Genomic DNA, 71,054 nt, shown 5'->3' with positions numbered 1-71,054 from the left:
GGCACAGTGGTTGAGAGTCCGCCTGCTGATGCAGGGGACAAGGGTTCGTGCCCCGGTCCGGGAAGATCCCACATGCCGCGGAGTGGCTGGGCCCGTGAGCCATGGCCACTGAGCCTGCGCGTCCGGAGCCTGTGCTCCGCAACAGGAGAGGCCACAACAGTGAGAGGCCCGCGTACCACAAAAAAAAAAAAAAAAAAACTTAAGAAGAAATTAAGACATCCTCAAATAAACAAAAATTGAGAGAGCTCGTCACTAGCAGACCTACACTACAAGAAGTACTCAAGAGAGTAGAATGGGGCTTCCCTCGTGGCGCTGTGGTTGAGAGTCCGCCTGCCAATGCGGGGGACAGGGGTTCGTGCCCCGGTCTGGGAAGATCCCACATGCCACGGAGCGGCTGGGCCCGTGAGCCATGGCCACTGAGCCTGCGCAATGGGAGAGGCCGCAGCAGTGAGAGGCCCACGTACCACAAAAAAAAAAAAAAGAAAGAGTAGAATGTATTATCTTGCAACTGCTTTTTTCCTGCCTGATTTAAAAGTCAGCTTTACAAAGCAATAATTATAAATCTATGTTGATGGACACATAATATACAAAGATATAATTTTTGACAACAATATCCTAAAGGGGGAGGGACAGAGTTGTACAGGAGCATATTTTTCCTATAGTTTTGAAATTAAGGAAGTATCAGTTAAAACTAGATTTTTCTAAATTAAGATGTTAATGCTAATCCCCAGAGCAACCAATTAAAAAAACTCAAAATATATAGTAAAAGAAATGACAAGGGAATCGAGTTGATATACTAGAAACTGTTTAACACAAAAAGCAGTAATTGAGGATTTGAGGAACAGAGAAGATATAAGACATATACAAAAAAAATCAAAATGGCAGATGAAAATTTTACCTTATCAAATAATTACATTAAATCTAAATGAATTAATTTTTCCAATTAAAATGTAGAGGTCTGCAGAATACATTTTAAAATGCTATTCAACTATATGCTGTCTAAAATTGACTCCTTTAAGATTCCTCAACATAATACTATCAAGCTAAATGTAGCAACATATAAAAAGGATTATACACAAATATCAAGTGGAACTTAATCCAGGAATGCAAGGAAAGAAAAGAAAATCACATGATCAGATTTTTGATAGACACAGAAATGGCATTTGACAAAATCCAGCACCCATTCATGGTTAAACGACAACAATCAAATAAACAAAAAAACCTTGACAAACTAGGAATGGAAGGGAACTTTCTCAACCTGATAAAGGTCATCTATGAAAAACCCACAGCTAACATTATACTTAATGATGAAATACTGAAAGTGTTCCCCCTAAGTCCAGGAATAAGACATGAACATTCACTCTTCCCATTTCTATTAAACATTATACTAGAGGTTCTAGCCAGAGCAATTATACAAGAAAAAGAAGATTGGAAAGGAAGAAGTATAACTACCTCCATTTCAGATGACATAATCTTATATATAGAAAACACTAAATAATCCACACACAAAAAACACCAAAACTGTTAACATTAATTAAAAAGTTCAGCAGTGTTGCAGGATAAAAGTTAAATATGCAAAAATAAGTTGCTTTTCTATACTCTAGCAATGAACAAAGTATGAAATTAAGAAAATAATTCCATTTGCAATAGCATCAAAAGGATTAAAACAATTAAATTTAATCAAGGAAGTCCAAAACTTGTACATTGAAAACTATAAACCTTTTTTGCAACAGCATTATTGTTCACATATTATAAAATTCATCCATTTAAAATGTGCAATTCCATGATTTTTACTATAATTACAGAGTTATGTATTACCACAATCAATTTTAGAACATTTTAATAACCTCAAAAAATAAACACCATCCCCTTTACTTATCAACCCAACCTCTATCCTATCTCCACTCCCCAATTCTAAGCAACCACTAATCTACTTTCTGCTTCTATGGATTTACCTATACTGAATATTTCATATAAATGGAATCATATAATATGTGATTTTTTGTGACTGACTTCTTTCATTTAGTATAATCTTTCAAGGTTTATTCATCTACAGTCAGCCCTCTGTATACAGAGGTTCCACATCTGCAGATTCAACCAACTGCGGATTGAAGATATCTGAAAACAATTCCCTAAAGTTCCAAAAAGCAAAACTTGAATTTGCCACCCACCAGAAATACTTACATAGCATTTACATAGTATTAAGTATTATAAGTAATCTATAGATGATTTAAAGTGTACAGGAGGATGTGCACAGGTTATGTGCAAATGTTTGTGTAAAGGACTTGAGCGTTGTGGATTTTTTTATTCATAGGGTGGGTCTTGAAGCCAATATCCCTCAGATACCTAGGGATGACTGTATAGCATGTATCAGTACTTCATTCCTTTTTATGGATCACTAATAACCCATTTTATGTACATACCACATTTTGTTTATCCATCAGTTGACAGACATTTAGGTTGTTTCTACTTTTTGGCTATTATGAATAATGCCTCTATGAACATTCATGTGTAAGACTGTGTGGACATATGTATTCATTTCTCTTGGGTATATACCTAGGAGTTAAATTGCTGGGTCAAATGGTAATTTTGTGTTTAAGTTTTTGAGGAACTGATAGGCTGTTTCCCAAAGAGGCTGCACCATTTTACATTCTCAACAAAAATGTGTGAGGGTTCCAATTTCTCCACATCCTCGCTAACACTTGTTATTATCTACATTTTTTACTATAGTCATCCTAGTGGATATGAAGTGATAGCTCATTGTTGCTATCAGTGATAGCTTCCAATTCCCTATTGACTAACAATATTTAGTCTATCTTCCCATGCTATATCCCCTTTGGAGAAATGTCTATTCAGACACTTTAACATTTTAAAATAGTTACTTATCTTTTATTATTAGTTGTAAGTGTTCTTAGTATATTCTATATATATGTCCATCAACAGATATATAATTTGTAAATATTTTCTCCCATGCTGTGGGTTGTCTTTAACTTTCTTGATAGTGTCTATTGAAGAACAAAAGTTTTCAATTTTGAAGTCTAATTTATCTATTTATTTTTGTTGTTGTTGTTTGTGCTTTTGGTGTTACATCTAAGAATCAATTGGCAAATTCAAAATCATGAAGATTTACCTCTATGTTTTCCTTTTTAACTAGGGTAAAATGTACATAACATAAAATTTACCATATTAATCATTTTTAAGTGTACAGTTCAGTAGTATTAAGTACATTCACATTGTTGTACAACCAATCTGTAGAACTATTTTCATCTTGCAAAACTGAAAACCTATACACATTAAACAACAACTCCTAATTCTCCCCTTTTCTCAGCCTCTGGCAACCACCATTCTACCAGCTGAGTCCATGAACTTGACTATTCTAGGTACTTCATTTAAGGGGAATTCTACAATATTTGCCTTTTTATGACTGGCTTATTTCACATAGCATACCCCCAAGGTTCACTCATGTTGTAGCATGTATTAGAATTTCCTAACTTTTTTTCTTTTTGGCCCTGCCACGTGGCATGTGGGATCTTAGTTCCCCAACCAAGGACCAAACCGCACCCCCTGCATTGGAAGCACGAAGTCCTAACCACTGGACCGCCAGGGAAGTCCCTAGAATTTCCTAGCTTTTTAAGGATGAATATTCTATTGTGTGTATACAGATATATACATACGTATGTATTTATATCACGTGTTTATTTATTTATCCACCAATATACACTTAGGTTGCTTCCACATTTTGGCTATTGTGAATAGTGTTGCTATGAATGTGGATGTACAAATATCTCTTGAAGTTCTTGCTTTCAATTCTTTTGAGTATATACCCTGAAGTGGAATTGCTGGATCATATAGTAATTCTTTTTTTTAATTTTTAAGAAATCTCTATGCTGTTTTCTATAGTGGCAGCATTATTTTACATTCCAATCAATAGTGCCAAAGGGTTCCAATTTCTCCACATCCTCACCAATACACGTTATTTCCTGTATGGCTATCCTAATGGGTGTGAGGATGTATCTCATGGTGGTTTTAATTTGCATTTCCCTAATGGTTAGTGATGTTGGGTATCTTTCCATGTGTTTGTTGGCCATTTGTATATCTTCCCTGGAGAAACGTCTAAGTCCTTTCCCCCTTTTTTAATGGGGTTTTTTGGGTTTTGTTGTTGATGATGAGTAGTGGAGTTCTTCACATATTCTGAATATTAACCTCTTTCATATACATGATTTGCAAATATTCCCTCCCATTTCATAGGTTGCCTTTTCGATGTTGATTGTGTCCTTCAATGTACAGAAGTTTTAAATGTTGATGTAGTCCAATTTATCTATTTTTATTTTTGTATTGTTATAATCTCTAGGTCCATCCATGTTGCTGCAAATGGTATTATTTCATTCTTTTTTATGGCTGAGTAATATTCCATCATATATATGTACCACATCTTCTTTATCCATTCTTCTGTCGATGGACATTTAGGTTGCTTCCATGTCTTGGCTATTATTGTAAATAGTGCTGCAATGAACATTGGGGTGCACATGTCTTTTCAAATTACAGCTTTCTCCAGATATAGGCCCAGGAATGGGAGTGCTGGATCATATGGTAGCTCTATTTTTAGTTTTTTAAAGAACCTCTATACTGTTCTCCACAGTGGCTGTACCAATTTACATTCCAACCAACATTGTAGGAGGGTTCTCTCTTCCCATCTCTTAACAGCATATTTTGAAAAAGTTCATAATTTTATGTCCAACTTATCAATTTGTCATTTTATGAATTGTGCTTTTGGTGTTATAACCAAAACTTTTTTCCCTAACCCATGATCACAAAGATTTTCTTTGTTCATATCTAGAAATTTCATTGATATTCTCTATTGGCTTTCTAATATTTTAATTTCATTGATATCTGCTTCAATCTTTATTATTTTCTTTCTTCTGCTTATGTTGGGTTTCATTTGCTTTTCTTGTTCTAGTTTCTTAAGGTGGAAGCTGTGGTCATGAAGGTTCAGTCCCCAAATTTAGAGTTGGAAAGCTTAGTTTTTGATACTTTACTAAGACCAATTCTACTACTAACAACATTATCTCTCTGTGTGTATACCAAGTAATTGCACCCCCTGCTCACATCCACTCTTTACGTTTTTCGTAAAAGAAGAGGGAAGACTTCAGAGAGATAAAAGTAATAAATCTCTTTGCAAGTCTATTTAATAACATACAAGGTCTTATTATTTGAGAGATTTTTTAATTTATCATTCATCAGTTGTTGCACATTTGGGTTGTTTCTACTTTTTAGCTATTGTGAATAGTGCTATGAAGATTCATATACAAGCTTTTGAGTGAACATGTGTTTTCAGTTCTCTTGGGTATATGCCTCAGAGTGGAATTGCTGGGTCACATGGTAACTTTATGGTTAAATTTTTGAGGAACTGCCAAACTGTTTTCCACAGTATGTGGAAATGTAGAATGGTGTAGTATGTGAGCAGTATGTGAGCATTCCAATTTTTTCATATCCTCACCAATACTTTTTTCTTTTTTTAATTATAGCCCTCCTAGTAGGTGTGATGTAGCATCTAGTGATTTTAATTTGCATTTCCTTGATGGCTAATGACATTGAGCATCTCTTCCTGTGCTCATCTTCTTGGTATGCCATATTTCTTAGTAATGGTAGCTCTTTTCCTCGCAATACATTAGGTAATAAATACCTAGTGCTGAAATAACTTTTATACTGTGAATTAAACCCTGTATGATGTTTATGCTGAGCTAGAAGTAAGAAAAGGCTGTATGATGAACACATTAGTTGGCAGACAGAAACAAAGACCCGTTACAAAGAGAATAATTATTATATTGAAGTCCCTTGCAGCTTCCTCCAAATAAATCATGTATTAGTTCAGCAAGAGCCTGCTGTGGGTTATGGAGAAAACACAGATAGGTCAGATTTACAGGGCCAGCACTAGACAGACCTGGGTAGAACTGGTGGTGAGCCCTGCAGAATCAGCTCTGCTGAGAAGAGCTCAGTATACTGCAGGAGTAAAAACAGAAAGTTGGATGTCTTGAGCCCTCAGCAGCTACCTTTGGGAGGGAAGCTAGCTAGAAAACCAGCTTATAATGTGTGTGTACTTGTGTATGTGTGTTGTCCACTCATTCATTTATTTGTTCATACCTGGGTGTGAACTCAGAAAACTTCTGTGTTTCTCCTTTACGCCCACACTACTATTACGCTCACAACATTTCTGACACCTGATACGTGTGTGTATGTGGGGAGGGTGTTTCCTTCAGCAAGCAATTCTGCAACACCAGCTAGCTGCCCTACAGTTTAAGTCAATTTATCTCCAAGTAGTGTCAGATCCCACAAGTTAAGGGCTCCATCCCACAAGACTGTCCCCCCTAACTCATTTCAGATGCCAATCCAAAGTCCAGGGTGCCACCTGTTCTTCTGACCAACTGGCTATAAATCAGAGGTTCCCACAACCCCCCCACCTTGGGTTCAGTTAATTAGCCAGAGTGGCTCACAGAACTCAGGGAAATAGTTCACTAACTGTTTACCAGTTTATTATAAAAAGATATAAAAGATACAGACGAACGTCCAGATGAAGGGATATGTAGGGCAAGGTATGTGAAAAGGGGCACAGAGCTTCCATGCCCTCTCTGGGTCTGCCACTCTTCCAGTACTTCCACACATACACAAGCCTGGAAAACTCCTGAACCCCGTATTATTGGAATTTTAATGGAAGCTTCATCATGCACGCATAATCAATTACTAACTCCATTTCCAGCCCTCTGCACTCTTTGAAGAATGGGTGGGGGACTGAAAATTCCAAGCTTATAATCATAGTGTGGTCTTGCTGGTGACCAGCCCCCAACCAGGAGCCCACCAGAAGTCACTTCATTAGAACAAATGACACTGCTATTGCCCAGGAAATTCCAAGGGATTTGAGAATGCTGTGTAGGTACAGACAAATACTGTTTTATTCCATTTATACAAGATCCGTAGAACAGTCAAATTCATAGAGTCAGAAAATACATTGGTAGATGCCAGGGGCAGGAGTGTGGGGGTATGGGGAGGGGGAATGGGAAGTTAGTGTTTATGGGGACAGGGTTTCAGTTTAGGAAGGTGAAAAATTAGAGAGATAGATGATGGTGAGAGTTGCACAACAATGTGAATGTACTTAGTGCCACTGAACTGTATAGTTAAATATGGTTAAAATAGTATGTTTTACATTATGTGACTTTTACCACAATAAAAAATTTTTTAAAAAAGAACCAGGGTCAAAGACCAAATATGAGAACAAATGGTTCTCCTAGCACCCCTATTTGCAAGGATTTTAGAGACTTTGTGTCAGGAACCAGGAGCAGAGACTAATATACATATTTTTTAAAATTTCACAATACCTTGCCAAAAAGAATTATCTCAGGTGGCAGACAGAAATCGATTGGTAAGGAGTTAAACTTCCCAAATAAAATATCATCAACAAGGATTTGTAACAATTTTTATAACTTCCGAATTCTTGGACTGAAGATTTTTGATACTTTTCTATGCAAACATTTCTTTCTCTTCTTTTTTTTTTTTTTTTTTTGGCGGTACGCGGGCCTCTCACTGCTGTGGCCTCTCCCGTTGCGGAGCACAGGCTCCGGACGCACAGGCTCAGCGGCCATGGCTCACGGGCCCAGCCGCTCCGCGGCACGTGGGATCTTCCCCGACAGGGGCACGAACCCGTGTCCCCTGCATCGGCAGGCGGACTCTCAACCACTGCGCCACCAGGGAAGCCCTCTTTCTCTTCTTCACTAATTTTCTTCAACGGCAAGATGAAGTCAACCCAGGACTCCCTGTCCACCAACCCAGACCAACTGTAACATGCTGACACACAGGCAAAGTCTGAGCCTCAAATACTCCTCATACTCATCCTGAATTCCGACTGCAATCTAGTTCAGGCATCCCTTTATCCTCAAACATCACCAGCTGGTCTACTGAGTTCGCCTACACCACCAAGCCTCTCCTTTCTGTGCCTTGTGTTCTTTGTGCATTTCTATTCCATTTTCTCTTGGACTTTGCATCTTGGTTCTTTCTGTGCTCATTTCCACTTCCCACTTCCCTCCATTCATTCACTTCTTCATTTCTGGTCTCACAACTCCCATGAGACTTGATCTTCCAAAGTCATCAGTAATGTCCCAGTAGCAAAATCCAATGGCTTCTTTAAAATTCAGTTCCCATACTCATACTCAGACATAACCTTCGTTGTCAGTTAAGTCGCATCATTCTAGGCCTTTTTAAATGCACTTATAAACATGTACATATAAAGATGCATGGTATATTTTGTGGTTTTCTTAAAAACACAGAGATTAAACTGTTCCTTTTGCTCTGTGACTTGCATTTTCACTTCAAAAAATATGTCCTGGAGATCTTTCTATGTTGTACATTGATCTTTGCCTCAGCCTTCATATTTACTGCATAGTATTCTGTGGTATATAAAAGCATAGTTTATCCGACAATATTATTTCATATTATTCTTCTACCCTATGGACATTTCAATTGTTTAACTTTTTTCTAATATTTTAAACAATAATGCAATGAACATTTTTAGTTAGGCCACCCTATGCCCATGTGCAAAAATGTTGCTGGGTTGAAAAATTACTGGGTTGAAAACTATAGAAAATTTTAACTGGTAAATGTAGGCAAATTGCTCTTCAAAATGCTATGACAATTTACATTCCTACCAGTAGTATAAAAGAATAACTCTTTTTTCACATTACCAGTAATACTGAACATTATCTTTTTTTATTGTTGCTAAGCTGTTGGGCAAAAATCATTTGTTATACATTTATTTATTTATTTATTTTAATTTTTACTGGAGTATAGTTGATTTACAATGTTGTGTTAGTTTCAGGTGTACAGTAAAGTGAATCAGTTATACATATACATATACCCACTCTTTTTTAGATTCTTTTCCCATATAGGTCATTACAGAGTATTGGGTAGTGTTCCCTGTGCTACACAGTAGGTCCTTATTAGTTATCTATTTTGTATATAATAGTGTATATATGTCAATCCCAATCTCCCAGTTTATCCCTCCCCCCCACCTTTCCCCTTTGGTAACCATAAGTTTGTTTTCTACATCTGTGACTATTTCTGTTTAGTAAATAAGGTCATTTTTTCCATTCTTTTTTTTTTTTTTTTTTCAGTACGCAGGCCTCTCACTGTTGTGGCCTCTCCCGTTGCGGAGCACAGGCTCTGGATGCACAGGCCCAGCGGCCATAGCTCACGGGCCCAGCTGCTCTGCGGCATGTGGGATCCTCCCGGACCGGGGCACGAACCCATGTCCCCTGCATCGGCAGGCGGACTCTCAACCACTGCACCACCAGGGAAGCCCTTTTCCATTCTTTTTGATTCCACATATAAGTGATATACGATACTTGTCTTTCTCTGTCTGACTTACTTCACTCAGTATGACAGTCTCTAGGTTCATCCATGTTGCTGCAAATGGCATTATTTCATTCTTTTTTATGCTGAATAATATTCCATTGTATACATGTACCACATCTTCTTTATCAACTCCTCTGTTGATGGACATTTAGGTCACTTCTGTATCTTGGCTATTGTAAATAGTGCTGCAATGAACATTGGGGTGCATGTATCTTTCTGAATTACGGTTTTCTCTGGATATATGCTCAGGAGTGGAATTGCTGGATCATATGGTAGTTCTATTTTGAGTTTTTTAAGGAACCTCCATACTGTTCTTCATAATGGTTGTACCAATTTACATTCCCACCAACAGTGTAAGAGAGTTCCCTTTTCTCCACACCCTCTCCAGCATTTATTGTTTGTAGACTTTTTAATGATGGCCATTCTGACCAGTGTGAGGTGGTGCCTCACTGTAGTTTTGATTTGCATTTTTCTAATAATTAGTGATGTTGAGCATCTTTTCATGTGCTTTTTGGTCATCCTTGGAGAAAGATATCTTCTTTGGAGAAATGTCTATTTAGATCTTCTGCCCATTTCTTGATTGGGTTGCTTGTTTTTTTGATATTCAGCTCCATGAGCTGTTTGTGTATTTTGGAGATTAATCCCTTGTTGGTTGCTTCATTTGAAAATACTTTATCTTATTCTGTGGGTTGCCTTTTCATTTTGTTTATGATTTTCTTTGCTGTGCAAAAGCTTTAAGTTTAATTAGGTACCATATGTTTTTGTCTTTATTTTCATTACTCTAAGAGGTGTATTTAAAAAGATATTGCTGTGATTTATGTCAGAGAGTATTCTGGCTATGTTTTCCTCTAGGAGTTTTATAGTATCCGGCCTTATATTTAGGTCTTTAATCCATTTGAGTTTATTTTTGTGTATGGTGTTAGAGAATGTTCTACTTTCATTCTTTTACATGTGGCTGTACAGTTTTTGCAGCACCACTTATTGAAGAGACTGTCTTTTCTCCATTGTATATTCTTGCCTCCTTTGTCATAGAATAGTTGACCGTAGGTGTGTGGGTTTATCTCTGGACCTTCTATCCAGTTCCATTGATCTATATTAGTGTTTTTGTGCCAGTACCAAACTCTTTTGATTAAAAAAATCATTTGTTATTTAAATTTACATTTCCTTGATTATGTTGCATTTGAGCACCCATTCATACGTTTGCTATTTGATATTTTTCTTCAGAAAATTTCCTGTTCATATCCTTGTTGTATTTTTCCACTGAGTTATCTTTTTTCAATGATTTGTAGAAATATTTGTGTACTCTACAAATTTATCTGTTGTCAGTTACACATATTGTAAATGTTTTCTTTCAATCTGTTACTTTCTTTACCTTGTTTACATTATCTTTTGATATTTAGATGCTTTCAGTTTTTTTAAATTGAATTATAGTTGATTTACAATGTTATGTTAGTTTCAGATGTACAGAAAAGTGACTTAGTTATATCTATATAATATATATATTATATATAATATTTTCATATTCTTTTTCACTATGGTCTATTACAGGATACTGGATATAGCTCCCTATGCTATAGCGTAGGACCTTGTTGTTTATCTATTTTATATATAGTAGTTTGTATCTGCTAATCCTAAACTCCTAATTTATCCCTCCCCCACACCCTTTCCCCTTTGGTAACCATAAGTTTGCTTTCTATATCTGTGAGTCTGTTTCTGTTTCCTGAATAAGTTCATCTGTGTCATATTTTAGATTCCATGTATAAGTGATATCATATGGTATTTGTCTTTCTCTTTCTGACTTACTTCACTTAGTATGATAATCTCTAGGTCCATCCACATTGCTGCAAATGGCATTATTTCATTCTTTTTAATGGTTGAGTAACATTCCATTGTATATATATATATATATACCACATATATATATACCACATCCTCTTTATCCATTCTTCTGTTGATGGACATTTAGGTTGCTTCCGTGTCTCAGCTATTGTAAATAGTGCTGCAGTGAACATTGGAGGTCCATGTATCTTTTCGAATTATGGTTTTCTCCGGATATATGCTCAGGAGTGAAATCGCTGGATCATATGTTAGTTCTATTTTTAGTTTTTTTAAGGAACCTCCATACTGTTCTCCATAATGGTTGTACTAATTTACATTCCCACCAACAGTGTAAGAGAGTTCCCTTTTCTCCACACCCTCTCCAGCATTTATTGTTCGTAGACTTTTTAATGATGGCCATTCTGACCAGTGTGAGGTGGTGCCTCACTGTAGTTTTGATTTGCATTTCTCTAATAATTAGTGATGTTGAGTATCTTTTCATATGCCTATTGGCCATATGTATGTCTTCTTTTAGAGAAATGTCTCTTTGGGTCTTCTGCCCATTTTTTTCATTGGGTTGTTTGTTTCTTTTGTTATTGAGTTCTATGAGTTGTTTGTATATTTGGGAAATTAAGCTCTTGTTTGTTGCATCCTTTGCAAATATTTTCTCCCCATCCATATGTTGTCTTTTCATTTTGTTTATGGTTTCCTTTGCTTGCAAAAGCTTGTAAGTTTGATGAGGTCCCATTTGTTTATTTTTGCTTTTATTTCTATTGTAAAAGCTATTGGTTTTTATATATTAATGTTATATTCTGCTGCTTCACTGAATTCTTTTAATATTTAAATTAATTTTATCATTGATTTTTTGAGGGGGTTTTCAGGTATACCATCATATCATCTGCAAATATAGATGCTTTTACTTCTTCTTTACCCATTCTGATGCCTCTAATTTATTTCTCTTGTCTAATTGTATTGGCTAATACCTCTAGTACAATGTTGAATAGTAATGGATAATGCACATACTTGTTTCCAATCCTAGAAGAATTGCCTATAATGTTTGCCCATTAGCTTCTTTGAAGGTAATACTATGATCCTTTTTCTTAGATTTATTAATGTTAGGTATGATACTAATTGATTTCTAAATATTTAACCAGATTTGCATTTCTGGAATATAACCCACTTTGTCATTGTGTATTATTTACTTAATGTGGTATTTACTTAATATTTTGTTTAGAATTTTGTATCAATATTCTTGAATTATATCGGCCAATAGTTTTCTTTCTTTGTACCCTATTTAGTTTAATATCAGTGTTATACTTTCCTCATAGAAAAAAATGAGTAAGATTTCTATCCTTTTTAATACTTTAGATAAATGGTTTGGTAGAATTCCCCTGGGAAATTATCCATGTCTTGTGCTTTTCCCTGAGGTAGTTATTTAATAATTTTCTTTGTTTCTCCTGTGGAAATTGGTCTCTTTAAGCTTTCCAACTCTAATGAGCTCAATTTTGCTAATCTGAATTTCAATAGGAAATTATCAATTTGCTGTAGGTTTTCAAATGTATTTGCATAGAAGTCTGCAAAGAAGTCCCGTATGGTTTTTTAAAATTTCTCTTGGGACTTCCCTGGTGGTCCAGCAGTTAAGATTCCATGCTCCCCAATCTTGAGAAAGAAAAACAGAGCTGGAGGAAGCAGGCTCCCTTACTTCAGACTATACTACAAAGCTACAGTAATCAAGACAGTATGGTACTGGCACAAAAACAGAAATATAGATCAATGGAACAGGATAGAAAGCCCAGAGATAAACCCACGCACATATGGTCACCTTATCTTTGATAAAGGAGGCAAGAATATACAGTGGAGAAAAGACAGCCTCTTCAATAAGTGGTGCTGGGAAAACTGGACAGCTACATGTAAAAGAATGAAATTAGAACACTGTCTAACACCATAAACAAAAATAAACTCAAGATGGATTACAGACCTAAATGTAAGGCCAGACACCATCTAATTCTTAGAGGAAAACATAGGCAGGACACTCTATGACATAAATCACAGCAAGATCCTTTTTGACCCACCTCCTAGAGAAATGGAAATAAAACCGAAAATAAACAAATGGGACCTAATGAAACTTCAAAGCTTTTGCACAGCAAAGGAAACCATAAACAAGACAAAAAGACAACGCTTAGAATGGGAGAAAATATTTGCAAATGAAGCAACTGACAAATGAGTAATCTCCAAAACATACAAGCAACTCATGCAGCTCAATATCAAAAAAACAAACAACCCATCCCAAAAATGGACAGAAGACCTAAATAGACATTTCTTCAAAGAAGATATACAGACTGCCAACAAACACATGAAAGAATGTTCAATATTATTAATCATTAGAGAAATGCAAATTAAAACTACAACCAGATATCATCTCACACCAGTCAGAATGGCCATTATCAAAAAATCTACAAACAATAAATGCTGGAGAGGGTGTGGAGAAAAGGGAACCCTCTTGCACTGTTGGTGGGAATATAAATTGATACAGTCACTATGTAGAGCAGTATGGCGGTTCCTTAAAAAACTAAAAATAGAACTACCATACGACCCAGCAATCCCACTACTGGGCATATACCCTGAGAAAACCATAATTCAAAAAGAATCATGTACCAAAATGTTCATTGCAGCTCTTTTTACAATAGCCAGGACATGGAAGCAACCTAAGTGTCCATCAACAGATGAATGGATAAAGAAGATGTGGCACATATATACAATGGAATATTACTCAGCCATAAAAGGGAACGAAACTGAGTTATTTGTAGTGAGGTGGATGGACCTAGAGACTGTCATACAGAGTAAAGTAAGTCAGAAAGAGAAAAACAAATACCATATGCTAACACATATATGTGGAATCTAAAAAAAGAAAAAAAGGAAAAAAAATGATCAGAAGAACCTAGGGGCAAGATGGGAATAAAGATGCAGACCTACTTGAGAATGGACTTGAGGATACGGGGAGGGGGAAGGGTAAGCTGGGACAAAGTGAGACAGTGGCATGGACATATATACACTACCAAACGTAAAATAGATAGCTAGTGGGAAGCAGCCGCATAGCACAGGGAGATCAGCTCGGTGCTTTGTGACCACCTAGAGGGGTGGGATAGGGAGGGTGCGAGGGAGCGAGATGCAAGAGGGAAGAGATATGGGGACATGTGTATATGTATAACTGATTAACTTTGTTATAAAGCAGAAACTAACACACCATTGTAAAGCAATTATACTCCAATAAAGATGTTAAAAAAAAAAAAAAAAGACTCCATGCTCCCAATGCAGGGGGCCCTGGTTCAATCTCTGGTCAAGGAACTAGATCTCACATTACTACAACTAAAGATCCCATGTGCCACAACTAAGACCCAGCACAGGTAAATAAATAAATATATTTTTAAAAAATTTCTCTGGTTATTGTCCCTTGTTGATATTCAATTAAAATGTGTCTTAAGAGAAACCTAATATGATGGGTGAAGAAATGAAAGGAGACTTTCTTGGTTTTCTTGGTATGTTTTTATATTCCTTTTCTTTTTCAGTGGAAATATTCATGTATTCCTTATATAATTTTTTAAAAAGCAATATGGACAAAAGAATGAAGCCTAAAATGGACATAGACACACATGCATGCATGCACACAGAGGGGTGATCTCTAACTGGTAAATGTCTACTATGTGGAGTCTATGGCTCCATCATCCTCCTTGATAGAAATTAACATGTCAAGATACAATCTGAGTCAGCCAATTCCTTTAAAAATTATATTTGTATCCAAGGCACATTTTGGAAATGATTGCATTATTAGTTAGTTGAGCACATTTTCAATGTGCCTACAGCCCCTCATCCCTCCAACTCAATGGAAAGCCTCTCTGTGAACTTAGATGCAGATTTCTCCCATAATATAGGCAGAGTCTCCTGGTTATATCCAGTGCCAAAAGTTGATGACTGATTATTACTTTGACATAATGATAATACCTTACATTTTCATGATGCTTTTCTGACATTCAAAGCACTTCTACATATTTTCTTATTTGACCCTCAAATACCTCTCTTAGGTAGACTTGGCAGGGTGTCTTCATTTTACAGTCAAAGAAAAAGTCCCAAAGAGATTAAGTAGCTTTGCTAAGGCCATCTGGCTGACAAGGGTAGGGGGTAGGACTGGCACCAATTTCACTCCTCTTCTCTTTACGCTGCAGTGCTCATCACAGCCTGACTTCTCCTACGCTGTGTTTTAATGGTATGCCCCATCTCAGTGCTTGCTAAATGATGTCACAAACAGCAATGTTATGTAGGCAAAACAATTTAGCAATTGTGTTTTTAAATGCTCACTCAGACTTAAGAGGGTAATTATATAGTGACTTAGGAAACCCAGCCATTTTAAAAGACTTTCTACAATGGCAGCAATAATCTTTGATGTTAAGCAAAGGAATCAAGTACACTGTATTGCTTAGCATTTCTATTTAGCTGAAAGTACGTTTTTAGACATTCCACTCCAATTCATTCAACAAATATTTATTGAGTGTCAATCCCAGTTCTCAGCAATGAGGATACGCAGTGGAGAAAACAAAGTCTCTGTTCTCAGAGCTCACACTCTAGTGGAGGGAGAAGGACAACAAGCAAATGAATGTACTGTGGAAGATGATGTGGAGGAATATACAGTGGGAAATGGGGCTTAGAATGGGCTGGTCAGGGAAAGTGTCTCTGATATGAAGACGTCTGAGCAGGGATGTAAAAGAATTTATGGAGTGAGTCTTACTGGAGAAACAGCTCCAAACAGAAAGGCCCTAGAGCAGGAGAGGAAATTCTGTCATTCTTTTCTATTTCAATTTTTAATTGAAATATAGTTAATGTGCAATATTTCATAAGTTACAGGTGTGCAACATAGTGATTCACTATTTTTAGAGGTTATATTCCATTTATAGTTGTTACAAAATACTGGCTATATTCCTTGTGCTGTACAATACCTCCTTGTAGCTTATTTATTTTATACATAATTGTATCTCTTAATCCCCCCTACCCATATCTTGCCCCTCCTTCCTTTCCTCTCTCCACTGGTAACCACTAGTTTGTTCTCTATATCTGTGAGTCTATTTCTTTTTTGCTATATTCACTAATTTGTTTTATTTTTTAGATTCCACATGTAAATGATACTATACAGTATATGTATTTGCCTGTCTGACATTTCACTTAGCATGGACCCTCCAAGTCCATCCATGTTGTTGTGAATGGCAAAATTTTATCCCTTTTTATGACTGAGTAGTATTCCATTATGTATATGTATATACCACATCTTCTTTATCCATTCTTCTGTTGATGGATACAGGCTGCTTCTATGTCTTGTCAGTTATAAACAATGCTGCATGAACATTGGGATGTATGTATCTTTTTGAATTAGTGTTTTCTTTTTTTTTCAGATATATATATAGCCAGGAGTGGAATTTGCTGGATTATGTGATACTTTTATTTTTAGTTTTTTGAGAAACTTCCATACTGTTTTCCATAGTGGCTACACTAGTTTACATTCCCACCAACAGTGTACAAGAGTTCCCTTTTCCCCACATCTTCACCAACATTTGTTATTTGTGTTCTTTTTGATGATAGCCATTCTGATGGGTGTAAGGTTCTCTGTCATTCTTAAACATGTAGAAGAGAGAACTAATTCTCTCCTCCCTAAATGATCCATAGAGGGCCTTCAGAGCTCAAATTTTTCCCCATGGTTGGAGAATTAGTACAAACAGTGTCTTGTATTTAAAATAAAAAATTAATAAATAGTAAAACCTAAGTCTCTGTTGCCTAAACAATGTCAAGTATTTTAAAAAAGAAAATACTGACCATTTTATTTATTCATCTATTTTTATCTTCATGTCTTCACCACATAGACACTGTCTTTAGTCTTTGTTTCCTAAAAAATTGCATTTTTACCTAAAGAGCTTATGTAAGCTATACATCATGAGGCTTTTGAAAATTTTAGTTGACCTGGGAAAACAACCAGAAGAGGTGTCTTTTTATGTGGACATTTGTTGTGCTGAACTGCCCTTTGTGTTACAAAAACCACACTTCTTGCTCAGGATGCTTATGTACCTTCCTCTTATATTTTTCTCTATGCTAGGGAAATATCTAGGATATTTGGTATCTTTGTATTACTGAACTCACAGTCTAATGATCTCCAAGCTCAAAACTCAATGACTTAAAACAACAACCATGTTATTATCTTATGATTCTGTGGGTTGACTGAACTCAATTGGGCAGTTCTGCTGGTCTTGTCTGATGTATCTCAGGCAGTTGCAGTCACATAGTAGGTGGGGTTAAAGTCATCTGGAAGCTTGCTGGTGATGCAGGAATGGCTGAGTTTTCCTCCTTCTCCATCTGGTCTTAGGGCTTCTCTTATCCATGTGGCTTTTCCACATGGTTGCTTGGGCTTCCTCACAGCATGGCAGCTAGATTCCAAGAAGGAGAGTTCCAAGAAGGAAATGGAAGCTGCCATTCTTCTTAACGGCTAGGCCCAGAATTGGCACAGCATTAGTTCTACTGTATTCTGTTACCTAATAGTCACAGCCAGTCCAGATTCAATGAGGGAGGTGGCTGTGCAAGTGCGTGAATACTGGCAAGTGATGTTCATTGAGAGCCATCTTTGGAGACGAGTTATAACACCTTCTCATCCTGCATTATCATTCTGTGTGTTTACTTTTGTTAGATAACCAAATAGAAAGGCTATAAGATATGGCAGTACAAAGTGTTATACAATCACAGAAAAAGGAATGACCAATGCTTTCTGGTAGGGAATAAACAACCTTGAAAGAAAGGAGACTTCAAAGCTAAATGTTGAATGATGAATGGTCTCCTTGAGCAGCTCAGGTAGGGCAGATTAGGCAGAGGAAATAGCACGTGTGAGGTCACTGATGCATGAAGAAGCCAGGGATGTTTGGGGAACAAAATACATTAAGGAGCATACGAGAAGGTACAGGAGGTGGCAGGAAAAAAATGGAGAGGAAAGCTGGAGTTTGATCAAGAAAGTATAGGTTCTACCTGCAAATGAGTTAGCCAAGTTTTAAGGAGTTTAAGGGCATCTCCAGACTGCCAAGTCTGCCCATCTCTGACACCAACTGCAATGAGTTTGCCAAAGTGCAAAGTCAGAGGAAACAGTCCCCACAAGACTGCCTTCACTTCAGACACTGGCCACAAGTTTGGAGGTCTTCAGGGCCATCCTCCTTTCAGACTACCTGACTACAAATTTGGGGGTTCTCACAACCACACTCAGGCTTGATAACTCACTAGAATGACTCACTGAGCTCAGGAAAATGCTTCATTTATCATTAGAGTTTTATTATAGTGAAAGGATACAAATTAGAACCAGTCAAAGGAAGAGACTCGTAGAAAAGAATCTGTGGAGAAGGAGGATCAAAACGTGAAGCTTCCATATCCTCAGGAACATGTTACCCTCCTGGCATCACCGTGTGGCAATACACATGGAATACTGTCAACCCAGGAAGCTCACCTGAGCCTTGGTGTCCAGAGTTTTACTGGGGCTTGATCACATACTACTTGTGTGGCTGACCTGTAGTCTCCAACTCCTCTGGAGGTCAGAACTGATATGGCCTGTCCAAAGCACCTCACCATTTATCACATTATTAGATTGTCTGATGGGCAAAGCTCACAGGCAAACAAAGACACTTATCAGGCAGGACATTCCAGGGAGAACCTCCAAGCAAGTCAGAGGCCAGACCTCTCTTCGGGGAAAGTTAATTCCTCAGCACACACTACACTATCTGTACTTTGGAATACATGTTTGCCAAGGTTTGTCTGCCCCATGTGGTTGTCATTGTCGTGCACTATTTATAAATATATATTGGTTCACTTCTCTTTCTGGACACAATGTGGGATTGTGCTTCCTTACCCCCTTTGAAGATAGGTATGGCCTTATGACTTGCCTTAGTTGAAGAAATGCAAGTGGAAGTGGTGAGCAGGCAGAAGCTTTAGAAGTCAATGTGAGATTCATCACATACCCCTTCTCCCACCTCAGGAACTGTGGAAACACGTGTTGAGATGGAGGCTCCATCTGCCTGGGCCCCCGAGTACCTAGGAAGAACAAGTGCTTTGTCCCCAAACCTTGTTGGACTTGAAGTGTGAGTGAGAAGTAAATCTTTGTTGTGTTACACTGCTGAGATTCGGGGATTATTTGTCACCACAATACATCTTGCTCTATCCTGATATTGTACCATGGGTGATCTTGGGCAATTTATGTAGCTTCCCTGTGCCTTAGTTTCTTCCTATAAATGAGGATAATAATACTACCTCTCCAGGTTATGAAGAGAATAAGTGAGTTACACATTGTATTACTTTGCTAGAGCTGCCATAACAAAGTACCACAGTCTGAGTAAACTTACACAACACAAATTTCTCTTCTCATACTTCTAGAGGCTGGAAGTCCAAGATCAAGGTGTGGGCAGGATTAGGTTCTTCCAAGGCCTGTCTCCTTGGCTTGTGATGGCTGTCTGTTCCCTCTGTCTTCACAAGGTCTTCCCTCCATGCATGTCTATGTCCTAATCTCTTCTTCTTACAAGAACACCAGTCATATTGGATTAGGGCCAACCCTAATGACCTCATTTTAACTTAATTACCCCTTTAAAGGACCTATCTCCAAATACAGTAACATTCTGAGGTCTTAGGACTTCAAGAAATGAATATGGGGGGGACACAATTCAGCCCATAATACAGAAGGAAACATTTACAGTGGAACAATACATAGCACATAGTTAATATTCAATAAACTTAACTATTATTGTTACTACTATCGTTATCTTTTATATACACTGATAATAAAATATACTGAAGGCATAGTGTTACCTGAAGAAAGTTGCTAAATGATAAACAATATGTTATTATCCTTATTTATTTAATTAATTAATAAGTAAGCAAGCAAATAATATTGTGTACAAAGGGAAAACAATCTAAAAAAATATGTCAGTTTGAAAAGGTTACATGCTGTATGATTCCAACTATCTGACATTCTGAAAAGAAGAGTGTAAAAAGATCAGTAGTTGTCATGGGTTAAGGGGGAAGGAGGGATGAATAGGTGGAGAACAGAGGATTTTTAGAGCAGTGAAACTATTCAGTATGATGAAGTCATTATACATTTGTGTGAATACATAAAATTTACACCATCAAGAGTGAACCTAATGTAAACTATGGACTTTGGGAGATAATGATGTGTCAATGTAGGTTCACTGATTCATAGACTACATTTTGTACACTGCATTTATAGTGTAACAAATAAAACACTCTAATGGGGGATCTTGAGAGTAGCGGAGGTTGTGCTTGGTTGGGGGAGGGAGTATATGGGAAATCTCTGTACCTTCTGCTCAATTTTGCTGTGAATCTAAAATTGCTATAAAAAATTGTCTACTGAGACGGCAGAGAGCAGAAGCAAGAAGAACTACAATCCTGCAGCCTGTGAAACAAAAACCACATTCACAGAAAGACAGACAAGATGAAAAGGCAGAGGGCTATATACCAGATGAAGGAACAAGATAAAACCCAGATAAATAACTAAATGAAGTTGAGATAGGCAACCTTCCAGAAAAAGAATTCAGAATAATGATAATGAAGATGATCCAGGACCTCGGAAAAAGAATGGAGGCAAAGACTGAGAAGATGCAAGAAATGTTTAACAAAGACCTAGAAGAATTAAAGAACAAACACCCAGAAGAATTAAAGAACAAACAAACAGAGATGAACAATACAATAACTGAAATGAAAACTACACTAGAAGGAATCAATAGCAGAATAACTGAGGCAGAAGAACGGATAAGTGACCTGGAAGACAGAATGGTGGAATTCACTGCCACGGAAAAGAATAAAGACAAAAGAATGAAAAGAAATGAAGACAGCCTAAGAGACCTCTGGGACAACATTAAATGCAACAACATTTGCATTATAGGGGTCCCAGAAGGAGAAGAGAGAGAGAAAGGACCTGAGAAAACATTTGAAGAGATTATGGTCGAAAACGTCCCTAACATGGGAAAGGAAATAGCCACCCAAGTCCAGGAAGTGCAGAGAGTCCCAGGCAGGATAAACCCAAGGAGAAACATGCTGAGACACATAGTAATCAAATTGGCAAAAATTAAAGACAAAGAAAAATTATTGAAAGCAACAAGGGAAAAACGCCAAATAACATATAAGGAAACTCCCATAGGTTAAAAGCTGATTTCTCAGCAGAAACTCTACAAGCCAGAAGGGAGTGGCAGGATATATTTAAAGTGATGAAAGGGAAGAAACTACAACCAAGATTACTTTACCCATCAAGGATCTCATTCAGATTCGATGGAGAAATCAAAAGTTTTACAGACAAACCAGCTCTACAACAAATGCTAAAGGAACTTCTCTAAGTGGGAGACACAAGAGAAGAAAAGGACCTACAAAAACAAACCCAAAACAATTAAAAAAATGGTCATAGGAGCATACATATCGATAATTACCTTAAACGTGAATGGATTAAGTGCTCCAACCAAAAGACACAGGCTCGCTGAATGGATACAAAAACAAGACCCGTATATATGCTGTCTACAAGAGACCCACTTCAGACCTAGGGAAACATACAGAATGAAAGTGAGGGGATGGAAAAAGATATTCCATGCAAATGGAAATCAAAAGGAAGCTGGAGGAGCAATTCTCATATCACATAAAATAGACTTTAAAAAAAAGAATGTTACAAGAGACAAGGAAGGACACTACATAATGATCAAGGGATCAATCCAAGAAGAAGATATAACAATTATAAATATATATGCACCCAACATAGGAGCACCTCAATACATAAGGCAACTGCTAACAGCTCTAAAAGAGGAAATCGACAGTAACACAGTAATAGTGGGGGACTTTAACACCTCACTTACACCAATGGACAGATCATCCAAACAGAAAATTAATAAGGAAACACAAGCTTTAAATGACACAATAGACCAGATAGATTTAATTGATATTTATAGGACATTCCATCCAAACAGCAGATTACACTTTCTTCTCAAGCACACACAACATTCTCCAGGATAAATCACATCTTGTGTCACAAATCAAGCCTCAGTAAATTTAAGAAAATTGAAACCATATCAAGCATCTTTTCTGACCACAATGCTATGAGATTAGAAATCAATTACAGGGGAAAAAAGGGAAAAAACACAAACACATGGAGGTTAAACAATACGTTACTAAATAACCAAGAGATCCCTGAAGAAATCAAAGAGGAAATCAAACAATACCTAGAGGGGCTTCCCTGCTGGCACAGTGGTTAAGGATCCGCCTGCCAATGCAGGGAACATGGGTTTGAGCCCTGGTCCGGAAAGATCCCACATGCTGCAGAGCAACTAAGCCCGTGAGCCGCAACTACTGAGCCTGCTCTCTAGTGGCTGTGAGCCACAACTACTGAAGCCTGCACACCTGGAGTCTGTGCTCCGCAACAAGAGAAGCCACAACAATGAGAAGCCCGCACACCACAACAAAGAGTAGCCCCCACTCACTGCAACTAGAGAAATCCCACGTGCAGCAACAAAGATCCAACTCAGCCAAAACAAAAACAAAAACCAAAACCCAGAGACAAATTACAGTGAAAACACGACGTTCCAAAACCTATGGGATGCAACAAAAGCAGTTCTAAGAGGGAAGTTTATAGCAATACAAGCCTACCTCAAGAAATAAGAAAAATCTCAAATAAACAATCTAACCTTACACCTAAAGGAACTAGAGAAAGAAGAACACACAAAACCCAAAGTTAGTAGAAGGAAAGAAATCATAAAGATCAGAGCAGAAATAAATGTAATAGAAACAAAGAAAACAATAGCAAAGATCAGTAAAACTAAAAGCTGGTTCTTTGAGAAGATAAACAAAATCGATAAACCATTAGTCAGACTCATTAAGAAAAAGAGTGAGAGGACTCAAATCAATAAAATTAGAAATGAAAAAGGAGAAGTCACAACAGACACCACAGAAATACAAAGCATCCTAAGAGACTACTACAAGCAACTCTGTGCCAATAAAATGGACATCCTGGAAGAAATGGACAAATTCTTAGAAAGGTATAACCTTCCAAGACTGGACCAGGAAGAAACAGAAAATATGAACACATTAATCACAAGTAATGAAATTGAAACTGTGATTAAAAATCTTCCAACAAACAAAAGTCCAGAACCAGATGGCTTCACAGGTGAATTCTATCAAACATTTAGAGAAGAGCTAACACCTATCCTTCTCAAACTCTTCCAAAATACAGCAGAGGGAGGAACACTCCCAAACTCATTCTATGAGGCCACCATCACCCTGATACCAAAACCAGACAAAGATACAACAAAAAAAGAAAATTACAGACCAATACCACTCATGAATACGGATGCAAAAATCCTCAACAAAATACTAGCAAACAGAATCCAACAGCACATTAAAAGGATCATACACCATGATCACGTGGAATTTATCCCAGGGATGCAAGGATTCTTCAATATATGCAAATCAATCGATGTGATACACCATATTAACAAATTGAAGAATAAAAACCATATGAAAAAAACTGTCTACTAAAATTTTTTAAAATACAAACAAATGCTGAACTGTTAATAGTGATTTTTTCCCACTCATTTTATTTCACTTGTTAAACCATTTTTTGAGGTATGATCGACATAGAAAAAGTTGTACAGATTTAATATAAAAATGTGATGAGTTCAGAGAGAAGTATACACCCATGACTCCATCACCACATCTATGCCATTAATATACCCATCACCTCCAAAAGTTTCTTCCTGCACTCTTTATTTATTACCATAAAAAAATTATTGTTTTGGCTGTGCTGCATGGCACATGGGATCTCAGTTCCCCAGCCAGGCACTAAACCTGGGCCATGACTGTGAAACCCTGGAATCCTAACCATTAGGCCACCAGGGAACTCCCTTTTCATGTTTTTAAATTTTTTTCCAGTTTTATTGAGATATAATTGACATACAGCACTGTATAAGTTTAAGGTGTACAGCATAATAATTTGACTTACACACATCTAATAACGAATTTTTTTGGAAAAGGGTGGGAGGTTGATGGACAAATTATGAGAATTTTTGTCACATATTTTGGTGATGTTTGAGTTTTATAAATTTTCTGTGTCCATAAATTTATAACCAGAAAAAAGTATGTATGAAAAACAAAAATAAAGGATGGCCAAAATCTTTGGGATGAATAATCAAAGACAAAGGTGGCAGAATCCACACCCTGCACTTCTGTCTCATGGCAGGCCTGACACACAGATGATGCTCAGTAAAAGCTGGTCAACTATTCACTGCTCGTTAATAGTCTCAGGCAGCATAAAGTCTCTGGGAAATACTCTACAAGGGAAGTGCCCATCCTCTCAGAAAGAACCACTGCCCCTTTGCCAGTAACCCCTGGCTAGGACTGAGAACTCCAAAAGAGAGGACGGTGACTTTGAGAAGCAAAGACCTCTGCGGGTGTATGGAAAGGTGTTCATATATCCACAGGAAGAGCCTCTGGAGGAGAGCCAGCCACCAAGGCCAGAACAGGCAGGGCAGGGACTTCTGTTAGGGTCTTGGGAAACCATGGGGTAGGGTGAGCCTCTTTGAGCCAATATAGAAGATAGCAAACCTACTGGGCTTTTTCCCTTTGGGGTAATTATATTTTTTCTAAAATATGAAAGCAGCTTGGACTTGGACTTGAGGGCTGGTTTCAAATTCCAGCTTTACGACTTGTTACCTCTGTGACATCAGACAGACCTTTTAGTTTTTTCACTATAATTTCCTCATGGTTAAAATGGTGATAATAACACCTATCTTTCAAGATCCTTCTAAGGATTCCCAGTCATAATATGATTGCTCAACTGATTAATGTATTGAAGTATGTCTACAAGAAGTGAACACCAACAGGGTGAATTTGAGGGATTTCTAAGTAGGAACTGGGGGGTACAGGGGGTGGGGGAAATTAGGACAAGCCTTCCATGTAGTAGACTGGGTCCTAGAGGGTTTTTAGTTCTATTTATACACATCTATAAATGTGGAGTCTAATACAACAAATTTAAAAATATTCCCAAGGAGAATAAGCTAATCTCCTAAGAGGGAAAAATGGACTCCTCAGGTGCCAAGTAAAGAAGGAGCTGAGGGCTTCCCTGGTGGTACAGTGGTTAAGAATCCGCCTGCCAAAGCAGGGGACACGGGTTCGAGCCCTGGTCTGGGAAGATCCTATGTGCCGCGGAGCAACTAAGCCCGAGTGCCACAACTACTGAACCTGCACTCTAGAGCCCGGGAGCCACAACTACTGAGCCCGTGTGCCACAACTGCTGAAGCACACACGCCTAGAGTCCATGCTCCACAACAAGAGAAGCCACTGCAATGAGAAGCCTGCTCACTACAACAAAGAGTAACCCCCACACGCCGCAACTAAAGAAAGCCCACATGCAGCAATGAAGACCCAACACAGCCACAAATAAATAAATAAAATTAATAAATTAATAAAAAAACAAAAAAATCACTTCTTTAAAAAAAAATTAAAGAAAAAGAAGGAGCTGAAAGAGCTCTGGTGGTCCTAGGGGTGGCAGGACAGAGGTCTGTTACACTGGGAGAGGCCTCAATGGCTCAGAGTTTGGGCTTGGATGACAATTTAGAGATGGGAGATGAGGCTTCGGTGTATGAAGACTTCTTAAATAGTTCTCTCTGGTAGCTATAGTGATTCTTAGAAAAGTAGCTGTGCCAACTCTAGAGGAAGCCCCTCATCACCTCTGAGTGATCCAGGCAGCAGCTGATTTCCACAGCATTTCCATAAGCCAACTGTAGCTTTGATTGACTAATCCAAGAATGGGATGTAAAGCTCATGTCCCTCTCCTCAATTTAAAACTCTCTTCTAATAATTACTTGAGTGTGAGAATATGTGTATCTAGAGTCTTACATGCCAGCATTATTGAAAATGGTGAAGCATGGGAAACACCAAAATACCCATGAATAGAAAACTGGTTCAGGACACTGTAGTATGCTAGTTATTGATTTATTATCTCACATCTGCCAATTCATCCTTCATTGCCTGCTCCACAAAAATGGATCTAGGTCCTTTAAATCATTTTCCTTTGCCAGTGGAAGGTGTCAGACTCTGGTAGTAGCAGGTGCTGAAAGGACACTGGAAGAGAAAGAGCTTTTCTTTTCCTTGTTCTGCGGTACATTGTCACCAGGCTCCTACAGAGCACGCTTTTTTCTCCACTAACTCCAAGTGTTTTTTTCTGTACTGTTTGCGGGGCTTCTGCTCTTTCCAGCTGTCAACATGGACAGTTAGCCAGGAGCCTCAGAATGCGTGGGCCTGTGTCTCAGCCCAGGTGACTGCTCCTGGCACCCTCTTCTCTGCCTCCTGTGTGTACACACTAGAGCCCCATAAGGCTAGTCATCTAATGGGCCAGTCAGCCAAACTTTGTTCCATGCAGTGTCCAGACTCTCCTCATCCCAAGCGATACACAGCAGTGCGCTGGGTTCCTACAGAGTGTGATTGCCCCAGCTTCTGGTTCCAGCAGTGTCAACAGTGGCACTTGACTCCCTTTATGCACCCCCCTACCCCATAAGCCTTTAGTCACCTAGGCCCTGGGGTGCTGCTCCTGCTTTCCCAGTGATTGTGGACCATCTATGACCCAGAAAACTTCTCAACCATCCAATGGGCTATAACCAACACCTTCCTCAGTGACGTCTGAACTCCCTTCCAACTTTATCCTTCCTTGGATACCCTTCCTCAGTCCTAGGGTACCTTTTAGAATTCTTTTTCTAACCTTATAGTTACTCTCCTATCATAAGTTAATAATTCTTTATGTTAAGCTTCCCTGTTTAAATTACTGCGTGTTTCTGTCTTTTGATTGGACCCAGATCACATACAGTGTAATATTTTATGGCCATTAAAATGATGACATTGAGGGGCTTCCCTGGTGGGGCAGTGGTTGAGAGTCCGCCTGCCGATGCAGGGGACGCGGGTTCATGCCCCGGTCCGGGAAGATCCCACATGCCGCGGAGTGGCTGGGCCCGTGAGCCATGGCCGCTGAGCCTGCGCGTCCAGAGCCTGTGCTCCGCAATGGGAGAGGCCACAACAGTGAGACGCCTGCGTACTGCAAAAAAAAAAAAAAAATGATGACATTGATGTATTTATTAACACAGAACTATGTCTCTGACATTGTTGAGTGAAAAAAGCAGATATGTAAAATTATATGTATGTTTACATACATGAAGAAGACTAGAAGGATGCTTAGAAAATGTGAGCAGTGATAATTTGTGGGTGGTGGTATTTCAGATGAGTTTTACTTTCTTTGTGCTTTTCATAGTTTTAATTTCTTTCAGTGAGCATGTATAATTTCACACAAGCAATAAAGTTTATTTCTCCCAATCCTCAGAAAACTCTGGTGATACACCCTAAATTTAAAAGATAAAGTCCAAACTCCTTACCACGGCACATAAAGTAATTCAAGGTATGGCCCCTTCTTGTTGGTATAGCCCCATATTTTACCATTCTACACAGAAATTCTAGTTAATCCAAAGTTCCCAATTTTATACCTATGGGTCTTTGCACATGTAATTCTCCCTGGACTGGCTTAATCATTCATCAAAGCCCTCCTTTCTAGAGCCTTTCCCAATTCATTCCCCTTAACCTTGTGTTAAGGCATTAAGTTCATCAAAGGACATGTAGCTAGAGGACTTTGCAGTGGAAGAGGTGGTCCGAGCCTCTGCTGGTGCAGGATCTCTGTCCTTCCTTGGTGGTCAGACTCTTTTTCATTGTGTGCCTGGGTCCCAGGCTGAGCACCTCAAACTCACCAGCTGCCAGATAAGACTAATCTAGTCAACAACAAATGATGACCAGGCTTCCATCAGGTGGTACTAACAGATCCCATTGCTGGCTTTGTATTTTTACTTTAGCTTAGTGCTTCCCAAATTCTACTGTGCACAGACACTTCTTAGGGATATTGTAAAATGCAGATTCAGATTCAGTAGCTCTGTGGTGGGCCTGAGATTGTGCATTTCTAAAAAGCTCCTGGGTGATTTGCAGTTGCTGGCCCACAGATCATCCTTAGAGAGTTAGATGTGAGCTTATTTTTAAAACATTTCTGAAATATAATCTAAGCAGAAGAGCAGCCCTATTTCAACATCTTAGTCAATTCAAACTTAGCACGAACACACTATAGCTTTCATTCCACAAAATTATATTTTTAGGGATCTAAGTATACCACTTCCCCCACTAGGGTCTCAGTGAGCACTCCCTAACATAATTCTATTGGTGATATAATTACAGACCCTTAGGTCTCTTCTGAGAACTGTGCCTTATGTGCACAATGTCTGCCCCCACCTTGCATAGCTCTTTAAGGAGAGAAGCCATGTCCTGCTCACACCAAAGCTGTTAGCTCAGTACTTAGCAGGAAAGCATTATGGTTAGGAGTGTAGACTCAAGTTCATGATCCCAGCTCTACCACTTACTGAGGCACTCACCTCATGGCACTGTAACACGGGGACAGTAGAAGCATCTACCTCTTCAGGTTGTTGTAAGGACTAAACAAACAGAAAATGCTTAGAATGATGGCTAGCACCTAGTAAGCCCTATATAAAATTCAGCTATGATTATTAGCAAATGTGTAGAATAATGAATCTTTCAGAAAAAAGAAACAGTATCACATCCATTTAATCATGTAAATGTATTAATTAACTTACACACGTTAATTCGTTTGTTGCATTTTTACTTTGTAACACATGCAAAATTTTCAGGAGCACATGCATACAAAGAAGAAACTCATTTATTCATACAACAAATATCTCCTGGATGAAAAGCATTTTTGCAGGCACTGAAGATGAAGCCAAAAAGAAGGGAAGGAGGGGACAGAAAAACGAATTAGATATGACTTCTGGTCTTAGGGAGGAGAAGTAAGGAGAAAGAATTATAATGCAGGGCACAGCAAATCCAGTACTACAAGAGGGGTGCCAATAACATGTTCATGCTAATCATCACCTGTGGGGAATTCTGTTTGTTACCTACCCGGCCATCCATTCCTATCTGCTGGTATTGGAAACCTTATCTTCCTTGGGGACTTGCTCCCTCCACTCAGCCCCGGTTGAGGGGGCTGACTCCAGCTTGACCTGGTGAACTAGGCCGGTTGATCAGAGAATCAAATGCCCTTCACTATAGCAACTGGTTCAAAGGTGTACTCATGACCCAAGAAAGGCAATGATTCAATTCTGGGATTCCTATGCTAATGTTGCCAGAAAGGCCCTTTCTTTTCCTGCTGGCCTTACAACTATAAGGGCTTAAATATGGTACTACTGGGACCATCTACAAAGTGGAACTGATAAAAGGGAAGCCAATACAGAAGAAAATATAGCAAAGAGATGGCACGGGGCAGAGAGAGAGATGAGGTCCTGGTACGGTTTATCCCTGACCCAGCTATGCCTGATTCAATCACGGACTTTTTTCTTGAGCCAACAAATCCTTTGTTTTAATTATAGGTTTTCTGTTGCTCACAACTGGAAGGATCCAGAATAAATGTAGAATTTAAAAGTTCTAAAATAAATTATTTTATTCAGGCTTGGTTAAAGTTACAACCAAGACCAACATTTTAATAGTAGGAATTTTGAGAGAATAAAAAACTCTTCTATTGGCATGAGTGCCTTGAGGATATAAAGCACTGTGGTAGCCAGTAACATCTTGACATAAGAAAGCTGGAAAGAGGACTTCCCTGGTGGCGCAATGGATAAGAATCCTCCTGCCAATGCAGGGGACACGGGTTCGATCTCTGGTCTGGGAAGATCCCACATGCCGCGGAGCAACTAAGCCTGCGCGCCACAACTGCTGAAGCCCACGTGCCCTAGAGCCCATGCTCCACAACAGGAGAAGCCACTGCAAGGAGAAGCCACCGCAAGGAGAAGCCCGTGCACCACAACGAAGAGTAGTCCCTGCTGGCTACAACTAGAGAAAGCCCGCGCGCAGAAACAAAGACCCAATGCAGCCAAAAATAAATAAATTTTAAAAAAAGCTGGAAAGAACCTCAGTGACAACAAGAATACAAATATTAGTAGGCTGGGTGCAGGTCCTTTCCTGGTTTAAATATTCTGTTTCTGGTCATCATAAATGGAATTTGGCTTGCTGGGAGTTCTCCTGCAGCATCCTGATTGTTAATGATTTATAGTTCTATAACCCCTAACTCTGAGACTGTTTAGTTGCTTTATTCATTTGCTGTGGGAAACTGAATTTAAATTCACTTCCACCTGGTAACAACTAAACCAGGACCTATAATTTCACTGATCTTATCACAATTGACTCAACTGGCACAAAAGACAGATGAGATCCTCTTAGAGTTAGGAAAAATATTTTTGTTCTTGCATATATTATTCAAGTAGAAACAACTGTAAAATAATGTGAAATTTTTTAACCTTTTAAAATTTACTTCTTTCGTTTTATCTTCCCATCAACCATATGCGGAACACAGGACCAATTTGAATCATCCTAGTTTTATAGAGGAGAAAGGTAAGCAAAGAGGGAGTAATAATCCAGTGGCAAAACAGAGTATATGGAATGATGATTCACAAAAACTCACACCCTTTATAGCCTGGCTGATCCCTCCGCCTTGGCCCTCACCCAGGTGTTGCTCTTTGCATGTAATCAAAGGTAACAAAGCTACATGCTTGTAAATTCTCTAACTTTCTGTGAATTTTAAGTCAATCTGGAAGATTTTAGTATATTTTTTTATTATTCCTAGTGGAATTTGCCTATTAATTAACTCAAGGCAATTTACATTTTGTATGTAGTTAAACTTCACTGCATTTCCACTGGTGCCAATAAGTAACTGCTATGGAAGGGCTGGTGGTATCGTTCAGCATCCACACTTCACTGCTTTTTTGGTATGCTTTATTTTCTGAGTTGTATGGTTGCGTGCATGTTTTGGTTTTTTTCTCTTTGGTATCATAATTACTATCAAATAACTTTTACTGAGGATCTACTCTGTGCCAGGTATGGTGATGAACACTTCATATGCATGATTGGACCCAGTTCTCACAATAATCCTCTGAAGTAGGTACCATTATTTTCTCTGTTTTACAGATGAGAAAACTGAGGCACAAGAATAAGGAATATGTCCAAGGTTACAAAGTCAGTTAGTGGCATAGCCAGGATTCAAATCATGGTCTAACTCCAAAATATAAGCTTTAAAAAAATTGTGGCCAAATACACATAAAATTTACTATTTTCGCCATTTTACAATTCAGTGGTATTTAACCGTCACCACTATTTAGTTCCAGAAAAATTTCATCACTCTAAAAGGCAACCTCATGCCCTTTAAGCAGTCAATCCCCATTCTTTCTCCCCTGAGCCCCTGGCAACCACTAATCTGCTTTCTATCTCTATGGATTTGCCAATTCTGGACATTTCATATAAATGAAATCATACAATTTGTGACCCTTTGTGTCTGGTTTCTTCCACTTTGCATAATGTTTTCAAGGTTCATCCACGTTGTAGCAGGTATTAGTACTTCATTCCCTTTTCTGACCAAATATTAATCCATTGCACCCCATTTTGTTTATCCATTCATCAGCTGATGTGCATTTGGTGGTTTCTACCTTTTGGCTCTTGCGAGTAGTGCTGCTATAAACACTCAGGTACAAGTTTTTGTCTGAACACCTGCTCTCAATTCTTTTGGATAAAAAGTATAGGCTTATTATTATTTTTTTTTTTTTGCGGTACGCGGGCCTCTCACTGTTGTGGCCTCTCCCGTTGCGGAGCACAGGCTCCGGACGCACAGGCTCCGGACGCACAGGCTCCGGACGCACAGGCTCAGCGGCCATGGCTCACGGGCCCAGCCACTCTGCGGCATGTGGGATCTTCCCGAACCCAGGCACGAACCCGTGTCCCCTGCATCGGCAGGCAAACTCTCAACCACTGCGCCACCAGGGAAGCCCAAGTATAGGCTTTTGATCATAAGCCTCTGTTGACTCCAAGAAGGAGAAGACCAGATATCTTAAAATCTTCATTCAACGAATATTTACAGAGAACCTACGGTACAGCTACCTAGAATGCTAAGCACTGGGAATATGTTGTAATAATGAATAAGACAGACATCATCCCTGTTCTCTTCCTCGGGAATGACAGAAAGTTGAATAAGTGAATAAAACACAGACCTGGCAACAGTTAAGATTAAGGGCTCCTTTTCCATTTGCTATTAAAGGAAAGTAAAAGTTGGTACTGATGTATCTGAGCAAGATGCTGTAACAGAATGCTTTTGATGCAAGAAACACGTACAACTAAGACTAGTTTAAACAATAATGGCATTTATTGTCTTACATAATAATAAGTCTGAGGCAGGAAGTTTCCCGATTGTGGCAAGTCAGCAGCTCCACATCATCAAGGAACTAGGTTTTCTCCATCCTTCTTCTCTGCCATCCTCATAGTCACAATAAGGGCCAGCACTCTAGGCATCATGTCCTCCTCACATAACAAGGACCAAAGAACAGAAGTGGAAAGTTAGAAGATCCTGTCACAATCCCTTTTTAGGTACAAGAAGAATGATCCCTCCAAGAAATCCTGCAGAATACTTTCCCTCAGGTCTGTTCGGCCAGATTTGCACCAGAAGCCTATTCCTACACCAATCATTGGTAGGGGAATGAAATTACAATGGGTGATTTAAGATTAATCAAGTTTGAGGCTGGAAAAAGGCGCAGTTCCCCCCGGGGCAAACAGCTCCCTGACGCCCTAACAAAATACAGATTTTGGGAAAGTGTAAGAGGGAAAGGAAGGGCTGTAGTATAGGCAGCCAAGAGTGTCTCCACCAGTGCCTAGGCAAGAATTCCTGGAGAAAGTCCAATTCACAGTTCTTCTCTGAACTTCAAGCCCTCAGTTGAATAAAACAAGCAACGAACCAAACAAACAAACAAAACACCCAAACCCTAAACTTCAACATGTCCAAGACTGAACTTATGATTCTCATCAAAGTGGTCTATAAATGCTCTGTTTCTTTGTGAATAGCATCACCATTCCAGTTGCAAGAGCCAGAAAAATAGGAGTCATCATACTCTCCTCCTTTTTCCTCACCACCCATATCTAGTGCATCACCGAGTCCTGTTGATATAACCTCCAAAATAGCTCTTGGATCTACTACTCTCTTCACCTCCACCGACAGTATCCACCATCCAAGGATAGTGATCACCACCTTTTCCCTGGAGCTCTGCAGCAATCTTCAGCTTGGTCTCCCTGCATCCATTTTGACCTCCCTCCAACCTAGTCCTTCACATTACAGCTAGAGTGGCCTTTTCAAACACATGCTCATGCTTAAAATTTGCTTGCCGCTGCTCCCAGAATAAAGACCAAAATAAGGCCTTCCTCCAACTCTTAGCAATCCATTTCCTTGAGCTTGAATGGGCTGTGCTCCACCCCAACTCAAGACTTGTGCACTTGCCGTTACTCACGGCCCTTGTCATCCTTCAGATCTCAGCTTAACCGTCATTCCCTGGGAAAGCCTCTCCAAACTTCCTAATTAGGTCAAGTCCCTCTGCTATAGGATCATAGAGAAGTCTGTGCCTTTTCTTCAGTGCACTTTTCTGCCTATAGGCTCTAAGATCTGCTAAAACAGAGAGCTAGTATCTCCTACAACATAACGCCAGGCACATAATAAGTGTACACTATACAGTTGTTGAATGGCTCAATCAATGTGTAAACTTCAAAGAAGTATGGCCGATGATGAATGTGGACCCAGTCCCAGAGAGAACATAAATTATGGCCGTGACCCACCTGCAGGGTCCAGCAGCCTGGACCACAAGGTTCCTTGCTCCTCCCAGTAGCTCCGCCCTTTGGGTCCAGCCCCTCCCTGCTGAATCGTGGGGAGGGGCATAGAGGTCGCATGACGTGACAGCAGCTGGTCGCTGATTGGGTTTCCAGGCGTGCTGGCTAGGAAAGGGGGCGAGTCCGCGTGCGCTGATTGGCTGGCGGGAAGCGGCTGGACGGGCGGTGGCGGCGGCGCGGGGGCGGGCGCTGGTAGGGATGGGACTGGGCTGGGGCGGGAGGGCGGTAGCTGCGGGTAGGATGGGTCCTTGCTGCCGGCTTCGCTGAGACTCGCTCGCGTGGACTGCCCGCTGCGGGCCCGCAGTGGCGGCGGCGGCATGAAGGGCGCTCTGGGGAGTCCTGTGGCCGCGGCCGCCGCAGGCGCCGCGATGCAGGAGAGTTTCGGCTGTGTCGTGGCCAACCGCTTCCACCAGCTGCTAGACGACGAGTCGGACCCGTTCGACATTCTGCGCGAGGCCGAGCGCCGACGCCAGCAGCAGCTGCAGCGCAAGAGGCGCGACGAAGCGGCGGGGGCGGCGGCCGGGGCCGGCAACCGCGGCGGCAGGAGCCCGGCTGGGGCCTCGGGCCACAGACCCGGCGCGGGCGGCGGCCGGAGGGAGTCTCAGAAGGAGCGCAAGAGCCTCCCGGCCCCCGGCGCGCAGCAGCCAGACAGCCCAGGGGGCGGCCCTCAGCCGCCCGGTACGCGCACTCCGCCCGGCACCTAGATGCCCCGGGGTGGGCGCGGTGGGCGGGAGGGGAAGGAGAATGGGGCCATGGAGGTCACCTCTCCTCAGCAGCCCCACGACCTCCTACTACGAGACTGGGATCACTGGAATCTGTTCCAGAAGGGGGAGGGGGCTCTGGGAAGAGTTGGCTGGAGTTGAGGGTCCCTGTGGCCGAGGAGGGTGGGAAAAGAGAACGGGGTGTAGGGTGTCACGCCCCTTCTGGCCTTTCCCAGTCCCTTCTGGGGGCGAAGGAGAGTGCAGGCTTGGAGTAGGGGGTTTCAGAACGCTGAAACTGAGCCTTTACAAGTTGGGCAAAGTTGAGGGATATTTCTGGGTTGGTGTGTGGGGGCGAACACTGAGGTCGCTGACCCGGGGCTCTCAGATCTAGAACTAGCAGGGACCTTCTCCATCCTCCAGCCCAACCTCTGCAAGATTCGCGTCGGGAGGCAAAAAGTAGCGTGGTGGGAAGGAGGGAGGGGAGCGCCTTTTAGGGAGAGTGGAGGAGGGTGCACCCGGACCCTGGGGGTGGCGGCGAGAGCCCGGGGTGTGTGAAGGATCGCCGGGGTGAGGGGCTGGGGCCTCTGTGATGGAGGGAAGTCCTGGGTGACCTCGGGGGCGGGCTGTGACGTCAGGGCCGCGAGCAGAATGCGGCGGGGGTGGACGCGGGGTCCCCGGCGCCTTCCAAGCTCTGTGCCTTCACCCATCCATCCCCCTTACGGAGCTTCCAGCAGTCATCCCGCACGGGTTTTCAATGTAGCAGGCAGCATTGATGGGTTGTGTAACTTGTCATTAACTCAAGCTGCTCTAAGAAAAGCGTTTTTGATTAACCTTTTCAACAAGAATATTCGAAGTTCCCCACTCCCTGCTTAGCCAGAACGGCAAGTACAAAGCTTGGTGTACTACTGTCTGCATCTAGGGACGGAGGGTGCTTAAGAGTCTTTTCTCACCTGAACTGCATCAGTGGCAAAGCCTCCAAGTTTCCACCTGTGTTTCCTCTGTTTTTCAAAAATGAGACAGTGGTCCTAAAGTTTCCGTAAAAAGAATGTTAAGATGTATAATTCGACCACTCCAGCCAATGTTCGGCAGTGTATTCAACTTGGCTTTACTGGCTTGGTCCTTGCTTGATAAAAATCGTGCAGCCCAGCCCTGAGAGAATAACACCTGATTTGAGTGTTGGGGCTTTGACTCCTGCAACTAGGTAATGTTTACCTTTACCTGTGGAAAGTTCAATCCAGCATTTATCTCTTGAAAATCAGAAAATTAAGTCACTATAATATTGTCAATATAATATTATATATTGACAAGTCAATATAATATTCAATATAAAAATATTGAAAATTATTTTAAATGCTATTGGATATCCCAAGACTCCTTGGTAGGCCGGTACAGTTATGAGCCTGTTTAAACAGTGAGTGAGACTTGGGATAATTTGTACATTTTGCATTATGTTCTATCTTTTCTTTTAAATCTATTTAGATAAATATCATAGTAATAAGAATTGGGAAAGGCTAAGCTTTATTTTTTAACAAGTGAAAATATGTATTTTAGTGTGAAACTGAATTTAGTTTTCTATGTCAATGTATTGCTTTTTAACCTTTTTACTATTAAAAATGTGCATTTTTGTTATAAAAATTTTAAACAATTCAAAAGTGTATGAAGTATAGTGAAAATCCTGTATTTTTCTTATTTTAACACCTTGCATTTACATACATAAATGCACAGAGCTACTTCTTTTTTTCTAAATTTACATGATATAAACTGGGTTGCAACCTGCATTTAGCGTTATGATCTAGTACAGTTATAACTTGCTAAACTAATAAACTTAGCACTGTAGTCTAGTACATTTATAACTTTTTTTTCTGTCAATTGTTTATGATCCAAGTGATCTGGCTTTTGAGATCTATATTAAAGAACTTTAGTTAGTTTTGTAGTTAAAATGGAAATTTTATAATTCTAGTTCTTTTTCAAGTATGTTATTTCAGGAGCAAACAGCTCATTAATTTCCGTTTATGTAGTTACTGTGCTAAATTTATCTGTAATGGGTGTTAGAGAGCTACTCTCTCAAGGTTTTGTAGCCCTAATTGATATGGACTGTACTTTTCTAACACTCAAAATTTTTAATTTAGTTAGAATATTATAAATGAATGCTTAGTGTAGACAAGAATCAAAGTCAAAACAAGTTTGACATATAACGGAAACATTAATCTCAAAAGGATGTGGAAATCATAAGATTTTCCCATAGAAATAGGTTTTTAATGGCCTTCACTATTTAACAATATACATAGACCTTTGGATGAGCCTTGCTCAAAAAAATTTGTTCTTGAAGTCTTCACAGGCTGTTTCAGCTTTGCTTTTCCTGGCCTTTCAGAACTAATCTCTGAGTCAAAGCTCAAATTTATTTGGGGGAAATCTCACTGTAAATTTGATTGTATTCTGTCCCTTCATGTGGGCTTGGGGTTACATCAGTGATGAGACTGCATATGCCAGCCTTTTATTGGAAAGGGCTAGTAAAATTCAATGTTTGCATATTCACTTGGAGCCGCTGATCTAGCACAGAAAAACTAGGTTCAGTTGCATTCTTTTTTTTTTTTTTTGCGGTACGCGGGCCTCTCACTGTTGTGGCCTCTCCCGTCGCGGAGCACTGGCTCAGGACGCGCAGGCTCAGCGGCCATGGCTCACGGGCCTAGCCGCTCCGCGGCATGTGGGATCTTCCCGGACCGGGGCACGAACCCGTGTCCCCTGCATCGGCAGGCGGACTCTCAACCACTGCGCCACCAGGGAAGCCCTCAGTTGCATTCTTGATCCCTTAGTAGTAAATTGTGGGAAAAACTGGACCCCTATTATCTTTGTTTTTTGGATTTTGGGAGGAAAAGGAAATGTTTGCAGGGTATTGATAATTATTCTAATAAGTTGCCAGTTATATTTAATGGCTTTCAACTTATACACAGAAGCTTTGGAAGAAGCTTTAGTATAAAGTATACAGCAAATGTCATTTTAAATTTTGAATGATGAATTCCAAATTTAATTGATACAATTTTTTAAATAACCTTGAAAGCAGAAAGAAGGTGGGAATAAGCTAAGTAATTCTGTAGTTGAGTGGAGATATTTAGTTGTTGTTTTTTTTTTTTAATTACAGGTTATGAATAGGAAATTGGAAACTGTATTAAAGTAACTTTTCATATTGAGGGAAATGTATTGAAAAGTATTGTTACTGTTGATGTTCTTGCTGTTATGTCATGGTCTATTATAGTTTTCAACTTGTTAGATAGTTAACTTTCACAATAACATTTTCTACCTTACATTTTCAATGCCTCTTCCAAATTTGATCTCTCTTAGTAACGTGTATGCGCTCGGATCTGACACTGCATACTCCTGGGCAATTGGACACCAGTGTCAGTCTCTCTTTCTGCAATAAAAGCATAATGCTCTGTTTATGATAACATCTTCCCTATATCCTAAACATGTCACAAGCTCAGACTGGGGCTTCAGGAAGCAAATCAGATTTAAGCATTTCCTAGGTCATGGGACATTAACTTAAGATTGAACTTAGGTCTGTTGTGCAATATTTCACATTTCAAAAAAATACTTCGTTAGCTAACAAGTAATAAATTGCACAGTTTTGTGTTAGTGGTGTCACGACATGATTTTTGCTTTAAAATGAGATTAGTAACATATTGGAAATATGTTAATGTTTACATGTGCCTAGTTTATAAAGCTTAGATAGAAAATATTAAGTGGGAAAATAGGAGAATACATGTAAACATATATTTCTTAAGAATCACGAGTATCTGCCTAAGTAGAAGAGGAACCCGGTAGTTTAAAAAAATACCCATTAATTCAAGTACATTTAATATTTTTATAGCCATACAATAAATGTGGAGGGTGACATACCAAGAAAAATCTAAAATTTTCTACTAAAATGAAAATCGTACATAATGTTTGGGATGGAGACCTATTAAGTGTATACAAAGAAAAGATAAACACACATTTTTGGAAGATGATTTAAGAAATAACAAAGTTCTTCACAATATATTCACCAAATATTAGTTGCCTTAAGACATAGACCCTGCTGAAAATTTTTAAAGCGTCAAAACCGAGAGGAGTAAAAAGAGAACAGAGAAGGCTGGAATGCCCCAGCCCCTACCTCCTCAGTGCTGGCCTCTCCATGGACGGGAGATGCCCCTTCAAGTGCTGGCCAGCCCTTGCACGAGTTGGCAAATACCAGCTTGGCCTTATATTTGAGAAGTGTGATCATAAATGTATAAATCCCATCAAAGACCAGGAAAATCTGTTTTCAAATGAGAAAGATACAATGGTACAAGCTATTTAAAAATGAAAACTTTATTAGCCAATGAATGATAAACTATAGTTGGGATTCTAAAAATATGTTCTGAAATACAGGGTATTTATCCTTTAATTTTCTGGAAGGAACTTAGCTACCATGTTTTGATAAAGCTGCTGTTGTGAAATGTAGTTGATAATATATCTCCGTTGCTATCACAGAGTCATTGTAAAATATTTGTAATTGTAAGTGAGTTGGTATAGTTTATCTTATCATAATTTCTAGGACATAAGGGATTCAATAGTAATGTCAAAGTTTTATTAAAAGACGACTCTGGGCAGTAGTAGTATCAGCAACCTTTTTTCTTCTCTCAACTTTTCCAAACTTCCCAAATTTTCCTATGACATTGATTTCTAGAAAAGTAAAATTTAAAAGTACCTGTAATAACGTGCTGCTGCAGACCTTGTGTTCTAGCTCTCCCCTTTGATTCCTCCCTGTCAGGCCAGAAACGAACTTCCAGAAGAGGGGAGCAGCAAGGATGGAGTGAGAGCCGGGGGACAGAAGTGACGCTTGATAGAGCAGAGCGGAGATCCTACAGGGAATATCGACCCTATGAGACGGAGAGGCAGGCAGACTTTACACCTGAGAAGTTTACAGATGAAAGGTAAGTACTGCAGACCTCGGCCTGGAGGGTTGGGGGAACCAGAAGGATTTTCAGAGGACTACTAGCCTTTGCAACCTTTTTGTGGTGCCAGTCCTGGGAATATTTTGCCAATTTAAGTACCAAATCATACTACCTTAGGTAACACGTGAAGCACCTTCCATTTATCTCATAGATGACCTTAAGTCTTGGTTCAGGAAATCATTACACAATGAAAAATGGATTACTTATTGGTAACTATGAAAAGCATTCTTATAACAAACTATATAGGAGTATGCTAAACTGATTAAATTTTCTTTTGAAATTTAGGCCAAGATATAATTATGTTCTTGATTTAGCAGTACTAATTTGGGCTCCTAATGAATTTAAACAAATTCCTAGCCCCATGTCAGGTCAATAGGTTATCATGATGAAATTGGACAAAAAACCTGATAAAATATGTGACACCAGTTTAAGGCTCCCATGCCTTCTCTAGAAAGTGCTCTGACCTGGAGGATGATCTCAGGCTGGTGCAGCCTGACACCCTTCTGAGTAATGTGGCAGCATGTGGGCTATCATGCCCACCTATACACGGGAAGCATCTTAGTGTCTTATGCTTGGCACTAACAAGATGAATGCTGCCTCAAGTGTTTAATTATTAAACCTGCATAGCACTGGGTTTAGATGAAAACAAAACAACTTGTGAATCACATTTAAAGGAAAAGAAAGTTAAAAAGGCTAAAAGAGACTAGAATAGTGTACAGTTGAATGTCAAGGGAGCCGTTATTCCCAAAGTCTTTCAACTTCTTGACTACCTATTCCACTACACATTCAAAACAGATGGTATATCTGCCACCATGTTAGAGGATGAGGGCTAGAGAAAGGCTTAATTCTGCTTTTTTTGGGTGATTAGTTCAAATTTGCTATGTAACAGCCGCAGTCTGCTTGCTTACAGAAAGCCTTCTGGATCAGAGCTGCTTATTTTGGGAAGCATTTGTGTATTTTTTTCCTTCACTGCAGGGATTTATTCTGTGGAAATACGGAAATTATAACTCATGTTTCCAGCTTTTTTAGTAGCAAAATTATGAGTTTTTTTAAAAGGATAAGTCTTTATATGTTACCATGAAAAAAACTGCCTATTAAGGGATGCCTATTTTGGATACAGGAAGTTTTAAGAATTATATAAGGAATTCCCATATACCCTCATCCAGATTCTCCAGTAACATTTTACCACATTTGCTTTATCATAGCCCTCCCTCACTCTCTCCCTCTCTTTCTCCTCTCTGTCTCTCTCTCTCTGTCTCTCTGTCTCTCTCTCTCTCACACACACACACACACACACACACACACACACACACACCCCTCTTTTTTCCTTGGCATTTGAGAGTAAGCTACAGGAATGTCTCTTTATCCCTAAATACTTTAAATATATTTCCTAAACACATGGTACAATTATCAAACTCATTAACATTGATGCAATACTATTATCTAATTCTCTAAATTATATAATCTACAGACTACTCAAATTGCACCAATTGTCCTAATAATATCCTTCTAGCAGAAGAAAAACAATTTTGGTTCAGGATCCAGTCCAGGAATGTGCATTGCATTTAGTCTTCTTTAATTCAAAACAGCTCTTTAATCTTTCATTTATTTATGGATTTGACATTTTTTAAGAGTATGGACCAGTTATTTTGTAGAAGAGCCCAGAATTTGAGTTTGCCTGCTCAAATTCTTAATGCTCATCAACGTATTAAAAAAGAGGATAAGCTACATGTAAAAGAATGAAATTAGAACACTACCTGACACCATACACAAAAGTAAACTCCAAATGGATTAAAGACCTAAATGTAAGACCAGACACTATAAAACTCTTAGAGGAAAACAGAGGAAAAACACTCTTTGACATAAACCACAGCAAGATCTTTTTTGACCCACCTCCTAGAGTAATGGAAATAAAAACAAAAATAAACAAATGGGACTTAGTTAAACTTAAAAGCTTTTGCACAGCCAAGGAAACCATAAACAAGATGAAAAGACAACCCTCAGAATGGGAGAAAATACTTGCAAATGAAACAACAAAGGATTAATCTCCAAAATATACAAACAGCTCATGGAGCTTAATATCAAAAAAACAAACAATCCAATTAAAAAATGGCCGGAAGACCTAAATAGACATTTCATCAAGGAAGACATACAGATGGCCAAGAGGCACATGAAAAGATGCTCAACATCACTAATTACTAGAGAAATGCAGATCAAAACTACAATGAGGTATCACCTCATGTGGTCAGAATGGCTATTATCCAAAAATCTAGAAACAATAAATGCTGGAAAAGATGTGGTGAAAAGGGAACCCTCCTGCACTTTGGCAGGAATGTAAATTGATACCACCACTATGGAAAACAGTATGGAGGATCCTTAAAAAACTAAAAACAGAACTACCGAATGACCCAGCAGTCCCACTACTGGGCATATACCCTGAGAAAACCATAATTCAAAAAGAGACATGGGGCTTCCCTGGTGGTGCAGTGGTTGAGAGTCCACCTGCCGATGCAGGGGACACGGGTTTGTGCCCCGGTCCGGGAAGATCCCACATGCTGCGGAGCGGCTGGGCCTGTGAGCCATGGCCGCAGAGCCTGTGCGTCCGGAGCCTGTGCTCCGCAACGGGAGAGGCCACACAGTGAGAGGCCCACGTACCGCAAAAAAAAAAAAAAAAAAAAAAAGAGACATGTACCACAATGTTCATTGCAGCACTATTTAAGATAGCCAGGACATAGAGGCAACCTAAATGTCATCGACAGATGAGTGGATAAAGAAGATGTGACACATATATACAATGGAATATTACTCAGCCATAAAAAGAAACGAAATTGAGTTACTTGTAGTGAAGTGCATGGACCTAGAGTCTGTCATACAGAGTGAAGTAAGTCAGAAAGAAAAACAAATACCACATTCTAATGCATATATACGGAATCTAAAAAAAAAAAATGGTACTGACAAACCTAGTTGCAGGACAGGAATAAAGATGTAGACATAGAGAACAGACTTGAGGACATGGGGTGGGAGGGGGAAGCTGGGGCGAAGTGAGAGTAGCATTGATATATATACACTACTGAATGTGAAATAGTTAACTAGTGGGAAGCAGCAGCATAGCACAGGGAGATCAGCTCGGTGCTTTGTGATGACCTAGAGGGGTGGGATAGGGAGGGTGGGAGGGAGGCCCAAGCGGGAGGGGATATGGGGCCATATGTATACATATGGCTGATTCACTTTGGTGTGCAACAGAAACTAACACAGTACTGTGAAGCAATTATACTCCAACAAAGATCTATTAAAAAAAAAAGAATGTATTTTATAAGAAGGGGATTATAAAGAAGCAATTGAGAATATATTTAATTGGGGGTGGGGTAAACCTGTGGGATAAAGAAAAATGATTTAAGGGATTAAAATAGACTAGAACACACAGGGTTATTTTTAGGGTCAGCTTCAGTTACTATTATATTATTAATGAATTCATTATTTTATCAGTATCTGATCTAGAGTTCATGCAAATTTAGACCCAATTTTGACTATTGGCATTATTTTCCATATAGAGTTTTATGCTTCATTTCTTCTCAGTTTTTAGGTAGACTTCTTTTATGGCGCTGTCCAACTTCCTGGTTAAGAACTTACTGTTACTTTTCATTTGTCATTGTTTTAGAACTCTGCTTTAGATATTTACTGTAATGTGGAATCAGATTCTACAACAGTCTCTATTTAAAATTTTGGTTTTGGTCCGGGGAGGTGGGAGACAGAAAAGCCAGCTTGGAGAATTGATTTAGGATGATGTTTCTTGAAAGAGACTGGCATAAAGTTAATGATTGGCGCTTCGTATTTCTTTATCTTTTTGAGTAAGGAGAATTGTGAGTTTTGTATCTTTTTATCGGTGATTGTATAGTAGCTTTTTAATGTAACATTTTCAGCCTGTTTCAGTAGACTGGAACACACCTCTGGTTCTGGTGTTTGAGCCACTAATGTCACTAGATTTCAATAAGTAATTTGTTGCTTTAAATGTTTTTAAAAGCCTTGACAAATTAAAAAATATAATTTCTTATTAAACTAGGATTTAACAATGAAAAAGATGAGGCCCTTCCTGCAGAAGCTTTGAGTCTGGTGGAGGAGAGGCAAGTCCTCATAAAAAGTGACAGTGACCAGATGGTAGCAGAGAATGGATGTTAGGAGAAGCGGGCGGTCAGGCCCTGGATCCAGTGGGTGTGGCAGGGAAAGAGTGAGAAAAGGGAGTTTCTTGGCTTGGACACTTCCATGTTGTGAGTTAGGGACCGTAGTAGGAGCAAGGGGTCAGTGTTGGTCATGTATCTTCAGGGCCATGGGGTGACATAGGGGGATGTCCAGGAAGTAACTGGCTTTGTGGCCTGAAATCAGAGAGACCCCCAAATGAGAGACACAGGGTCACGTGAAGGGGCCATGTAGCATTAGCATAGGGACGAGGACGATGTGTACAGGAGGTAGGGAGTCAGGAATGCTGGTGCTCTTAAGGACAAATGTGTAGGTATCCAGAAGATGGGATATTCAAGACATGTTCCATGAAAAAGGCAAGGTGTAGAACATTTCCCTATATGTGACTCTGCAGTGTCTGCCTTTGAGAAGTGGAATTGTGTGGCCAAGAAGCAAGAGGAGTACCTTGTGAATGTTTGGGTATTACCTGTGTCAAAAATCAATTTTATAAGGATGAGCAGGGAAAGAGAAGCCAGAAAGGGCAGAGGAAAATTAGTGGTTGGCAGTGTCAAATGATGCATAAGGGTCAGATGACCTAGAGACAAAAGTTGCTATTGGATTTAACAACAAAGACGTCATCTTCAGCTATCTTCCTCATCTGTGGGCACTAGTTGTAATTAAATGACTGTACGTGAAGGGCTCAGAACAGTGCTAGAGATAGTATGTGCTCAGTAAATTTAACTATTAATTTTTTTATTCAAGATGCACGATTCTTTCCAATATACTGTAGCCATAATGTCCTTCTAGAATTTTTTTTAATCAAAAAAAGTGTTAGCTCTTTAACCCAATTCACCGCTTTTTATTATACTCATCTCTTCCAAGACCAGTTGACAGGTTTGATCGAGAAAGACCACTGAGAGGACGTGGATGCCCAAGAGGGGCCATGCGAAGCAGAGGCAGAGGTGGTCCTGGGAGCAGAGCTTTTGACGGTTTTGACCAGAGAGGGAAACGAGAATTTGAGAGATACAGTGGGAATGATAAAATGTAAGTTTCATTGTAAATGCTATTCTCCCTTTAAGATCTTGGTGTGAATCTGTTGTGTTTTAATATTTAGTTGACTTTATATTAGTATGCAGTTATTCCTAAGGGAGCTGATCCTGGGACAGTTTTTATGATCAGCTTTTCTGATTTGGAGATTGACTGGACACCAGCTTCCAGTTTAAGGGAATATTCTTTCGTTTTCTAGAGCAATCAGGACTGAAGACAACATGGGTGGATATGGAGTTCGCACCTGGGGATCAGGTAAAGATACCAGGTATGGTGCAAATGTGTACCTTCTGTGAACCTACAATTAAGTGGAAATATCTGGATCTTTATTTGCCTGTCTTGAAAATTATGTCCTCTGTGTTATGCTTGCCATGTCTTTATACTTGTGTGCTTTACGTAGCGATTGAATTTAGGCTTTTGTTTCATGAGATAACTTTTTAAAACAGTTTTGCTATGTTGTGGTTAGATTTGAAACTGCTTTCAAAATTCTTTTATCTTATTTTAGCCAAGGAAATTGTATATTTGCTGACACCCCAAGCACATGGGGCTGTATATTTGCATATGCCTCAGAATGCTTTTTAAATTCCTGGATATTCTGTACTTTATTTTTCTGTGACCTTCCAAAGTTTTTGTATACATTGCATCTTTTTTTTTAAAATAAGTTTATTTATTTATTTATTTTTGGCTGCTTTGGGTCTTCGTTGCTGCGCGCAGGCTTTTTCTAGTTGTGGCGAGTGGGGGCTACTCTTTGTTGCAGTGCACGGGCTTTTCATTGTGGCTTCTCTTGTTGCGAAGCATGGGCTCTAGGTGCACGGGCTTCAGTAGTTGTGGCACACGGGCTCAGTAGTTATGGCTCGTGGGCTCTAGAGCACAGGCTCAGTAGTTGTGGCGCATGGGCTTTGTTGCTTCGCAGCATGTGGGATCTTCCCAGACTAGGGATCAAACCCGTGTCCCCTGCATTGGCAGGCGGATTCTTAACCACTGCGCCACCAAGGACGTCCCTGCCCCTTGATTTTATAAAATCATTTGCAGATCAAAGCTCAATGACAAGTTTCACCTGAGGTTCAAATTTGACATTTCTCAGGCTTTATGATATCTCAGATCTGTGCCAGTTTTGCTACTTAGGGGAGGTACTTGGTTCTGCTATTTCTGTCATTTCAGGGCTGCAGGGAAGTACGAGGAATGGGTTGCTACAGGATGTGTTGCAGGGAAGACTTTACACAAATTTGAAGGCTTGAGGGGATCCAGACCTCCACTTTTTTTTCTTTTGAAGAATATAAGAATATAACTTATTTTTCTTAAATTTTTATCCTTAAAAACAAACGTACAGGGCTTCCCTGGCGGCGCAGTGGTTGAGAGTCCGCCTGCCGATGCAGGGGACACGGGTTTGTGCCTTGGTCTGGGAAGATCCCACATGCCGCGGAGCGGCTGGGCCCGTCAGCCATGGCCGCTGAGCCTGCGTGTCCGGAGCCTGTGCTCCGCAACGGGAGAGGCCACAACAGTGAGAGGCCCGTGTAACGCAAAACAAACAAACAAAAAACAAATGTAGAAAATAAGATCAAATCTAAGATTAAATTTACTACCATTGCACATCTGTGTTGTCTTTGAAAAGAAACTTGTTGAATGTTTGTCAATCTAGGGTTCTATAGAATCTCAAATACAGACCTTTTCATTTTGTTTTATTTTACTGTAATAGTATATTTTTAAAAAGTAATACAGGCACTTTCTGCATCATCTGATTTACTAGCTTATTTAATACTACCACCCCATTTCAGTTTGCATTTGAGTTTAAAATCATTTTGGCTCCAAGGTTTACTTACTCTAAGAGGTAATTATTGACCTTGGAACATGAAGAAGTGACCACATGTGCTCCTGGCAGATGGTATGTCCCAATGTTAAAATGAAACGTGCCCCATGGCACTCATTTTGGATTGTTTTGTGAGTTATAAAGTCAAAGCTCTTAGGTGGTAATAATGTGTAATTGAAAGTTTTTTTGTAGAATAAGACTTTAATTTCTTATTTAATACATTGAGATTTTGATTTGCCACCATGGTATAGTGCAGCTGAGTTATGATTAATGAGAAAACAGTAGAGGTGAGCCTAACAATAAGTGATGTGTTCGTGGCTGACAAGGGCGAGTGCTGCACCGTGCATTGGAGGTGTGAGGGTTTTGCTGTAGTTTAGTATTCCTGTTTGAAGACATTGACAGTATAACTAGATCTAAGGGCAAGATGCTTTCAAAATGGTGTGACTGAGCCATTTCCATTGTTACTGGTTTTCTTCAAGAGTTTGACTGTTAGTACCTGTGCTGAAAATAGAATTTTCTCCATTTGTAATCATTTTAAAAGTGTAATATCAGATATTATTTTCTTGTTCCTAATTGGGATAGACACCCACAAATGCAGTTTTTAATAATACTGCCTTCCAACTTTTATTGTAAAGAGCCAAGACAGTTTTATGTAGTAATCAAGCAACACTGGATTAAATCTGTTCACTGTCATAGATTTGGTTAAGTATGAAGTCTGATTGAATTTGAACTAGTTAACAAAGCCTTGAGGTTTTTAAAATTGTTTTGTAACCATACTTGTGCAAACAGGCATTTTCTACGTTAGTATAACTGAAGTCAAAATATAGACATGGGCCCTGGAGCTTTATCTTTCTTCTAATAAATCCAACATTGGTGATTTACTTTCAACAAAATAATAAAATTTGCCAAAATAAATTGGTGCTAATCTTGAGACTTACTTGTTTTGTAGTTTTCATCATATGGTTCTATAAGCTATGGTTCTGTTGAGCTCTAAGCACAAAATTAGTTTTATGTTTATTCATAAAATAATTTAGGTCAATACAGGAGGGAGGTCTGTGATTTTTCTTCTAAATTGATTGACAGGTTTAAGAATTGCTAGTCTCTTTGTTTTGTATTCTGCTTCTTTTTTCTTCCCCTATATCGTTATAGCCCTTTTATGATTTTTAATTGTTGAAAGCTATGAACTGTCAGTTCATATTTGTTTCGTATTCTGCTTCTTTTTTCTTCCCCTATATCGTTATAGCCCTTTTATGATTTTTAATTGTTGAAAGCTATGAACTGTCAGTGAATCCATGTTTTTATCCCCTTGGTTTATGACATGGCCAAGGGAATAAAGAGAAAGTTGGAGTAATACAGCACTGCCACTGCTGCTAGACTCCTGGATGCTAAAAACTTCCATGACCCACGAGGGTCATGCTGATGTGTAGAGGCTGCTTTTGTTAAAGGACTTCTGCCAGGCAGAGCAGCAGGGATGTCCTTCCAAACAGGGAGAACATTTGATTTAGGACCTTTTTTAAAAGTAAAAATTATTTATTCAAATTTTGTGTTGGAAAACTGAGTTTTTTTTAAAGTTGATAACAATGGCTTTGAGTTGAGAATTAAAATACTTTTAATGTAAAAACTCTATTCTTTCATTATAGTTCAATTTATGTTTATTTATTTATTTATTTTTAAAATTTATTTATTTATTTTTTGCGGTACGTGGGCCTCTCACTGTTGTGGCCTCTCCCGTTGCGGAGCACAGGCTCCTGATGCGCAGGCTCAGCGGCCATGGCTCACGGGCCCAGCCGCTCCGCGGCATGTGGGATCTTCCCGGACCAGGCGGGAACCCGTGTCCCCTGCATCGGCAGGCGGACTCTCAACCACTGCGCCACCAGGGAAGCCCAATTTATGTTTATTTAAAAATAAACTAATTTTATGAAGATTTTTCCTGAACTGGGGATGAAAAAGTGCTGGGTTCTGAATGTACAGTGTAAAATATTTCTATTATATTGACCAATTTTAGCATTTTCCTGAGAATGAAATTTCTTTTGCTGGTACTTTTTTAAAAGTAACGTTCAGATAGGATTAATATCAACATAAAAGATTTAAGATTATGTATTTAAAATTCAAAGTGTTTTTCACTGTGCTGTAATTTCTAATCTGTAGATTATGTATTTAGATGTGATGGTATGTAAATTGATGTTTCAAAGCCTTATTTTTCTGGTATGGTTATCACCAGCTTGTTTGTAATCCTACACATTCCTTTTTGTGGAACGTTTCCACTTTCTTGCCATATTCTAAAGTTTGAAATGGCATATTCTTATCTATTTTAAGTCATTTAACACAGGTTGAAAATTTTTATGGCCCCTGTTAATATTTGGAATTTCCTAGTGTAATAAGAGTTTGAATAATTGTTCTGGTCCTTTACAATCTGTTTTTAATTTTAGGCCATTCATGGAAACTTGTATTTCTCAAAGTACTTTTCACACTTTTGAAATAATTTATATGGATTAGCAATTAAGAGCATTTTTCTTCCTCTTTTTTATTTTGATGTGGATTACCTGTATGTACATGTTAATTCCTTGAGGGATGTTTACTTAAGAAAAAGGACATTGAAATGTGTTTTTTTTCTATCTTGAATATGTAAGGGCATTGATGTAAACAGATTTGTGTGACTAGAGTGGTTCTTGCTACTTTGCAGTGACATGGACCCGACTGCCCCCATGGAAGAGACCAGAGTGGTGGAGGAGTCCCTGGGCCCCCTGGAGGAGGAATCTCCAGCCAAGTGGGTATTTCATTCATTTTCCCCATTGGGTTGTTGGTCTTTTTCTTAAAGATTTATAAGAGGTCTTCATAGAATAGGAAGCTCAGCCTTTCGTCATATCACAGAGGGTTATCTTCTTAACGTGTTAATGAATAATCAAACTAATTAATAGTTCAAATCATCTAATGAATGATTATTAATGATAATTAATGGGTTGCATTCAAGTATTCTGTCCTGTGCCTACAACTTATTTTCCATCAGCAGCCTGTACTGTGACTAGTCTCTCTTTCCTCAGGACCCCTATCTTGTCCCTTTATTCTCTCCCGGTCCCTCCTTCCTCTTTTCTTCATGGAGCTTAGTTCCCTGGTCCATCTGTAGCACCCTTGCCAGGGCTTTAAACTCCCTTGCCCCTTGGGTCTATGAGTACCTTGCTAGCAAATGCATCCACCTCCTGGACAACCGGTAGCCATCTGCCTTCTTTCTGCCTGCATCCACAGGCTGAGCACTGCAAGATACTCAGCAGGGCTGATGGGAACCCCTGTAAATTCCCCATCACCACATTCTGAAATGAGCCCTCAACACTGCCCAGCAATGCCCATTTCTTGGATTCGCTCTTTCCCCCCCCACCCATTACAATGACTGGTTCAGTCCTTCTTGTCCCTTCAGAGCCCTGACATTGCCCCCCACTTTCCCCTTCTTCCATCCTTCTGACACCCACACCTCCTCTTTCATTTTCTGGATACAACTTGGCCTCCTTTGTCACAGAGAAATTACACCACTCTCAAAGGTGCAAACCTGCCTGCACCTGCCTCCTGGGCTTCTTCCCTTGTGGTAAAATAGAGGCCCCATTCCTCCACCAGCCTCTCCAGTGTTTGGATCCCATTTCCTACTGACTTCAGAGAAATCTCACTATCAGTTAGCTCCTTCATTTTTAGGCATACTCACTTCCTTCCTCCCAGCTCTGGTCTTCTTATCAACATTTTATCTGCGCTCAATCTCTCCTGTTAAAAGCCTCTCGTTGCCCCTACATTCACATTCAGCTGCCTTTTTCGGGGTTATGTGCATTCTTTCTTCATTTCCTCCCCTTCACTTCATCCTCACTTCACTCCAGGTCTGGCTTTGTCCTCATTGCCCTTCTGAAACAGTCACCACACGTCTCCAGGCCTAACAGATGTTTCGGTCTGCATCTTCCTTGACCTCTCAGAACATTTGACTTTACAGGCATACCTCAGAGATATTGTGGGTTTGATTCCAGACCACCTCAATAAAGCGAATATCACAATAAAGTGAATCACATGATTTTTTTGGTTTCCCAGTACATATAAAAGTTATGTTTAGACTGTACTGTAGTCTATTAAGTGTGCAATAGCATTATGTCTAAAAAAAGCAGTATACATCCCTTAATTTAAAAATACTTTATGGCTAAAGATACTAACCTTTTTAACCTATTTATCATCTCAGCCTTCAATGAGTCATAATCTTGCTGGTGGAGGGTCTTGCCTTGATGATGACTGCTGACTGATGAGGGTGGTGGTTGCTAAAGGTTGGGGTGACTGTGCAGTTTCTTAAAATAAAGACAGCAGTGAAGTTTGCCATATTGACTGACTCTTCCTTTCATTTGAACACTGAGAGGCCATTATAGGGTTATTAACTGGCCTAATGTCAATACTGTTGTGTCTCAGGGAATAGGGAGGCCCCAGAAGAGGGACAGAGATGGGAAGGCCAGTTAGTGGAGCAGTCAGAACACATACAACATTTATTGATTATGTTCACTGTCTTATGTGGGTGCAGTGTGTGGCACCCCAAAACAATTACAATAGTAACATCTTTGTATCATTGGTCACAGATCACCATGACAAATATAATAATAATGAAAAAGTTTGAAATATTTCGAGAATTACCAAAATGTGACACAGAGACGTCAAGTGAGCAAATGCTGTTGGGAAAATGGTGCTGCTAGACTTGCCCAACGCAGGGCTGCCACAGATATTCAATATGTTAAAAAGGCAGAATCTGTGAAGTGCAATACGACAAGGTATGCCTGTGTTGATTTCCTCTTAACCACAACCTCCCATTGGTTTCTGCATTCTTCTGGCTTGCTTTCTGCTGCTCAGTTCCTCCTTTGCAGACTCATCCTTGTCTTTCCGCTCTTTTAAAATGTTGAGTTCTTCAGGGCTCTGCCTTAGGCCCTCTTCTCTGTGTCTAGTGTCTCTTTATAGGGTCTCATGCACTCCTGCAGCTTGAATTGTCATTTATCCCCTGACTCCAGAATATATACCTCTGGCTCCAACCTTCAACATGGACTCCAGGCCCATGTGTCCATCTGCCTCCTAGACACCTCCCCGTGGGCATCCCAAATGCACCTCATGCTCAGTGTGGCCAGGACTGAGGTCCACAAGCCCCCACCCTCATTAGGTGTTTCTGTTTTGCGGAACGGCATCGCCATTCATCCAGTTGCACAAACCAGAAACCTAGGAGTCATTCTTGAGATTTCCTTCTTCTTGACCCACTGTCTCCTCAAAATCCAATCTGTCACCATGCCCTGAGGATTTGTACTCTTTTATATCTACCATCTCCACTCACCATCATAGTCTCTGCTACTGCTATCTGCTCTCTCACCACAGCTCCTAATGGGGTTCCTTGCATTCTCACATTCTACCAACCCACCCGTTTCACACCAAAGTGGCTTTCACACTGCCATTCTGATCATCGTGCCCCCACCCCTCGAGTAAGACCCTCCCCCCGGTGGCTTTCTGTCCTTTTTCTGTCCCTTGCCCTGACCTGCACAGTCCTGCATGGTCTGGCCCATGAAGAGCCCTCAAGTTCAACCACTCCTGTGCCTTCTCCAGGTTCACCATGTGGCCCTTATTTCATGTCCCCAAGCACCTTTCTCCAGCTCCTATGCCACACCTGCCAAACAGCTTTTGCAAGTGCTGTATTCTTGTTTTTCTGTACCTCTCCTCCACACTCCCTTCACCCTTCACCTATTTATTTAACTCTTACTCATCCTTCAGCTGAGAAGAGGCAATGCTTAAGAGCAGAGACTCTGAGCCAGTGTTCTGGGTTCAAATCCCAGCTCTTCCATTTACTAGTTTGGCTAAGTTATTTAATCTTTCTGTGCCTCAGTTCTCTTCATCTGTAAAATGGGAATAATAATAACACCTACATCAGAAGGCTGTTATAAGGATTGGTTGGGTGTGCGTGTGTTTCATGTAGAGTGGGGCCTGGCATGTAGTTAGTGCTGTATAAATACCTACTATTATTATTGTTACTTATTACAAGAGTGAAGTGCTACGATTGATGATTGCGAAAGCTGTTACTTTACTATTCAAAACAACTAAGTAATGTATTTAATTAAAGAAATAGATTAATATGAACATTTAGACAGTAAATTAACTAAGAAAATAGATCAACAGTGTATATGAATGTTAAGAAGTGAGTTAACTAGATACCTTCAGGAAAAATTGGATCCTTTTTGAGCCAGTAAACCATTTATCCAAATTCAGGTAATATAAAGCAGAATAATAGAGAGTAAATTATAGCATAATTGTAATCTTTGGAATCGATTGAGGTACTCTAGCATTCATAATATTAGACAAAATAATTCTTTCAATTAATCAGTTATTTTGAAAGACAAAATAATACTTGATGATTTTGTTGGCCGTCTCATTGTCTGCAATATCCTAGTGGAGCTAGTCAGCAAATCTCTCTCCCTCTGCTGAACATGCTGAACAGTGAGCATCCAGTTAAAATTGCAGGAGCTGCAGTGCACCGCAGCTGCAGTCTAGTGACCAACCGCACTGAGAAGTTCTTGTTTCTGCACTGCCTTGTCACATTTTAAAATTATTACTAACATTTCTAGTAATACAATTATAGTTTTTTGTAATTTCAAAATTAGGCTTGTATATGCACTCTAGGATGATGCTCTCTGATCTTGGCTTTGTCGGGATATTGATCTCACACCCAAGCTTTCGGCGTTCAGCCAGAATGTATATTTAGTGCAACTCTTGGTTTAGAACTTCTTGGTAGGTGAATTTAATGTACCCTCGCTTACTTTCAAACCTGCAACCCAAAGTACATACATTTTCCTCAAATTGGACACATTTTGTCGACAGTTACATGTGCTATGCCCTTCCTTCTTTGTTTCATTACAGAAGTATTACATGTTTCTTGTCACGTGGTGTTCTAATGTCCAAGAATACCTGTGACCGTTTCCTGTTTTGCTTTAAGAGTAAGTCTAACATTTATGGAGCATTTCTTGTGTGCCAGGAACTGTTCTAAATGAGTCTATGGCTTAACTCATTTAACCCTTTGCTGCCTGTGAAGGAGAAGGTACTGTTCCTATTCTAATGCTGAGACATACAGGTTAAACAACTTGTAGTAAGTGTCAGAGCCAGAATTTGAACCAGGTATTGTGGCACAGACATTCGTGTTGTTAACTGTACTGAATGGTAGGAATGGTTAAAAGTGCCATTTAGACTAACTTGCTATTAAGAACTGCAAATGGGAGAAGGTGGTTCTGTAATCAGGGGAAGAGCTGCCGGGATCACTGAGGATTTCCTGTTAAGTAACATAGATCAACAACTCCCTTCCATCCTTAAAAATTTAACTCTATGAAAAGAGAATGGTGAGGAAGCATTATTTAAAAATATCTGCAATGAAATATTTTGCACTTTGTTTCCAAGGGTATCTGCTTAGACAATGAAGATTGTTATGTACTGAGTCTTCTTAAAGCAAGACCACAGCTCTTTAAAATTTTTATTGCAAACTTATGAGGAGCTCCAAGTTTATCATGAAATTCACTTCCTTTCAGTACTTTTTTTCTTTTATTACTTTTTTGGCTGCGTAGGGTCTTAGTTGCAGCACGTGGGATCTTTCATTGTGGCGCACGGTCTCTTCGTTGCAGCGCTCGAACTTCTCTCTAGTTGAGGCACTCGGGTTTTCTCTCTAGTTGTGGCGCACGGGCTCCAGGGCGCATGGGCTCTGTAGTTGTGGCGCACGGGTTCCAGAATGTGTGGGCTCTGTAGTTTGCGGCACACAGGCTCTCTCCTTGAGGTGCACGAGCTTAGTAGTTGTGGTGCGCGGGCTTAGTTGCCCTGTGGCATGTGGGATCTTAGTTCCCTGACCAGGGATCAAACCCACATCCCCTGCATTGGAAGGCGGATTCTTTACCACTGGACCACCAGGGAAGTCACCCTTTCAGTACTTTGGAAGGAAGTAGGAGGTATTATTTACATGTTAGGTTAGATCCACTTGCCGCAGTTAAGTATTCAGTGAGTAAAGTTTTATTTCTAGAACGCACTTTCCTTGATTCACTGCACATTTTCATTCAGGTGAAAAAGTATTGCCTGAATGGAAGTTTGGACATTTGAATTTGATGATTTGTATGCTTCCTCTGTCCATATCTTGACTATCTTCCATCTAAGCATTTTTTCTGCCATCTTATTCCCTAAATAGCAGAGGTTAAATGCAGGCTTTGGAGGTAGAATGAATGGATATGAAATTTGGCTCTTTCATTTATTTGTTCGTTGTATAACCTGTCTCCTTGATTTTCTTACTTGTAAAATGGAGCTGTTAATTTTTTTTTTTTTTGCGGTATGCGGGCCTCTCACTGTTGTGGTCTCTCCCGTTGCGGAGCACAGGCTCCGGATGCGCAGGCTCAGTGGCCAGGGCTCACGGGCCCAGCCGCTCCGCGGCATGTGGGATCTTCCCGGACCAGGGCACGAACCCGTGTCCCCAGCATCGGCAGGCAGACTCTCAACCACTGTGCCACCAGGGAAGCCCGGAGCTGTTAATTTTAACTAACTTGTGGCATTAATTATCATGAGCAAATTAATGTAAAGCACTTTGAATAGCATCTGGCACCTAGTAAACATACAGTAAATATTAGCATTATTATCCCATTTATTTCTACATAAAGATAACTGTTGTTAAAACTGTTGTTAAAAAAAGATAACTGTTGTTAAAATTTCTTCTGTAATTTTACCCATTTAGAAACAAAATGTATAATTAGCAAATCTCCATACAGCATTGTTCACATTACAAGTCATAGATTTGATGACTTATACCTATGAGCAGTTTTGATGAAAAATTCTCTCCAAAATTTTTTATCATATTGGGTGGGCCAAAAGTTTCATTTGGTTTCTTCTGTAAGATGGCTCTAGTAGCACTTAGTTGTCTTTACCTTCACTGGAAACAATTTTGTTACATTGTATGTGACAGCTGTCATATCAGCATACATTTAAAAAAGACATAAAAATTGGTGAATTTTTGTGTAGCCTTTTTAATATTGAATATGGAAGAAAAACAACATTTTCGGCATATTATACTTTATTCTTTCAAGAAAGGTAAAAACGCAACTGAAATGCACAAAAAGATTTGTGCAGTGTATGGAGAAGGTGCTGTGACTGGTCAAATGTGTCAAAAGTGGTTTGCAAAGTTTCGTGCTGGAGATTTCTCGCTGGACAAAGCTCCACAGTTCGGTAGACCAGTTGAAATTGATAGCGATCAAATCAAAACAATAATTGAGAGCAATCAATGTTATGCCACGTGGGAGATAGCCGACATACTTAAAGAATCCAAATCAAACGTTGAAAATCATTTGCACCAGCTTGATTATGTGAATCACTTTGACGTTTGGATTCCACATAAACGAGAAAAACCTTCTTGACCCTATTTCTGCATGCGATTCTCTACTGAAATGTAATGAAAACACTCCGTTTTTAAAACAAATTGTTGGGGACTTCCCTGGTGGCACAGTGGTTAAGAACCCACCTGCCAATGTAGGGGACACAGGTTCAAGCCCTGGTCTGGGAAGATCCCACATGCCGCGGAGCAACTAAGCCAGTGCACCACAACTACTGAGCCTGTGCTCTAGAGCCCGCAAGCCACAACTACTGCAGCCCGCGTGCCTAGAGCCTGTGCTCCGCAGCAAGAGAAGCCACCGCAATGAGAAGCCCGCGCACTGCAATGAAGAGTAGCCCCCGCTCGCTGCAACGAAGACCCAACGCAGCCAAAAATAAATAAATTAATTAAAAAAAAATTGTGACAGGCGATGAAAAGTGTATACTGTACAACAATGTGGAATGGAAGAGATCGTGGGGCACGCAAAATGAACTACCACCAACCACCAAAGGCCGATCTTCATCGAAAGAAGGTGATGTTGTGTATATTGTGGGATCAGAAGGGAGTCCTCTATTATGAACTCCTTCCAGAAAACCAAACGATTAATTCCAATAAATACTACTCCCAATTAGACCAACTGAAAGCTGCACCCAGTTGAAAAGCGTCCAGAATTAGTCAACAGAAAACGCATAATCTTCCATCAGTATAACGCAAGACCACATGTTTCTTTGATGACCAGGCAAAAACTGTTACAGCTTGTCTGGGAAGTTCTGATTCATCCGCTATATTCACCAGACATTGCACCTTCGCATTTCCATCTATTTTAGTCTTTACAAAATTCTCTTAATGGAAAAAAATTCAATTCCCTGGAAGACTATAAAAGGCACCTGGAACAGTTCTTTGCGCAAAAAGATAAAAAGTTTTGGACTTATGAAATTGCCTGGAAAATGGCAGAAAGTAGTGGAACAAAAGCGTGAATACGTTGTTCAATAAAGTTCTTGGGGAAAATGAAAAATGTGTCTTTTATTTTTACTTAAAATACCAAAGGCACTCTTTGGCCCACCTGATAAACCAAGAACTGTAAAGGTCTTTGAATTACTCAAAAGGGAATTGTTAAATTTAGAGTGATAGCAGTTATGTTGCTTTTATAACTGTTAGAAATATATTTGCATTAGTCCTTCCTGGAACTGAGAATTAGCTATATCTCTTCCTGTTGAATATCCAGTCTTTGCTAAAACGGCAGTAAAAACTACATTCAGAGCTGATTCAAATGGGAAATGGAATCTGCCTTACAGAACTGTCATAGAATGTGTTTTGTTTGTTTAGAGTGTGTTTTTTATAATTATTTTTGGTCAATAGACAATGAAATTAAGGAGCCTGTCCTTGGTGATTTTATACTGCTCCCAAAATGGCTTGTTGAAATGGAAGGTGATAAAGGAGAATGCATGGGGGCATCTGTAAGAACACCTTCAAATGAGGCACATCTGAGTAAAGGGTGTCAGGCTGATCACTTTCATGGATGGAATCACTTGTGGCAGATTCTCTATTCTGAACTGCACTATTTGCTTTATTTTGGGTGGCTGTGTCACTTCAGGGCTGCATTTCTTACATGCCTTCTACTTTTTCTAGTTGTTTATGTTTATATATATATATAAAGCCCTAGATATATTTTTTAAGACAAACAAGCAGACAAAAAGTACTTCTTTTGTGGTCTTAACACAGAATCTGTGCTTATTGAACTTTTTGGAATTTATTAACTTCTATTAGGTTATCTTAGTTATGAAAGAATCCTCAAATTCATAGCATCGGTTCCACAGATTTCTTAATTCTATCACAAGTAGGCTACAGAAACCCTCATGATTCCTTAATATTTCTTTATTTTTAGCTCTTTTTGTTAAAAGTTACAGAAAAAATGTATATAAAATAAGAATAGTATATTGAAACTCCAAGTAAGTTATTCAGCTAAACTGTTATCAAATCATGGTCATTCTTGTTTCATATATTTCTCTACCCACTTCCTCTACCTCCAGGATATATTATATATTATCCAAAAATGTTTCAGAATGTTATATCTAAAAGACTTCCTTTAAAAAAACCATAACTGGGGGCTTCCCTGGTGGCACAGTGGTTGAGAGTCCGCCTGCCGATGCAGGGGACACGGGTTCGTGCCCCGGTCCGGGAAGATCCCACATGCTGCAGAGCGGCTGGGCCCGTGAGCCATTGCCGCTGAGCCTGTGCGGCTCCGCAACGGGAGAGGCCACAACAGTGAGAGGCCCACGTACCACAAAAAAAAAAAAACATAACTGGAATATCATTATCCCATCTAAAATTTTTAACAATTCCTTAATATCATTAAATATCTAGGCAGTTTGTCAGTTTCCCTGATTATCTCAAAATCTTTTTTAAAAACAACTTGTTTGAATTAATATTGAAATATATTTTAATTTTTATGTTTCTTACATCTCTTTTAGAAACAGTTTTATTGAGATACAATCCAAATCCAATAAACAGCACATATTTAGAATGTACAGTTTTACAAGTTTGAAATCCATAAACAATAAAAATAATGAGCACATCTATCAACCCAAAAAGTTTCCTTGTGTCCCTTTGTAATCCCTCCATCCCGCCCCTTTCCCCCAGGCAACCAGTGATCTACTTTTTTGTCATTAAAGATTAGTTTGCAATTGCTCTAATTTTATATAAATGGAAGCATACAGCATGTATTCTTTTTGTATTCTTTTTTTGTCTATATTCTTTCACTGAGCATGCATATTTTAAGATTCATTCAGGTTGTTGAATGTTTCAGTAGTTCCTTCCTATTTATTGTTGAGCAATATTCCATTTTACAGATAGACCACTATTTGTTTATCCATCTGCCTGATGATGATCATGTGTGGTGTTTACAGTTTTTGCTATTATAAATAAAGCTACTATGAACATTTCTGTGTGTGCCTTTCTGTGGATATACATTTTCATTTCTCCTGAGTGAAATGGCAGGTGTTTATGTAACTTTTTTAGAAACTGCCAAACTCATTTTCAAAGTGGTTGTTCCAGTTTTTATAATTTTTAGGCCTTATAATAGGTGTATATCTCATTGTGGTTTTAATTTACATTTCCCTAATGACTAATGATGTTGAGCCTCTCTTCATGGGTTATTTGCCATCTGTATGTCTTCTTTAATAGTCTGTTTAAATCATTTGCTCATTTTATAATTGGTTTGTTTTCTTATTACTGAGTTTTGAGAGTTCTTCATATATTCTGGATTCAAGTTCTCTATCAGATACATGATTTGCAAATATTTTCTCCAAATCTGTGGCCTGATTTTTTATTCTCTTGACAGTGTCATTTTTTTTTTTAAATGATGACCACCCATTTTCTTTTTCTTTTTTAAAAAATATTTATTTATTTATTTTGGCTGTGCCAGGTCTTAGTTGCGGCACATGGGATCTTCGGTGCAGCATGTGGGATCTTTAGTTGCGGCCTGCAGGCTTCTTAGTTGCAGCTTGCGTGCTGGATCTAGTTCCCCGACCAGGGATCAAACCCATGCCCCCTCCATTGGGAGCATGGAGTCTTACCCTCTGGACCACCCAGGAAGTCCCCTCTTGACAGTGTCTTTTGAAGAGCAGAAGTTTTTAATTTTGAGGAAGTTCAATTTATCAGTTCTTTCATTGATCATGATTTTGGTGTGAAATCTTTTCCTAACCTAATACCACAAATGTTTTCTCCTATAAGTTTTATAATTTTGGGTTTTATATTTAGGTCTATGATCCATTTTTAAAAATTAACATTTGGTCCATTTTGAGTTGACTTTTATATACAATGTGAGGTATGGATAGACGTTCCCTCCTTTTTTTTTTGCATATGCGTGTCTAGTTATTCCAGCATACTGAAAACCATTATTTGAAAATCAATCGCCCATGTATGTGTGGGCCTATTTCTCTATAGTCTGTTCCATTGTTCTGCCAATATCAAACTATCTTGATTACCCTTAAGTTGCTTTTAATCGATGTGTCTTCTCTTTTTTTAATTTTCTTGCAATTTATTTGTTGAAAAAGCTGGGTCATTTGTCCTAATAGTTTCTCAGAGTCAGAATTGTATTGATTGCATCCCTGTAATCAGTGGTGTGCTGGTAAATATTTAACATCTGGTTCTCTGGGATGAAAAAGCCTGGATCTGTTGCACTTGCTAGTTTCTGTGGTGTAAATATTCCTACCATGGCTGATTTAAAACCACCAAAGCAACATCATTGAACACAGAGTGGGAAAAGATGGGCGGTAGTACATCGTTGTGTAGTATACCCACTCTACACATAAAATAGAGATAAATAACGTCAAGTGCATAGGAAAAGGCAAAATGTAGTGAAATAATTAGGGAATGATGAGTTGTGAGGATTTATTACCTTTGTTTTAACATTTAAACATGTTTTAACATTTAATTATGTGTTTCTATAATTTAATTTTTAACAACTGTATTTCACAGCCAACTCGCAAAATTCCTGAGAATTTAACAATTGGCTGTTACAACTTGGTGCAAGCCAGTCCCAGCATGGCATTGTAGAGTAGTCCAACATGTTTCTCTGTTCTTCATATTTTTAAAAAAATTTCCTGAATATTAATAATGAGAGGCAGAGGTTTGATTAAATTCAGGTTCAACTTTTTGGCAAGATTGTTTCATAGGTTATGGAAGGCTGCTGATTATCATTGCCTTTATCCATTAATTCATTAGGGCTGCAAATTAGTGATAGTCTAATTCTATCATTCTTTCTTCAGTTAAGTAGCTGGGATGATCTGTAAAGAAAAGCTTACCTAGAACTAGTTGATTAAACTGAGTGTAAGTTTGTTTAGGAAATGAAGGATGCATAAAAGGCGTGTTTTACTTTCAATTTACTCATTTTCAGAATAATGAGTTGGTTCCCTCATATCCTTCAAAGGTGCCAGTGACTTTTTTTAAGTGTCTTTGTGAACTTAGAGATTTAAACATATCTGATGTGTTTCAATACACTGAGTTTTTATGCTTATTGGTGCTTAAACTGATCCATTTTTTGACTGAAGGGGGCCTCTTCAAGTTGATTCTTGATCCTTTTTACACACATTCAGTGGTCTCTGATAGCTTCCTTGCTTTCTGGTAAGGCATGTTTCAGACTCATCATCTATACTTCACGTCTCATACTGAGTCATTTTTCCAGGGAGCCAGAGTCCTTTAATAGAATATGGTATTTAGAACCATATGATATCACTTATATGTGGAGTCTAAAATATGACATAAATAAACTTATCTATGAAACAGAAACAGACTCACAGACATAGAGAACAGACTTGTGTTTGCCAAGGTAAGGTGGATGTCGGGGAAGGATGGATTGGGAGTTTGGGATTAGTAGATACAAACTATTTTACATAGAATGGATAAACAAGGTCCTACTGTTGTATAGCACAGGGAACTCTACTCAATATTCTGTAATAAACCATAATGGAAAAGAATATGAAAAAGAATGTATATCTATGTATAACTGAATCACTTTGCTCTACAGTATAAATCAACTGTACTTCAGTAAAATAAATTTTAAAAAAATAGAATATGGTATTTAGAGACCATAGTCTAGGCACTAGGGTTACTTACTGCTACTAGGTTCTTAACTGTTTCTAGGACATTTAAGTGGACAGAGCTGAGGTATACACACACACACACACACATTTTTAAGCTAAAATATATTATGAGTTCATTCATTCAAATATTTCCATTTGAAATTTAGGAGTACAAAATTTTTAGCTAAACTTTCTTAAGTTTGTTTCTCTTTTTCTTCCATGCTGAAAATCCCAGTTGTCAATAACATCATACTATTACTCATTTGCTGCACACACGACAGTAACAAATAATATTACCAACACTACCTCCAATAATATGATTATTAAAAAGTTATATACAGAGAGATGAATAATTATAAATTTGTATTTAAAGGCACTTTAAATAGCTTTTTTCTGATGCTTTTATCACCAACTTGATAAACAATTAGGCTAATTTGATTAATTTTGCTTCCAAATTTTAGAGATTGAATTTTAATTTAAATCTGTTTTATAGATTTATTTATTTATGTAAAATATTTAAATGTTTCCAAAGTACAATCTGTTAAAACATGATATTTTCCAAATAGCTGCTATCCCTGTTCTTTCCCTGGTTTATATTATGGTTTTTTTTTTAAACCTATATGTATATATATTTGTATGTCTCCTTATTTCTTAGGTGAATGGTAACAGACATTCCACCTTGCTTTTTCATCAGTATATCCAGGAGGTGCTCCACAGCAATTTATGTATTTCTCATTTCTTTTTAGCTGCTTAATATTCATGTTTGATATACATAATTTTTCCAACAAATTCCTCTCCAGATGATTTTGGGTTGTTTCCAGTATTTGGCATTACAAAATTCACTGTCTTTTTATATTTTTGCCAATGTATGTTTGGGATATGTTTTAATATTAGTATTTTTCCAGCATTTTATTATGAAAAATTTCAAACACAGCCAAGTTTAAAGAATTTTACAGTGAACACCTATACCCACCACCTAAACTGATATAAAATTTATTTATTGTGAAATGTACAAAAATAAGTGTACATTCATTGTTTTGACAAATGCACATTTTTTAGTTGCATCATTTAGTTTTTTGAGTTATGAGTCCTTTATGTATTCTAGATCTAAGTCTCTTATTAGATATATATATGATTTGCAAATATTTTCTCTCATTCTATGAGTTGTCTCTTCACTTTCTTGATGGTGTCCTTTTGCAGCACAAAAATTTTCAGTTTTGGTGATGTCCAGTTTATTTACTTTTTCTTTTGTTGCTTGTGCTTTTGATGTCATATGTAAGATACCATTGCTTAATCCAAGTTTTATGCCTCTGTTTTCTTCTAAGAGTTTTATACTTTTAGCTCTTATATTTATGGTGTGAGAAGTCCAACTTAATTCAAAGGAGAAAGAACAGTCTTTTCAACAAACGGTGCTGGGAAAACTAAATATCCACGTGCAAAAGAATGGTCTTTGGCACCCGGATCAGAAAAATTAATTGCTCATAAATGTGAGGGCTTATTTCTGGACTTTGAATTCTATTCCATTGTTCTATATGTCTGTCTTCTGTTTTAAGAATTCATGAATTTAAGGAGGATATTTACAAAAGTACATATTTGTGACCCATTGTTTATAACCTCTGTTCATGGTTTCCTTATATGTGTTTTGTCTCAGTTACTTCTCCCATTTGTTTCTACAATTGCCTATCTCATTTTGTGTGTAATGTCATAGGGGAAGGGAGTGCCTGGTGGTGAAGTGTAATATTAATGTCATTGGGATGGTGATGCTCCCATTTTTCAAAGACTGCTTTGAACACAGACAGGAATTACCTTCAGTTGGCAATGGTGGCATAAAATGATGAAAATAAAATAAAGAAGCTTATGGTTCAAAGATTTTCTTACCTTATTTAAATTTAAGATACAGAACCATGAAAGTACGTTAAACTAATGGTTATGACTTTCTCTTTGAGAAAGTAGACATTTCAGACCTATCAGAAATAATTCTTTATGATTATACTTTATAGAGTTCCTGAGTTGGAGGTAGAAGAAGAAACTCAAGTTCAAGAGATGACCCTAGATGAGTGGAAAAATCTTCAAGAACAGACCAGACCAAAGCCTGAATTTAACATCCGGAAACCTGAGTCCACTGTCCCTTCCAAAGCAGTGGTGATACACAAGTCTAAATATAGAGATGATGTAAGCATGATGTTTTGTATCTAGAGGTAATCTTCACTGTTACCTTATTGGAAACGAAATGGGCTTTTCCACTTCTATTTTAAAAATGGAACATTAGTAGTTGACATTCTAGTTTCAACCTAAGAGTAATCAGAGATTATGTGTGCCTAATTTTACTGTAATTTTATTGTTTATTAAGGAAAAAAATTGAAAAAGAATTGACCTATTAATACTTAATCCAAAGCAGTTATAGTGACAGTGCACTTTCTGCTCCCTCCAGAACTGTGCAAAGACTGTGCACATGCTGTATGTTTTAGTTGCATGTCAATTTTGTGTCAGAAGAGAGGTACAGAATGTTTCCTGAATCCATTTCAGAGGATAACTACTCTGCATTTTCGTGATTAGATTACCTTCAGTTCTAATTCTTTTGTTTTTTTTTTAAGTATAATTGATTTACAATATTTTATTAGTTTCAGGTGTATAGCAAAGTGATTCAGTGGGGTTTTTTTCACAGTTCTAATTCTTAATAAGAGCATTTAGTTGGAACTAGTTGATCATTTTTAACTGGTCAGGGTTGGGTGAAGCCTTTTTTGTGTTATTGTAGCAGCTTTGCTCCCTCTGCAGAAACTCAGCAGAGGAGCCCTGAAGCACCTGGCAACACCGTCGGGCACTGCTGCTGTGGCCAGCTATGCTGTTGGAACTGCTTGTGCGTTCCTCTGTCTTTTGTGGTCCTGATTTTACAAGGTTTATGTTCAGCTCTTCATTGGCAGCTTCAGCTTTGAAAATATCTTCCAGCAGATATTGATAAGGCTGGTCAGAGAGTTATTTAATCACATTCTATTTAAGCTGCTGAACTTAAGGAAGGGTACACTGAATCATTCTAATTTTAAAATTTAGAGTTTGTTTCATTCCGTCACAGCTATTTATCTTGATACCAGTCTCTGTGTCGATGACGGTAGTGAGCACCCTTCCTGTCTGCTGGATATTCACTGATTTTCCATTTGAAACTCAGGAGTTTTGTACTATGTAGATTTGTCTGTGTTCCCATTTACACTTCGGTTAGTTATATTCTTTGAATGAATAGTTTCCCTAGGGGGTCATTTATGATACAGGATCCCCTCCTAACTCCTGTTTCAGTCAGTCCAAGCTCTTGGAGTCTAGTACGTTTTGTTTTGTTTGTTTTTGCGGTACGCAGGCCTCTCACTGCTGTGGCCTCTCCCGTTGCGGAGCACAGGCTCCGGACGCACAGGCTCAGCGGCCATGGCTCACGGGCCCAGCCGCTCCGCGACATGTGGGATCCTCCCGGACCGGGGCACGAACCTGTGTCCCCTGTATGGGCAGGCGGACTCTCAACTACTGCGCCACCAGGGAAGCCCGAGTCTAATAAGTTTTTAGCTTTTCCACTAGAAATGGCTTTTTGTACACATACGAGTGAGGCCTTTCTACAAGTGCATCAGCTAGTTGTTTGTTTTTTTTTTTTCTATCCATTTTCTTCTTTTTTGTTCTGCGGCACTGTAAATAAAGCTTTGCCTAAAACAATTGTGCTGTCAGGATTTGAAATGTGCAGCTGACATGTTAGGTAAAAATAGAAGCTGCTCTTCCTTAATCCACACCAGATTCATCCTCCCTGGCTCCAGAGAGAGGTCTCCTGGAATCTTTGAAGCAACTGTGTTAGCTGCTGAGTCATCGAGCTTGGTCTCAGTAAAGCACACATCTTTGGTACTTATTAATCTTGTGGCGTTGACGATTTTAGCCAGGAATTTTTCTTAAAGCAACAGAAGCCAAATCACTAGTCTGGGAAGTGATTGGTGTCACTTACTTTGTTCTGAGTACCCTAAGAGACAAAAGCACTAGACTAACACCTCTTGTTTGCATGGAGCTCTGTTCTTTGCAAGGTTCAGACCAAACAGTAGCCTATGAAGAGAGCTGGGACCTTAAAGCACCTTGGCCTGACTATTCGCTCACTTTGCTTCCATTGCAAGTTGCCCCTTCTTACCGGGAAGGCTGCCGTGTCTCTGCTGAGGCACACTGACAGCCAGTTGTTTTCTAAACCAGGCCGTAGTTATCATTTTGCCTCTTATATTTTTTGTGTTCATCTTGTTGCCAGAGTGCCATTGTTCCTGAATTGTTCTTTCCTTCATCTTTTTAGCTTTGAGAGCCCATCTAAGGCCTTTGATTTATTTTAATCTGAAACTTCGAAGGGGACACAAGTGTTAAATGTGAAACCTGAAATGAACGTATGGCCAAAAGGGACTGATGTGCTCAGGGAAATTTGATTCCATTTTCTGGACAAGCTGTAGGGATGTTTAACCTTACAGCACTTGGGAGATCCTCATCTACGATCACTGGCATATTTTCTGTAGGTTTATATTTTACTTAAAAGTGAGAGTTCTTCTTTGTTTCATTCATGGTTAGGATTTGAAGCCAAATCAAATTTGAAGGAGTTTTATTTAATACAGCGTTCTTTTAACAAGAGGTAGAACTTATTTGACCTCTTACAGTAAAATGTACTTTCTCAAAGAATTTGAACTAGAGTAGTTCTTCAAAAGCAGCTTGAGTTCTTTATGCAGCCTTGGTAGCAACCCTCAGATAAATCATACTGTTGTTCTATCCTTTCCATATATTTTGAGTCAGAGGTGTTTATTGTATATCATCCAGTTTTTTTTTTTTTTTTTTATCATCCAGTTTTTAACATACGGTATTTGTACAGTCAGCACCCATGTTGAAAGAAGTTTCTCCATCAAGCTCTATTCTAGGAAGGTGATTTTCCTTATTTATCAGAGTAGCATTTGTGAAGAAATAAAACAAAAGGCAGAAACTAAAACTTTTCAATCTCAGCAAAATACACTTATTCGATATAAAACATTTAAATGATTACTGTTAGTCATGTCAAATCTTACATCTTAACCTACTAAACTGATAGAAATTTGGTCTCACTTGAAGTAACGGTAAGTTCAAAAATGTTTGAATTAAGACTGTGAGACACTACTATGTATAAAATGGACAACTAATAAGAACCTACCTTGTAGCACAGGGAACTCTGTTCGATACTCTGTGATGACCCATATGGGAATAGAGTCTAAAAAAATAGTGGATATATGTATATGTATAGTTGACTGACTTTGCTGTTACAGCAGAAACTAACACAGCATTGTAAGTCAACTATACTCCAATTCAAAAAACAAGGACTGTGAGTATGAGAACGTGTGGCTTCAAAAATGTGCAGAACCCACCTGGCTGGAAGCAGAGCAGCAGCATCTTCCCCTGCCCAGAGCCCGGCCCAGTGAGTGTCCATGGAGACGGCCATGTGTGTGTTCTGTGTTTGATGCTGTAACTGTGTTTCAGTTGGTAAAGGATGACTATGAGGATGATGCCCACGTTTTCCGGAAAGCGGCCAATGACATCACATCCCAGCTGGAGATTAATTTTGGTAACCTCCCTCGTCCCGGGCGCGGAGCCAGAGGTGGCACACGGGGAGGCCGGGGAAGGATCAGAAGGGCAGAAAACTATGGACCCAGAGCAGAAGTGGTGGTAAGTGTTTATATTCTATTTTTTTTTTTATGGTACGTGGGCCTTTCACTGTTGTGGCCTCTCCTGCCGCGGAGCACAGGCTCCGGACGCACAGGCTCAGCGGCCATGGCTCACGGGCCTAGCCGCTCTGCAGCATGTGGGATCTTCCCGGACCGGGGCACGAACCCGTGTCCCCTGCATCGTCAGGCGGACTCTCAACCACTGCGCCACCAGGGAAGCCCAGTGTTTATATTCTAAACCCTGATGGTTTTCTGAAGTGAGAGGATGAAGATGCCCTGGGCCTACATAGTCTAATTTTGGAAGATCATCAGGTTCTGCCTCATCTAGACAGAGGAGGTTCTTCCTCCTCTGTCTCGTGTGGGTCTGATGTTGGAGTGTTTGGAACGGTCATGGTAGCATGATGGACATCAGTTGGATACAGACCATTGTGTAGCCCTGGCCTCCAGGGTCTCCAGGGAAGTTCGATGTCTGCCATGAACGCACGTTCAGAGCTGGAGAAAAATTCACACATCTGCATCAGATAAGATCCCCAGGCTTGGGATTGAATTAGATCAACTGACGGTGGCTTACCATGGTCTGATCATCTGCCCTGGGCCCTGATGCTTTCAGGGTAGACAAAATCCTTCCTACAGCTTCAAGGCCACCTTTTCGCTTCAAACCATTCTTTCCCACTCTTCAGCCAACACTGCTCTACTTCTAGAACAGACAAGCATGTTCCTTACCCCACAGGGCCTTTGCACCTGCTGGCCCTTCTCCCACCCCTTTGCCTGTTTACCTAGAATAGATCCTCCAACCTCCCTTTCTCAGAGAAGTCTTCCAGACCAGGTCAGAGTCCTTATTTGCTTTGAAGCACCATCTGCATTTGTAATTGTATTCTCGCTGGTGCATTTGTTGATCAGTGTCTGCTGTCTCCAGGGGACATGATGGTTTCCCCAGTGCCTAGCGCAATGTAAGCTGTAGTAGGTGCTTCATAAATGTTTTTTGAACAAACACCTGTTGAGTGGGAGTTGGGCACAAGGCCCGGTGGCCAGCACAGGCCCCCGTGCCGCCCTTGTGACGATGGAAGAGGAGCAGCCCCTTCTCTGTGGCTGGTCTGGGAAATGTTCCTTTTGCTGCCTGACTCCCTTACTCCAGGGAGCAGCCCCTGGGAGGAGAAACTAGTCTGTTATACTTAAACAAGAGCAAAAACACAACATTGTTTTTTCTGGGTACATTTGAGGCCATGTTGGAAAAAGGAACTATTCTGGGAATAGAAAATATACATCCACTCCTTTCCCATAGCAGAGCTCTGCCACCGCGTGTGCAGTGTGGTGATCCGGTCCTCGAACCTGCCGCCCACCTGGGCTCTTCCAGCTTCTAACAGCCTTCACGCTCGCATTGTTGCGGGATTCTGTTCTCTTTGCTCATTCATTGAGGCTTATCTCTGGGAGAACCTTCTCTTCTAGAAAACATTTCTTGACTGTGATGTGTACTTGGCCACCAAATTGCATTGGATGCCCTGACTGTGGGCCCCCATTCCCAGGCCATCTGTGACTGAACTTACCAGTATGTTTCTCCCCCAACTTTGTGAGCTCCCCGAGGGCAGGACTGTCTTTAATCATCCTTATATCTCCATGTAGCAAATTTTTTTTTTGCTACATGGAGCAAATTTATCCAATAAATATCCTCCATATTTATTGGATGAAGGAAGGATCTGTAAGATCAGTAAGGATCTGTGGGAGGGAGGGCCGGGGGTGGCCAGTAGGCACTGCCAGCCGTTCTGCAACAGGGACGGGAGCGGGTCAGAGGAGGGAGAGTCACCCTTCCATGTCCCCTCTTTGGGGTCTGTGCAGCACTTGGCTGCAGCTCAGAGCAGGGCCTCACTCAGAGTGACCCTGCCACTCTTCTCTTCCCACTGGGACCCTCTCTCCCTCAACGTTTGGGCCGCTATCCCTACCCCATTAGCTCCTCCCCTGAGGGAGAGTGGGCACCGTGTTTCACACAGCTCTGCACCCAGGTGGGAATGGGTGAAGTGACGGTTGCTTTCAAAACTTTTCTTTTTCAGACACAAGATGTTGCTCCAAACCCAGACGACCCTGAAGATTTTCCTGCTCTGGCTTGAGAGAGCCCTATTTCCCTGGCAAATTAAAACAGCACTGGCATACCTATAAAGAGACTTTTCTTGCTGTGGGGAAGATAAGAACAATAGATGTTGCTTTTTCCCATGTAGTTTGAATTCATTGCACTCTTTTGGCCTGGGGGTGGTGTGGGAATAAGGATTTCTCCAGATGCTAGAGAGCAGCAGTGCTGGTCAGGCGTTAGTCTGGCACTTTCCCGAGAAGGTGGAGAATGGTGATTATTTTTTTATTTAAGGAATTCCAAATGTAGTTCAGAAATAATGTTTAAAATATGTACATAGAGATTGTATTGAATCTTCCACAAAAGCATGGAGAGTAAAGCAAGTTGTAAAATAGAATCTATTGAGACTACTTAGTAAGTTGTATAGATACCGGAAGGCTATGTCCTTCTGTATTAAAGGAAATACATATAACTTGGACCATTAATTTAAAGCGGTCACAGCCTAGTTTTCCGAGACCAAGAAATTAAAATACAGTTGTATTTACTATTTACTTGTAAATGTTATATTCTCCTGGAATTTTCTGGTTTTCATTTAACCAATAATTTTAAGTAGCTATCGTGCAATCACTGGTTACCACTCTGTGGCAGAGAATTAGGGAAAGTATTGATTTTTTCACGGTGATCCAAACTACCTCGTGGTTTCTGCGTGTATGTACACACACGTACACACACGCGCTTAGTATAAATGTGCATATTTAGTGTTTGGGTGGGTTTTAGGATGAGTATGAAGTAAATGATTTTTTAAATAATGTTATTTATCCCACCAATCAAATGAAAAGGGGTCCAGGCAAGAATTGCAACTTAACACCCCATGCTTTTCTCCCTCAGAGCTAGCGTCAGAATTCAACACCTGTGACAGAGGCCCTCCGTCCCTGTCCTGGGCAAGACTTATAAATAACTAATATTTATTGAACACCTATGTTTAGTTTTTCTCACTTAGCCCTTGCACTAGTTCGAGTTCCTATTTCTTGCCTTTGGAGAATTTTGGGGTTAGGGGCTTCCTCAGAGGTTCAATAACTCCCTGAGTCCCACCCTAACCAGCAGGGCTGAGACCTGGAGGCCCACGTTCTCTCAGCCCAGCTGCCTGCAGGGTGGTGCCCAGGGTGGCAGCTGGGGCAGCTGTAACGGCCGCTGGAAGCTGGGGTGACACTCTTCCCACTTTACTGAAGAAACTGGGTAACGTTTGCTGGTTGTCACACGGTTAATATGCTTATGTGGGAATCTGAACCTTGGTCTCAGGATCTGTGCTTTTTTTTGCCTTGCTATACTAAGATGGCAGTTCTGAACTTGAACCCAAGTGTAAATAAAGGTTGGTATTCCCTCGTCTGTGTATAGAGAGCTGAATCCTTTTGGTGACACCCAGGTCAAGAGAGAACAATGTGGAAAAAGGCCACAGCGGAAAGAGTCATTTCATATTTTGTTGAGTAATCAGCACTGAACCCTCGGCCACATTAAGCCAGTTAAGGACCTTCCCTGTGGTTGACAGCCTACTTTTGGATTCTTGTTATTAATCTGAGTACTAAGGTAATCATTTTACTCCCTCTCCCCGGA

General features: G+C 39.6%; 1 protein-coding gene across 1 annotated transcript; it reads left to right on the top strand.

Annotated features, from left to right (window-relative positions):
• Positions 1-34,276: 34,276 nt before the first annotated feature.
• HABP4 (hyaluronan binding protein 4) lies at positions 34,277-70,827 on the top strand. The gene is made up of 8 exons (XM_027094246.1): positions 34,277-34,731; positions 39,541-39,703; positions 44,780-44,941; positions 45,144-45,212; positions 49,435-49,518; positions 63,704-63,875; positions 67,200-67,385; positions 69,430-70,827. Exons 1-8 carry the CDS (start codon positions 34,371-34,373, stop codon positions 69,484-69,486), a joined length of 1,254 nt encoding a protein of 417 aa, XP_026950047.1. The 5' UTR covers positions 34,277-34,370; the 3' UTR covers positions 69,487-70,827.
• The last annotated feature ends 227 nt before the right edge of the window (positions 70,828-71,054 follow it).

The sequence above is a fragment of the Aethalodelphis obliquidens genome, unplaced genomic scaffold (assembly GCF_003676395.1).
Source record: "Aethalodelphis obliquidens isolate GAN/ISIS:26980383/991018 unplaced genomic scaffold, ASM367639v1 scaffold88, whole genome shotgun sequence".
NCBI classification, from domain to species: Eukaryota; Metazoa; Chordata; class Mammalia; order Artiodactyla; family Delphinidae; genus Aethalodelphis; species Aethalodelphis obliquidens.
Note: the sequence above shows the minus strand (reverse complement) of the source record. Positions and strands in the feature narration are given on the sequence as shown.

Coding starts and splice junctions, on each gene's coding strand:
- HABP4 (XM_027094246.1), top strand. CDS start 34,371: ATGAAGGGCGCTCTGGGGAGTCCTGTGGCCGCGGCCGCCGCAGGCGCC. Junction 49,519..63,703: donor GAGGAGGAATCTCCAGCCAA/GTGGGTATTTCA, acceptor TATACTTTATAG/AGTTCCTGAGTTGGAGGTAG. Junction 67,386..69,429: donor GACCCAGAGCAGAAGTGGTG/GTAAGTGTTTAT, acceptor TTTCTTTTTCAG/ACACAAGATGTTGCTCCAAA.